This window comes from Pleurodeles waltl, chromosome 3_1 (genome assembly GCF_031143425.1).
Source record: "Pleurodeles waltl isolate 20211129_DDA chromosome 3_1, aPleWal1.hap1.20221129, whole genome shotgun sequence".
NCBI lineage: Eukaryota > Metazoa > Chordata > Amphibia > Caudata > Salamandridae > Pleurodeles > Pleurodeles waltl.
The window spans coordinates 1,724,871,897-1,724,943,985 of NC_090440.1; positions in this window are offsets into that span (position 1 = coordinate 1,724,871,897).

Consider the following 72,089-nt stretch of genomic DNA (forward strand, 5'->3'; position numbering starts at 1 on the left):
AAAATGCAACCATGGCGGAAACCGCCAACACAAACAGCCACCTTAACACTCCGACCGCCATGGAGGTAGCAACAAGCACTGTGGTGGTAACCTCCAACAGCCAGGTGAAAGACAATGTACCGCCCACAGTATTACAACAGGAAATCCACCAGCTTTTCCGGGGTGGTGCCAACACCATCAAAAGCACGGCAGAAACAGTACACTGAAGGGAAACAACTCACCTCTCGACACTCAAGGAAGAACCACGATGCCATGGACCCCATGCTGCACATTTTTCCAATGCTGGTGTACCTCCTCATACACCAGGAACGCGAACGCCAGGGAAGACGACCACAGTGAGTACTGCACTTAGCACACAAGGGAGGGGGGGAGGAAAAAGATAGTGACACACACACGCAACACGCAACAGCCCCACCCTCACCCTCACCCCCAACACCATACACACAAACAGAGGCAACAACATTACATATACACCATGTACCCCTCAGGAATAACACAAGGACAAAAGGAATGGATTAAAATGAGTGTAATAGTACAATTTAAGATGAATACATTCTTAAATCAATAAACAGTATGTACAATATATACAAAAGGAGGGACAATGCCCACTCTAAAATGTCCGTGACCCACGGGGCTATAACACATAGGCCAAGGCTACACTTGACTCCTGCCTCAATACGGAGAGAACACTGCTGGGGCATCAGGTCGAAAAACACCCAGGCACCTCAGGGGGACAGGGAATGGCGGGGAACCTCAGCCGGAAGATGGTACAATGCCACTGTTCCTGGAGGGGGCTACACTTCCTGGAGTGCAAAGCCACAGTCTCTCTAGTGGATGAGTTGTCCACTGCTTGGTCCTGTGGACTGCAAAGCCACAGTCTCTCTAGTGGGTGGGTTGCCCACAGCTCGGTCCTGGGGAGTGCACAGCAACAGTCTTTGGAGTGGATGGCTTCTTCACTGGTTCTGGAGGGGGCGTTGTGCCCAGTCTGCTTCATCCTGGCAAGGAGGGGATGAGTGGATGCCTTCTTCCACTGGTTCAGGAGGAGGCTTTGTGCCCAGTCTGCTTCATCCTGCCAAGGAGGGTGTGAGTAGGTGCCTTCTTCCACTGGTTCAGGAGGGGGCTTTGGGCCCAGTCTGCTTCATCCTGCCAAGGAGGGGGTGAGTGGATGCCTTCTTCCACTGGTTCTGGAGGGGGCTTCGTGCCCAGTCTGCTTCATCCTGGATGGTGGAAGGTCACAGTCTCTCACCTGGGTGTCATACCTACAGGTGTTGCAGAGTTCAGGACGCACTGCAGCCCATGTAGTCACAACTACACACTGCTCGCCGGTGGTGACGGCTGCTCAGTGGATGTCAGTTGCGGTGCAGGTGGGGGTGCTGTCAGTGGTGGGGGGAGGCTCCAGCCCTTCCCCTGCAGCCTCGGACAGCTGACGTGCCATGGCTGGTGTTGTGTGCCCCTTCCTGCCCTTGGCAGATGGTGGTGCCTCTTTGTTTCTGCCAGCTGGTGTCCCCTTCCTGCCCTTGCTGGCTGGTGGTGCCTCCTTCCCCTTGCTGGCTGGTGTCCCCTTCTTGCCCTTGCTAGGTGGTGGCCCCTTCTTGCCAGGTGGTGCAGGCACATTGGCTGCGCTGTGCTGACGGGTGCCTCCTTGGAGCCTCTCCCACCTGCAGTAGCTGCAGAAACTACAGTGGCCGTGGAATGGGTGGCTGAGGTGCTGGGCTGGGTTCTGGTCACCCTGGCCTGAAGTGAAGGACGGGGGGGAGGGTTAGGGAATAGGTCAAGGGTGGCGAGGAAAAGCTTCTTAGGGACACTGGGGTGGGAAGAGGGTGAAGGTATGGGAGTGGAGGAAGAGGGAGTGGGAGGAGGAGGTGTCTGTCTGCTGTGTTTGGGTGCAGGTGCATGTACTGGATGCTGTTGTGAGGTGGATGGCTGTTGGGTGTCTCAGTGCTTGCGTTTGTGTACTTTGGCAGGAGGGGTCACAGACACAGTGGGAGAGGACACATGGGACATGTGCATTGATGTGTGGGTGGTGATTGCCAGTGAGGGGCGTGTAGTGATAGGTGTGCTGGAGGTAGTGGATGAGGATGTAGTGCATGCAGGTGTGAGTGGAGATGCTACTGGGAGATAGGTGGATGAGGAGGAGGAGGGGGACACAGTGGAGGCAGTGGATGTTGGTGTGTCTGCATCTGGATGGTGCTTGTGTGAGTGCCTGTGGGATGAAGTGTGGTGCTTGTGTTTGCCTGAGCCACTTCTGTGTGCTGATTTGGGTGAATGCAGGTCTGAAGGTGTGATTGGGATAGGCTGGGGTTGAGGGGATTGGGACTGGGTAGAGGAAGTCAGAGGGGGGAAGTTGGAGACAGGGACAATGGCTGCCATCAGTGAGTTGTCCAGAGCCTGGAATGCTCTCTGTTGGGCCGCCAAGCCAGAGTGAATGCCCTCCGGGTATGCATTTGTTTGTTGCAAATGCCCTGCTACACACTGGATGGCATTCAGTATGGTTGACTGCCCAACAGAGAGGGATATAAGGAGGTCAATAGCCTCCTCACTGAGGGCAGCAGGGCTGACTGCGGCAGGGCCTGAGGTGCCTGAGGCGAAGGAGATGCCCACCTTCCTGGGTGAGCGGGCACGGGAAACACGCAGAGTGGCTGCTGGGAGGGCAGTGCTGGTACGGGTGGTGGCGACTGTACCTGTAGTTGGGGTGGGCACAGAGGTGTCCGCCACCGCCAGGGAGCTTCCATCAGAGGAGGAGTCGCTATCTGTACTGTCCCCTCCTGTCTCCGTCGTGGTGCTCCATCGGTGGATTCGGCCTCCAGACGCATGTGGGAATCAGCTCCCTCCGTTGCCGGTGCCTCTGATCCTCCTCCAGATGATGCTGATGCACACAAGGACAGAGTGACAAAACAAAAAGGGGGGGAAGAGACAGAGGATACACTTGGTCAATGCCAGCAACAACACCACCATTGGCGTACACAACGCACAGGGAACAGCCCTATGTACTAGGCCGTGCACTACCAGTTACACTGCTCGTCACCAGCCCATGGGGTACAATGCCTAACGCCATTAGCTGCACACCTGAAACCCAGAAGACCCTGCCCAGTAATAGATGCCCACTAACATTCTTGGGGTTGGAGTGCATCTGAGCTTGCCCATCATGGAACCTACCCTGCCATGTTCCCCAATGCCTAGGGCACCCACAGCCCACATTCCCCACCAAGGTAATACCTTAACGCGTGCAAAGTGATGAATCTGAATCTGTACTCACCCCCTTGTGGCTGCTATGATGCCTTCAGGCGCCCATCCAACTCCGGATAGGCCACCACCAAGATGCAGAACATCAGGGGGGTCAGGGTATGATGGGCACCCCTTCCTCGTTGGGAGGCCAGCCCCAGCTGAGCATCTGCTGTCTTCCTTGCCCAGCGGTGCAGGTCCTCCCACCGTTTGCGGCAGTGGGTGCTCTGCCTTTCAACGACCCCCAGGGTCCGCACCTCCTTGGCGATGGCAAGCCAAATACTACTGGGGTAGGACCCTATCCACCAGTCTCTCCAAATCCTCTGAAGTGAAGGCACGGGCCCTTTCCCCAGACACTCAAGCCATTGTCGCTTTCAGACTCAGGTCACAGCAGCACTTGCAGTGTAGATCCTCTCCTGTTGAAGGTCAGGTAGCAAGTGAGTGAACAGATAGAAAATTGCAGTCACGTCCGCGGTGGTGCATACCGTCACTGCCGGTGTACATCACTAATGGCTCCTGGAACCCGTAGGCCCCAATGATAACCAATGCGGTGTTGCACGACGTTCGTCAACTGCAGCCTGCAACGACGCACAATGCCAGCGGAATTTCCTCATTTCCACTTGTCCCTCCTCACAGGTCAGACGGCCGCCATTTCAGGGGGGCACAGGCCATGGCACCTAACTGCATCACAGCAGGTGGATGATTTGGCCACAGTGAAGGCTGACTTCTATGCAATGGGACATATCCCCATCATTGGTGCTATTGATGGTACACAGATTGTCTTTCTCCCACCCCGGAGAAATGAACAGGTGTTCAGAAATCGAAAGAGCTTTCACTCTCTGGATGTGCAGATGGTGTGTTTGGCGGACCAGTACATCTCCCATGTCAATGCAAAGTATCCTGGCTCTGTGCATGATGCCTTTATCTTGAGGAACAGCAGCATCCCATATGTAATCTCTCAACTCCAGGGGCACAGGGTGTGGCTAATAGGTGAGCCCATGGTCCTCACCCAGTTGATGTAGGTATATGGGTGTGGGGTTGTCCCTAAAGGTGAGTGTCTGGCTAACAGGCATACCTCAATATTTTCAGGTGACTCTGGTTACCCCAACCTCTCATGGCTACTGACCCCAGTGAGGAATCCCAGGACTAGGGCAGAGGAACGTTATAATGAGGCACATGGGCGTACAAGGAGGATCATTGAGCGAACCTTTGGCCTCCTGAAGGCCAGATTCCGATGCCTCCATCTGACAGGTGGATCCCTCTACTACTCACCCAAGAAGTTGTGGCAGATCATCGTTGTATGTTGCATGTTGCACAACTTGGCCTTGAGACGCCAGGTGCCTTTTCTGCAAGAGGATGAAGCTAGAGATGGTTGTGTATCAGCGGTGGAGCCTGTGGACAGTGATGAAGTGGAGGCAGAGGAAGAGGATGTGGACAACAGAACTACTATAATTCAACAGTACTTCCAGTGACACACAGGTAAGACACTGTAACGTCACCTTCCATTGCAGTTTTGTGTAGGACTTTGTACAGGGCAGCCTGATTTCCCGATTTCTATGGCCACTTACTGTACCCTTTGGCATCTCTATTTTCAGATATCTGTGCCCCACTCTGGCTCCTGGTGTGTTTACTGCTGCCCACTACAGGTCATACCTATGTAAATATAACTGTACATTTGAATTGCAATGTTTACAGCTTGTTAAACTAATACATATTTCAATCAATTGACAGACTCCATACTTGTATTAGTTCCAAGGGTGTTTATTTCTGTGATAATAAGTGCAGGGGGTATTGTCATGGGCTGGGTTGATGGTGGAGAAATGTCCAGGAAAGAGTCCAGTCCATTGGTATCACAGATGCATTGTCCAAGGGTGCATAGGAAGTGGAGCAATGGCAGGTTAAGGTGGACAAGTTGACAGAGTGGGACACAAGGGTGACACTTATTTCCTGTCGGGGGTCTTGGCAATGTTCTCTGGCTTCTGCCTGGATCACAGGGACCTTTTGTGTGGTGGTTCTCCTTCTGCAGGGGGAGGAGTGCTGGTGGCCTGTTGTTCCTGTGGCGGGCCTCCTGTCCACTAGCGTCGGCAGAGGTGGAAGGCTGTTCTTCGGTGTGGCTAGTGTCAAGGGCCCGTTGGTGTGCCACTCTCTCCCTCATGGTGTTGGCCATGTCTGCTAGCACCCCTGCAATGGTGACCAGGGTGGTGTAGATGTGTCCCAGGTCCTCCCTGATCGCCAGGTACTGTCCCTCCTGCAGTCGCTTGGTCTCCTGCAACTTGGCCAGTCTTTGGCCCATGGTCTCCTGGGAATGGTGGTATGCTCCCAGGATGTTGATGAGTGCCTCGTGGAGAATTGGTTCCCAGGGCCTGTCCGCCCCCTGTCACTCAGCAGTCCTCCCAGCTTCCCTGTTGTCCTGTGCCTCTGTCCCCTGAACCGTGTGCCCACTACCACTTACCCCAGGCACCTGATCGTCCGGTGTTTGTGGGGTTGCCTGGGGTCCCTGTAGTGGTGGACACGCTGCTGATTGACGTGTCCTGGGGACAGAGGGATGGGCCCGCTGGGTGGGTTCTGTGGTGGTGTTTTCTGCATGTGACATCTTGTGCATGGGTATGTTTCCCTCTATGGTTGTTATTAGCAAGGCAGCTTTGTCTTGTGTGATTTGTGATTTGGTTGGCTAAGTGATTGTCACTAGTGTGTATGCTGTGGTAATGGGTGTCCATGCAGGTCTGTGATGAAGTCCATGCATTGGTGTAGCATGCAGGGGTTGGTATTGGGATGGGTGGGTTGTGATAGTGGGGTGTGTGTGAGATGGTGGAGTGATGGCCTCCTGCTACTCCTGCCAGGCCCTCAGGATGCATGATCGCCAAGACTTGCTCCTCCCATGTAGTTAGTTGTGGAGGAGGAGGTGGGGGGTTCACCGCCAGTCCTCTGTATAGCTATCTGGTGTCTTGCAACCACGGAACACACCTTCCCCCGTAGGTCGTTCCACCTCTTCCTGATGTCATCCCTTGTTCTGGGGTGCTGTCCCACCACGTTGACCCTGTCCACGACTCTCCACCATAGCTCCATCTTCCTAGCAATGGACGTCTGATGCACCTGTGATCCGAATAGCTGTGGCTCTACCCGGATGATTTCCTCCACCATGACCCTTAGCTCCTCTTCTGAGAACCTGGGGTATCTTTGTGGTGCCATGGGTGTAGTGTGAGTGGTGTGTGTGAGGGTGTGTGGGGTGATGTGTTGGGGTGTGTGCTGTGAGGTACGTGGATGGTGTATGGGTGATGGTGTTTTGTGGCTCTGATTCAGTGGGTGCACCTGGCTTGTTTCTCTCTCAGTTGTCAAATTCTTTGGGTCGTAAAGGGTTGTGGGTAGTGCATGTTTTATATTGGTGTGGGTGTTGTGTGTGTATGTATGTCAGGTGTGCATAGTTTGAATTGTCCAATGTGGTGTTGTTTTGTTAGTGTGTGTGTATTTTGAGCACGGCAGTCTGTACCACCAATGGTTTACCATTGTTGAATGTCCGCCGTGGTAATTCATCTGTCATGATGCTGTGGGCGCATTTTTGTTGGCGTAACGATGTGGGTTTTGGTACAGCCATTTTATCATTGACCTTTGGGCTGGCGGACTTGTGTGTGTGTCTGTATAGTGGTGGATTTTTATGTGTGGGTCATAATACGAGTAGCGGTATACCGCCGTGGTCGCAGTATGTTGGCGGCAGTCAGCATGGCGGTAAGCGGCACTTAACGCCAATGTCATAATGAGGGCCTATATGTCCTACCTTAACCATACACTGCACTCTTCCCTTGGGGCTACCTAGGGCCTACTTGAGGGATGCCTCACGTGTAAGAAAAGGGACAGTTTAGGCATGGCAAGTGAGTACACTTGCCAAGTAGAATTTACAGTTTAAAAACTGTACACACAGACTCTGCAGTGGCAGGTCTGAGACATGTTTACAGAGCTACTAATGTGGGTGGCACAACCAGTACTGCAGGCATTTGATTTACAGGCCCTGGGCACCTCTGGTGCACTGTACTAGAGACTTACTAGTAAATCAAATATGCCAATCATGGATGGACCAATTACATACACATTTTGTATTGGGGCACTTGCTCTTTAGCACTTGTTAGCAGTGGTAAAGTGCCCAGAGTAACATAAACAGCAAAAACAGAGTCCAGCACATATCAACAACCTGGGAAACAGAGGCAAAAAGTTAAGGGAGACCATGCCAAGATTTAAAAGTCTAACAGAATTACACTGTGTGCACCTTGCATATTAAAACTAGAATATGGAATCCAAAATATCTACAGGTTGGTGTGAATAGTTTTTATTCCCTTGCTACATATATGTACCTACACAAATATATATTTATTTATTTATATATATATCTTCCAGGTATGTAGATGTTGAGTTAGGAACAGTAAATCTACGCTTCCGTATGTGCACTCACCTTTCAGTAGTCTGCCCTCGATACTCTTGTATTGCGATATTCTGGGGGTCATAATTTAGTAGTTCATCCAAAATTTGAGAAAGGATGCACTTATACACATATACCGCACAGCTTTAATGTTTGGTGATAGCTGAGGACCATGCCCCCTTAAAATATATTTCTGGCTACAGGCCTGAGTCCACCGTATAACAATGTAGTCACAAACCATTGATTAGCTATTGACCATCAAGCTGGAGTGGTAACTGATTCCCAAAGTGGAAGGGGTCCCCTTTGGAATGTACGCAACTCCAGTTCAGTGTGCTGTGAACCAAACGTCAGCTGCAAAATTAGATACTGGTTACAAAAAAATGCGGTCACAAATTCCAACCACTTTTGGGGCCAGATGTAGCAACATTTTTGCACGTCGCAAACTGCAAATTTCGCTGTTTGCGACATGCAAAAATCAAATTGCGATGCCCAATCCCCGTTTTGCGAGTCGGTAACCTGGTTACCGACTCGCAAAACGGGACTGCGACCGCAAACGGGGTCGCAAAGCAATCGCAATTGTCACACTGGTGGTAACCCATTCGCAAAAGGAAAGGGGTCCCCATGGGACCCCTTCCCCTTTGTGAATGGCATGGAAAACATTTTTTCCTATGGACCACTGCCTGCTCTGAAAAAATGAAATGAAAACGTTTCATTTTTTCGTTTTGTAATGCATCTCGTTTTCCTTTGAGGAAAACGGGCTGCATTAAAAGAAAAAAAACTGCTTTATTTAAAAGCAGTCACAGACATGGTGGTCTGCTGTCTCGAGCAGGCCACCATCCCTCTGAGTGCTGCGAGTCTCAAGGGGGTCGCAAATTGCGACCCACCTCATTAATATTAATGAGGTAGGCCTTTGCGACCCCTTTGAGAGTTGCAGATGGTGTCAGGGACACCATCCTGCATACTGAATTGCGACTCGCAATTCAGGATTTACGTACATCTGGCCCTTGGAGCAGTATCTTTGTACATCTGGCCCACAGTCAGTCTATGACTACCTTACATTTCAGATAGGAGACCCTAGCCAGAATGTAAATCAGGATATCTACCACTTTTCACAGCCTTGTTTTAGATACTAGCTTAAATATGTGAGCTGTACATGTGCTCTTAATATTGGAGTCATATCAGGAGATCATCTGGCATGGAGTCTAATAATGCACCTACAGAGGTATATTCCTCAAAGGAGTACATTTTCATTATTGATTGACATTCTATCCACAGAGCTAACTTTTATAAGAAGGTTATTTGTTGAGCACATACACACAACAGCTTCTTGGTGTTTGGAAACATTGACTAGCATTTCTGCTCGAATAGTCGGAAAACAGAAATGTTTTCAATCACCTTCTGACATGCATGAGAGATGGTTCGAGTGGATAGATGAACATAAGGAACTCCATATTTTTCATTTAGCCAGCTGTTGCCAAAATGCCAATCTACAGACTAATAGGAGTTTAGACTTGCAATAATTCACTTTCCCTTACACTCATGGGATAGAGACAATGCAGTTGAACATCCATGGTTATATCGAGCAGTCTTCCGATGTTAACACGGTTGTCATGTTAGTGCCACTATCTTCATCTGCATTTTTTAATTGAGGGTACCATGGGCTAACATTATTTGGTGCACAGTGTCCAAAACTGTGATTTATGGACATAAAACGTGCATCCACCCTGCTATTTGGATATCTTTGGACTTCAGCATTTCTGCAGGGTCATCCCCAAACATTTTGCCTCCATCTTCCTGTTTTCTGAGCCTGTTTTTGCTTGTTTTTAGGACTCTGTGCACCTTGCCTCTGCTAACCAGTGCTAAAGTGTTTGTGATCTCCCCTTAAAACATGGTAGGAATAACGTATACCCAATTGGCATATTTATTTTACTTGTATATTCCTATCAAAGTGTAGAAGGCTGGCTCTCTATGTAGTTTACAAAAATGATGTGCACTGTACAGAGAGTCCGAGCATCCCCACCTTGGCTTACAGAGGTTTAAACTAGACTACCTAATTCTCAAATTTTTGTGGTAGTTTGGTCAAGCACTTAGGCCAATCTTGGAGAAGTGCTAAGCATTTGTTTTACTCACAATATCAATAAATGTGGACACACACTCAAAAGAACAACTCAAGACCAATTTACAAAAATACTTCAGATTTCTATAAAAAAATCTAAAACCAAGACCATCAAAATTGGGTAAGTACTTTTTAACTTAAGATTTTTCAACGTTTTGCAAAAATAGTATTTTTGTGTGTAATTACGCACCATAGGAATGAACAGGAGAAAACTTTAAAAATGCATCTAAAATCAGGCAATGTAATTACCAATGCTTCCTTCTGTTTTTAGGTTGAGGTTATCGAGATGTCCTGTGGGCCAGCCGGAGAAGTTCAGGCGGTTCTCAGTTCAAGCAGGAGCAGCTGCTGAAAGTCTAGGAGCTGGTGATGGAGAGGTGAGTGGGACCACTTGGAAATGGAGTCCTGTGGGTCCTGTGCAAAGGTGCTCTTCGAACCAGGGGGCAGGTCGTTTGGAGGGTGGATTGCAGGTTTGCAAGGCCACTCTGGGGTGTAGTTCTTGGGTGTCCTGAAGTCTCTTGACTGGTGCTTGCTTCTGGTCCTCGGAGTGTCAAGAGTGGACTTTTCTTCTGGGTGTCTGACATTGGAGGTCCATTAGCCCTGGCTATTGCACGGTTCAGCCACTGGAGGTTGCAGTGCCACTAAACTTGACACACTTGCAGAGTTTGGACTCAGGATCTGTCAGGTGAAATTTGGTCTGGCTGCGGTGTCCAGTTCCTTGGTCAGTGGCCGGTCAGTGAACTGGACTTCACTGGCTCTCGTTTCTTGGTTGCAGAGAGTGATGCCTTAACTCTGGAGGGAGGTTCTTGGCAATTTTTAGAAGGTTGGATGTCCTCTGGGTTTTCTTAGAGTACATCAAATGTCCAGTCAACCGCTCATCAGCGATTGTCGAGGCCTGTGTGTCGAAGGCAGGGTTTGGCACCTTTTTCTTGGAGCAACAGGACTTAATTTCTCAAGCCTTAGGTCTTCTTTGTTGCTGGCCTTCTTGTGCCCATTGAGTCTGATCTTCAGGTCTAGGGATGCACACTAATAATGCATTTAAGGGGAATTTAGGGGAGCACCTCATAGTGACCAATGGGCCATCTACCTTAGGGTAGCTACACCCACTCTCCCTGATTGGCTATTTTCCTACCATGCAAGATGAAGGAAAATTAAATGGAGAGGTCACCTTGCCTGCAACACCTTGGGAGTGGGAGTGGTGCTGGTTGGTGATAGCCACTCCTCCTAGTCTTAGTGCATTTGCCCATCATTGCTTATTCCAAAATTAGGGGTTTACAATGGGGGCAGCTATCTGCTGCTGGCAGCAGGAGCGGGAGTCGAGTTTCAAGGGCGGCAAACCCTTTGAAGCTCGCAGGCAGAAAAATGTAAATGAAGATTTATATAGCATGGCTTATCACCCATGAGGTCTCAAGGCGCTGTCCAGGGGCACAGGGAGATTAAGTGATTTGCCCAGAATCACAGGACATTGCGCCAGCACCAAGGCAAGGTGGTCACTCTGACCGCTGCGTTACAGGGCATGCTCTACAGGGGAGTGCACATTCCTGGGGAAGGAGGTGTAACACCTCTACCCAGGAATGGCTTTGTTTTCTGGTCCCAGGGAGGAAAGGGCCTCACCCCAGGGATCCAGAATCCTGTCTGGGGGTGGCAGGTGGGTTAGGACCGGCCAGCAACCATGCCAGGGTTAGTTAGCTTTTGCGGGGGTTGCCTCTAAAGTGGCCCCTGGGTACATTTTGCAATACTTCCAGTACTGGTACCAGTTTGGATGTATTGTTCTGAGTTGTTTGATACCAAACAAGCCAGAGTTCAGAGTAGCCATCATGTAGCTGTGAAACTCTTACTGATTAGTGTCCAGCACATGCATTTAAAATGGCTGCTCTGTACACTTACTATGTCCCAGGTTTGACAAGGGCACAGTAGGGGCATACAGCTCATGCACCTATGCCCACACAAGCATTATAGTGCACCCTGCCTTAGGGCTGGAAGGCCTGCCAGAGGGCTGGCATACTTATATTGCATGAGGTGTGTAGTGGACAAGTCACACAGGCTGTGTGCCATGTCATGTTTGCATTTTAGATTTGCACCAGGACATTGCAATGGCAATGATGGGTGCACTACGATGCATGGTCCCTGAGGGTGGGACCATCTGTGCTGCTGCCCTCAAGGCCCTACCCTCTGTACCTCATGCCCTGGGTACCGAAGTACCGTTTACTAGGGACTTATAGCAGCAACTAAAGGTGTTGCTTGCCAATTGTGCCAATGCATCAAAACAGTTTTGGGAAAGAGATCTGGTCCAGGGAACCTGTTTAGCAGGGGCCCTGGGCACTACAACTTTGTAATCACATCCGATACTAGTCAAAATGTGAGGGGCTAACCATGTCAAAAGAGGCCCTTTCTCACATAAAGTGACGCTATCTGTGTCCAGTGCCTGTGAATTAACTGCTACTAGTGGGCCTACAGCACTGACTGTGCCACCCACTTCAGTAGGTCTTTAAACATGTCTCAGGTCTGCCTTTGTAGCCTGTGTGTGCAGTTTTAAGCTGTCATTTTGACCTGGCAAGAAAAATCTTTTGCTTGGCCAAAATCTTCCTTTTTATTACAAATAAGTGGATGGTAGGCCCTGGACAGTCCAGAGAGCAGGGTATGTAAAAGGTGAGACGTACTTTCAGGTTTTACATGTCCTGGTACTTAAAAACATGTTAACTCATTTTTCACTACTGCAAGGTCTACATCTCCTATAGAATAACATTGTAGTTATCTTATTACATTTTAATAAGCTGTATCTTTCAAATGGGAACACTTTACCAGTTTATGTTTGGTGTCCTTGGAATTTAATGGGAAATTCTCTCTCATGATAAAGTCAGAATTTAAATAACAATTTTGAAAATGCCACTTTTAGAAAGTTGGAATTTTCCTGCCTTAGCCATTTAGTGCATGAGGTTTTCAATGAGCAGTTGGGGCTTTGTGTATTCTTCCTAAACAGCCAAACACAATAGAGAGCTTAGTTGTGCCTGGATGGGCAATCACTGGCTGGATGGGAGGACAGAGTTGGGGACAGCCGTACTTCCACTTGAATATGCTGTGTCCTGCCTCCACACAAAGGACTGCATACCCCTTGTAGTTAGTCTGGAGCCAGGGCATTGCAAGCAGGGAACCTGTGCAATTTAAAGGGAATCCTCTGGAAGCTTCTTCCGCTTCAAAGAAGGTCCCTGGTATAAATATTGGACATCGGACACTAACTCTTCAGTACACCTCTAGAATTGTGGAGACTCTGCCAGAAAGAAGGGCTGTTGTGCTGCTGGAAAGACTGCCACTCTGCTGGACTGCTGCCCTGCTGGACTACTGCCTTACTGGATTGCTGCCCTCCTGCCTAAGGGCCTGATTTAGAGTTTAGCAGATGGGGGTTACTCTGTCACAAATGTGACGGATATTCAGTCCGCCGTATTATGATCCCATTATATCCCCTGGAAATCATAATACTGAGGATGAGATATTCTTCACTTTTGTGACGGAGTAACCCATTTACCAAACTCTAAATCAGTCCCTAAGTCAGAGGAATTGGACATGCACTTGAACCCAGGAATCTCCCACTGTCACTCCAAGGGCTAGTCTGCTGGCCTCCTATACAGAGCCACAGAGACATAACAGGCTCCCAGCCACCTGGTCCAGCACTCAGATCCAGCTGGAGTAAGCCCCTGACCCCCAAGTGGTGCCCCTCCTGGATCCTTGATTTGGACTCTGTGGGGCTCTTTGTGACTGCAAATTGGACCGTTGGTGCCAAAACCTTGTTGCTCACATTGCCTTCCAATGTGAAGTTCCATTCATCTGACCCTTTTCTCTACAACTTTGACTGTCTCTAGGGAGAACCATCATGATTCTCTAGAATGACTGCCTGTGACAACAATAGGTTCTTCGCGCTACAACGATGACCATCCACGACACCCAGCCTGTGCTTCACGCTGCAATGCCAACCATCCATGATGCTTCCCTGCTCTTTGCGGCTGCTTCCACTGTGTATGGGACTCTTTGTGCTGGAGTGAGGAGGTAACATTTCAGATGGACAAACTGCTTCCTGTATCGGCCCACTGTTCCATCGCAGTCGGCCTGAACTTGTGACTTTCTCCCAGTCTTGCACAACAGATAGCTGCGAAAGGCGCTTTGGGCTTTATGGTGGTATTTTCACTTAAATATTTAAAATTTCATTGCTCTATTTCTACTGATCAGTAGTTTATTGTTTTGGTCTTGATTTATTTATTCAGTTTTGCTCCATTTTTTCTAAATTGTTGTGCTGTGTTTTCATTTTAGTACTGTTTGAAGTGGTCCATAAATACTTTGCACACTCCCTCTAAGTTAAGGCAGACTTCTCTGTGCCAAGCTGTCAGAGGGTTGAGCACCGATGAATTTGGGGTTTTCTTGTGCTAGTGCAGGTGTTTTTAATAAAGTTTATTAATCAGTGTTTATGTATTTTGAATAATGAGTTTATGTAGAAAATTAAATAACGTAGAAAAATAATGCACGCATTCGAAAATATGACCTCGAAGAATGGTCAGCAATGTTCACAAAATGTACTAATTAATGATTAATACATATGAAACATTGAAAAATTATTAGATTAATGCAATAATAAGTCATATTAAGGGTTATGAAGTATGCGTTAGCTTTATTAATTGTAGGCCTTAACTTAGCGAGTATGTTGGCCTATTTTGCCAGGCCTCATGCAGAAGCTGTATTTCTTAGCGGTTAATAAAATGCTGACCGAGTTAATTAAACTGTGAAATGTCCATTGTATTATTAAAAGTGCTCAACAGAAGCTTTTTGTGAGAACTGACTGCTAGGAGATGATGTTCCTGCTAAAGTAACATTTTATGTGCAATGTGTGTGAGACTGACTTTCCCAGGACAAGAACAATGAAGATACTAACTGGAATGGAAGCTGCAACAATATTGTTACCTGACAAGCCGGATGATGAGAACACCGTAAAGTGGACCAATCAACTGTATGTGAATGATGAAATATTAGAATTCATAGATTTAGTATAGAAGAAGTATTGGACAAAGTATGAACTGACCAATAGGGAATTAGGGGGTAGTGTAGGTGACTTTGATATAACAACGCTGCAGGGTGAAAAAGATCTCAGAACCTTAGGAGAGGGAGAATTATTCAGACTTGAGAGGAGATGAAGAACTTCAGGAGATTTTGAGAGATATACATTCCGAAATTGGGCTCACATCTGAATAGGAGCCTGATGCCTTGCTGATCGACTGATGACCTGAGGACGAAGACGGGTTCTGCTTTGCTGACCTGTACCGAGGATAGGTATACATTGAAATGAAATTATTATGCATTTTTGCTCCTTCTTTCTTGGTACCAACTGCACTTTTTTGATAGATTCATAGTTAGATGTTTTTCCAAATTTGTGTTACTAAAATTGTTTTGCATGAAGCCCAACATGCTGATGCTAATCTGATGTTAGTTGAGGATTCTGACTGATGACGGAGGAGACAAATGTTTGATTGATTTCTCTGCTTAACTACATGTATATTATTTCATTGACACAGCTGGCTCTGCTATTGATTTGCACTGTAACTCTAGAATGTGTTGTGGTTCAAGTTTTGATTAGATTGCGTTTCTTCCACCGCTTTAGACAACCAGTGCTGTTTTTGTATGTGTTTCATTTGATTTTGAGATTAATCTACATGACTTTAGCATCGTTAATATAGGGAAATAAACATATTAAACATTTACTAAAGGTGTGGTTATTTATGACTGAAAGTCATGGTGTGTGACATTTACTGACTCTATTGATTATTGATTTTATCGATTATTAATGATTGATGATTATTGTGTATTGATTATTGACTATATACTGGAGCTATGGTAAGAACTTCTTAATTGCAAGTCAAAAAATTCATCAACCTATCCACACCCACTTGTAAGTATACTTATTAAGGTCTGACGCTCTGTTATGGTAGCAGACTGTTGGTTAGTCTCTTTAAGAGCTTGCCATAGATTTCCGGTACAGAGTGATAACGATTTTGGTAACAGTTTGATGAGTTGATCTTTTGAGAGTCATTATTATTGAGATTTGGATTCTGTTTTTCAATGATGATAATTGGAGAGAAAATTATGTTCCCTTAAGTCTATATATGACTTTCCCCGATCCTGGATCCTGCTAATGGTTGTTTAAGGATGATCCCGATGTTCTGGTGATAGAGTGAGTGAAATAGGTTGCACTTGCACAGCTTATGCAAATTGCAGGTGAATTGTGAAGGTTGTGAGGGTTCTAGGGAGATTGCGTACTCCAAATTAAGTTGTAGTAGGAGTTTGCATACTCTGCAGTGTGAGAGTAGGGAAGTCGTCGAACTTCATATGTGTGTTGCATTTTGTGCTAAAAAATTGTCTGTGGTTGTTGATGTATGGACCCTGCGTGGTCCAAGACTCCGAAGTATATTGAAAAGTGTATGAGACACTTGGTTATATGTTGTAATTTGTCTGGTTTAGTGGATTGATCGGGCATGGTCAACAAGTCGGTGTGTGAGTTAAAGTGGGCGAGACGAAATTTCGACTGAGATTTGGCGAGTCCTATGTGTACCAGGTAAGTGTGGAAAGAGCCATCAGTGAAAATCCGTAAGGTATTCTGAAGCGGTTGTGTTTCCTTTCCTGTAGTAAACCAGCAGATTTGTTTTTGGTTTTTGGTTTTTAGGTAGTGCTCACAATATTTTGCATTAGTTTTGTGTGGATTGGAGTTTAGGAGGACGAGCCGCAAGACTTTGTCAGCTGCAGTACATGTGAGTGTGACATCATTGGCGCCGCACTGGGATAGGTCGGTTAGTGAGAAGGGTCACACATGGATTGGCACCCGTCCGTGAGAGGCAACTGGTCGAGAATGTAGGTGAAAGGAATCTTGGGATTAAAAGTCATTTCCTGATTTTATTTTATTTGAATAAACAAAAGTAGAAAAGATGACGGTTTTGAAAGTGTTGAGAAGTGCCCTAAGGGGAGATACGTATATTACAGCAAGTGTAGGTGAGCCTACACCACCTGAGAATACACCGGCTTACATTGTAATGGAAGAGAAAGGTGGCGCACCATGTCTTTGGTTAAATCAATGGTGCAAATTGACAGAGAAAGATGGGAACTTAGCTGTTCCTACAAATGGGATGTTCAATTTGAGAGTTTTGGAGCATTTACGGATGACGCTATATGAATCGAAGCCCCTTCCGCAACGAGCACAATTTCAGGCATTAGTGATTTTTGAATTAGTGGCCAGACAGCAATTGAAATTTGAGAGAAGGATGAGAAGGGCAGAAAAGACTCTACCAGAGGCTAAATGGGATTGGGATCAGAAGGTATGGAGAACAGAGACTTTGCCAGGGATTAACTTGTTTCCGGCAATTACGCAGGAAAATGAGAAGGAAGGAAAGAAAGCGACTAGGAAGTTTTAATAGAAGTCTGTCCAAAAGTAAGGGAGCTTGAAAGTCTTCAAGAGTAGAGGAGGAATCGGACGATGAGTTCCATACACAGGTATTGAGGGATCGACCACCACCATATACAGAACACAAGAGTGGTCCGACTACTAGTGCTGATCCAAAAGCCCAACACAGGTTAATGGGACAGTGAGTCCATTGCAGGTTAATGCTAACCTGACACAGAATGCGGTGCAAAGTGGTCATAATGTTCCATCAACTCTTGTAGTGCAGACACAGATGGAGCCGCCCCAGATAAAATAAATGTATCCTGATGTGCCCATTTTAGAAACAACTTTGAACTTAGTGGTGCCATAGAAGCAGGTGGTTCCGAGACCAATACTGGTCCAGACTGAACCGACTCCGATTTTGTTGCACCAAGTGCAGCTGGAGGTAATGCCGAGATTTACGCCAGTGACAGGGACACAGTCAGACTTGACTCAGAATATGAGAGTTACTGTCCCACAGAGTGTAGGTGCCAGAGCAGCCCCGGATGCTATATCACTACTGATTACTGTTGGTCCAGCGGTACCATTATTTGCACAAAAGAAGCCAACTGTAAGTGAACAAGGAGCAATGTCTCAGAGTTTAATGAGGGGAGGACCTAATGAACAGGATTAGGTAGTCTCTCCCGTGGGTCAGACTTTTGACGGATCAAGATCATTGTTAGACTTTAGTCCACTTGTTGCACTTCCAGATGCTATGACAGCACCAAATGTAAGCCAGAGCTTGAAATTATTGACTCCACAGACTCCAAATGTGGTTGCACAGCTGGTACCCCCAATCCAAGTAAGTAACATTTTGTTACAGGGGCTGACAGCTCAGCAGTTAACTGAATAGTTAGACAAGCTGAATACCCCACAGAATGCCCCCAAAGGAAGCTGATGGATGAAGTGTTGCAGTATGCGAAATACTGTACCGATGAGAGTAAGTTGAAGCAGAAAAAGTTGAAAGAGAAAGCGATGGTGATGCAGATTAAAGCAGCTCAATCAGGAGTGCAAAGGAATTTTCCACAGCAGTTGCCACCGCAACACCAGGGAGAAATGAAGTTTCAGCCACAGATGACAAGTAGAGGTCATGGAGGTAATATGAATCGTGGTCTAGATTTGAATACTGTAGTGGTTCAGAATGATGTGCAGGGAATGAAGAAGCGATTGTTGGGTCACATTGGTGGAGCCGTGGGACATTGGAAGTGGGAGTGTCTGATGATGGTGCAGGAAGGTGTTGTTCAGCAGAGTAATGACATCAATTCATTTTAGAATGTGAGAGGACAGAGACTAAATTGTCCCAATCCAAATTTTCAGAATAATGTGAATCAAGTGCAAACTTTCAGCCCATGCAGCAGGTGCAAATGCCCTGTGCACAAATGTCACAGTTGCAGCTGATGCAGCAGCAGCTTTCTATGGTACCTAGATAGCAAATGCAAATACCTCAAGCCCTGATGGAGCAGCAACAGATGATGCCTTCTCAACAGGTAACAGGACAGAGACAAAACAGAAGTAGTGACACAGTGCACCAATTCCTTTTGCACAGTGAGGATGGAATAAATGGTGAATGGAATGGTGACAGTTCAGATGAGGAGCCATGTGTGCTTGTGACTTCTTTAGACATCTTTAGAGGTAGATCAGAGAGGACCCTATGTGAGGGGAAAGGTTATGGGTCATAGAGTTTCATTCTTGTTGGACACAGGAGCTACATGCTCTACAGTAAGAAGTGCAGAAGTTCCAAATTTGCCCCTTTCAGGTAGAACAGTTCAGGTTGTGGAGGTAGCAAACCGGTATTTGACAAACCAGATTACAGACCAAGTTCAAGTCGAGATTGGAAATTTCCAGGGACTGCATAAATTTATGGTCTGCAATTTGAGTCCGGTATCCCTACTGGGAAGAGACTTGCTGTGTAAAACAAAGTGTTTGATTACTTGCTCAAATGATGGAATTGAGATTCAGACGAATAGTGATGACGAGGAAGCCCAAGCCCCAGAAATAGAGTGTGAAAATACAAATGGGGAGTACCCTTTGATTGAGTTTTTCCCGATGTTCACAGCGAAAGCGCTTGATCCTGATTTAGAGGGAACAGTACAAGAGAAAGTGTGGGATTTGACAGGAAAACAAGTAGGTCTGATTAAAGGAGGGGAGCGAATAAAAGTTACTATAAAACCGAATGCAGTTTTTCCCCAACTTCCGCAGTACCACATGCCACAAGATGTCCTGATGAAAGTGGCTCAGATAATTGCAGAGTTTGTGAAGCAAGGAGTTCTGAAAGAAGTGTTGTGCAGTCCATATAACTCATCGATAATGGGTTTGAGGAAGCCCTGTGGACAGGTTTAAATTGTTCAGTATTTGAGAAAAATAAATTAGATTGTGGTCAAATGTTGTCCTGTAGTGCCCAATCCAGCTGTGATAATGTTCCAAATTCCATGTGATGCAGAGTGCTTCACGGTCATTGACTTGTCACAAGCGTTCTTTTCTGTGCCTCTTCATGAGGATAGCCAATTTCTCTTTTGTTTCAAATTCCTGGATCGAGTCTATTGCTGGTGCAGAATTCCTCAAGGATATTCAGAGTCACCTTCCATATTCAATCAGATCTTGAAAAAGAATTTGGAGTTGTTGGAATTGCCTTTCCAATCGACCTTGATGCAGTACATTGAGGACTTACTGATTGTGTCCAAGACCAGGGATGAGTGCATGTATGATACAATTGCCCTGTTGAACCATTTGGGAAAGAATGGTCATAAAGGCCCTCATTACAACCCTGGCGGTCTGAGTTAAAGCGGCGGTAAGACCGCCAACAGACCGGCGGTAAAAAAATGGAATTATGACAGTGGTGGAAACTGCCAACATAGACAGCCACTTTAATACTCCGACCGCCACGGCGGTACAAACAAACAGCATGCCGGCTACCGCCAACAGACAGGCGGAAGACAATGTACCGCCCACACCATTATGAGAGGCCAATCCGCCACCTTTTCCGGGGCGGATTCAACGCAAACAAAAACACGGCGGAAACAGGACTTGGAAGGGAAAACGCTCACCTCTACACACCCCACGAGAAACCAGGACGCCATGGAGCCGGAACTCCAAATTCTACCTGCCATTCTCTTCCTGCTCCTCTACCAGGAGCACGACCGATGGCTGCGACCACCACAGTGAGTACTGCACCTACGACACAGGGGAAGGGGGGGAAAGAGAGTGACACACACACGCAACACAAAACACCCCCACCCTCACACACAACAACATACACACAAATACATATTGAAACATTACATTTACACCCCCCAACCCTCCCTGGAAGAACGCAAGGACAAAAGGAAATGATTTGAACGATTGTAATGAGTAAAAATCCATTAGTTAAAAAAATATATATACTCTATTAACAAATATGTCCACCAAGATTTCAAGTCCATGTACTGCACCTACATAGTCAGTGGACCACTGGGCCCAAAATGCATGGGCGAGGCCCACACAAGATACCCGATCCAAACGGAGAGAACACTGATGGGGCATCAGATCGAAATAAAACAGGCACCTCACGGAGAAGGGAAGGGGGGGCACCTCAGCCGGATGAGTGCACAACACCAGCTCTACGAGGGGGCTCCATGCCCATTGAGGTATCCTGGGGAGTGCAAAGTCACAGTCTCACAAGTCTCTCCAGTGGGTGGTTTGCCTACTGCTTTATCCTGGGGAGTGCAAAGCAACAGTCTCTCAAGTCTTTTCAGTGGGTGGGTTGCCCACTGGTTTATCCTGGGGAGTGCAAAGCCACAGTCTCTCAAGTCTCTCCAGTGGGTGGTTTGCCCACTGCTTTATCCTGGGGAGTGCAAAGCCACAGTCTCTCAAGTCTCTCTAGTGGGTGGTTTGCCCACTGCTTTATCCCGGGGAGTGCAAAGCCACAGTCTCACAAGTCTCTCCAGTGGGTGGTTTGCCCACTGCTTTATCCTGGGGAGTGCAAAGCCACAGTCTCTCAAGTCTTTTCAGTGGGTGGGTTGCCCACTGATTTATCCTGGGGAGTGCAAAGCCACAGTCTCTCAAGTGTCTCAAGTGGGTGGTTTGCCCACTGCTTTATCCTGGGGAGTGCAAAGCCACAGTCTCTCAAGTCTCTCCAGTGGGTGGTTTGCCCACTGCTTCATCCTGGGGAGTGCAAAGCTACAGTCTCTCAAGTCTTTTCAGTGGGTGGGTTGTCCACTGGTTTATCCTGGGGAGTGCAAAGCCACAGTCTCTCAAGTGTCTCAAGTGGGTAGTTTGCCCACTGCTTTATCCTGGGGAGTGCAAAGCCACAGTCTCTCAAATCTCTCCAGTGGGTGGGTTGCCCACTGCTTTATCCTGAGGAGTGCAAAGCCACAGTCTCACAAGTCTCTCCAGTGGGTGGTTTGTCCACTGCTTTATCCTGGGGAGTGCAAAGCCACAGTCTCTCAAATCTTTTCAGTGGATGGGTTGCCCACTGGTTTATCCTGGGGAGTGCAAATCCATAGTCTCACAAATCTCTCCAGTGGGTGGTTTGCCCACTGCATTATCCTGGGGAGTCCAAAGCCACAGTCTCTCAAGTGGATGTCATTCTCCACTGGTTCAGGAGGGGGCTTTGTGCCCAGAGTGCTTCATCCTGCCAAAGACAGTGGTAGTGGATGTCATTCTCCACTGTTTCTGGAGGGGGCTTTGTGCCCAGAGTGCTTCATCCTGCCAAGGACAGAGGTAGTGGATGTCATTCTTCACTGGTTCTGGAGGGGGCTTTGTGCCCAGAGTGCTTCATCCTGCCAAGGACAGAGGTAGTGCATGTCATTCTCCACTGGTTCTGGAGGGGGCTTTGTGCCCAGAGTACTTCATACTGCCAAGGAAAGAGGTAGTGGATGTCATTCTCCACTGGTTCTGGAGGGGGCTTTGTGCCCATAGTGCTTCATCCTGCCAAGGACAGAGGTAGTGGATGTCATTCTCCACTGACGGTGGTCCAACATGGAAGCTGTCCAGGCCCCTGGAACTGACCACCAGCCACGTACGACTGACCACTGGGGATGGCAGCCATGTCTGCGGTGGTGCCACTGGCACAGGATGTGGCGTGGCCGCTGGCGGTGCTGGCGGCGGCCTCAGTGGCGGCAATGCTTGTGGCGCTCATTGGACGGCGCTGGTGGGTGGCTCAGTGAGCGTACTGCTGGCGGCGGTGTCCTGGGCGGCGGTGCTGGTGGCTGGCTCTGTGAGCGTGCTGCTGGCGGCGGTGTCCTTGGCGGCGGTGCTGGTGGCTGGCTCTGTGAGCGTGCTTCTGGCGGCGGTGTCCAGGGTGGCGGTGCTGGTGGCTGGCTCAGTGAGCGTGCTGCTGGCGGCGGTGTCCAGGGTGGCGGTGCTGGTGGCTGGCTCAGTGAGCGTGCTGCTGGCGGCTGTGTCCTGGGCGGCGGTGCTGGTGGCTGGCTCTGTGAGCGTGCTGCTGGCGGCGGTGTCCTGAGCGGCGGTGCCCGTGGCAGCGGTGCATGTGGCGGTGGCGGTCTTGTCCACCGTACAGGTTGGCGGAAACTTCCCTTTCTTCCTCTGGCCCTTCCCCACCTTGGATGGTGGCGCAGCTGTCTTGCCACTCACAACTGTAGTCCTGGGAAAGCACTTGGTGGCAGGTGTTTTGGCCTTCTCTCTCCGGGCTGTGGCCAACTTCTTTACTTTTTGAGGTGGGGGAATGTCCTTGTGCTGGCTTCTTGGCACACTGGCTGCCCTGCTGCTTGGCGCACTCCAGAAGCCGGTTACTGCTGGCACCACTGATCCCGGTGATGTGGTGGCTGAGGTGCTGGGTTGGGACCTGGACAGGCAAGCCCTAAGGGACGGAAGGGGTGGGGGAGGTGTAGGGAAGAGGTCAAGGTTTGACAGGAAACGTTTTTTAGTCACACTGGGACGGGTAGATGGAGGGGGTTTGGGAGTGAAGGAAGAGGTAGTGGTTGTAGGAGATGTACGTTTGCTGACTTTGGGTGAAGGTGCATGGGCTGGAGGCTGTCGTGAGGTGGATGGCTGTTGGGTGGGTGTGTGACTGCGTTTGTGTAGTTTGGGAGGAGGGCTCAGAGACACACTGGGAGAGGACACAGGGGATGTGTGAATGGTAGTGGGGGTGGTGAGTGCATTTGAGCGGTGTGTGTTGATGGGCGTGCTGTTGATGGACGTAGTGGCTGAAGATGTAGTGCATGCAGGTGTGAGTGGAGACGTGACAGGGAGGGAGGAGGGAGACGTGGAGGAGGGGGACACAGTGGAGGCAGTGGATGTTGGCATGTCTGCATGGGTATGATGCTTGTGTGAGTGCCTGTAGGATGTGTGGTGCTTATGTTTGCCAGAGCTACCCTTGTGTTGAGGTGTGTGCATGCTGGTCTGATGGTGTGCGTGGGATAGGCTGAGGTACTGGGGATTGGGTCTGGGTGGAGGAAGTTGGAGGTGGAGGCTGGACACAGGGACAATGGCTGCCATCAGTGCTGAGGCCAGAGTCTGAAAAGCTTGCTGTTGGGCTGCCTGACCATAATGAATGCCCTCCAGGTATGCATTGGTCTGTTGCAACTGCCTCTCTACACCCTGGATGGCATTTAGAATGGTAGACTGCCCAACAGTGAGGGATCTGAGGAGGTCAATGGCCTCCTCACTGAGGGCAGCATGGCTGACAGGGGTAGGGGCTGAGGTGCCTGGAGCGAAGGAGATGGCCACCCTCCTGGGTGAGTGGCCACGGGATACACGCTGAGGGGCTGCTGGGAGGGCGGTGCTGGTAGGTGGGTTGCGGCTGTACCTGTAGATGCGGTGGGCACAGAGGGGCCCGCCACCGCAAGGGAGCGCCCATCAGAGGAGGAGTCAGTGTCGCTGGTCTCATCTCTTGTCCCCGCCGTGGAGCTCCCCTCACCCTCCGTCCCACTGGTGAATTTGGAGTCCGTAGTCTCGCCCTCCAGGGCCATGTGGGATGCAGCTCCCTCCTGCTCCGGTGGCACAGCTCCTCCTCCTGATGATGCTAATGCACACAAGAACAGGGAGACCACAAAAAGGGGGGAGGGAAAGAAAGTAGAAAGACATGTTCAGTGCATGCAATACCCCTACCGTTGGCAGACACTACAGACACAGCAGCCCTCTGCACTACGCCATGCACTAAGAGTTCCCTAATTAATCACAGGGCCCTGGGGTACAAGGCCTATTCCCGATTGCTGCACACATGGAAGTCACAGGAGCCTGACTAGGGGTAGATGGCTCTTACCACTGGTGGGGATGGGGTGCCACTGAGCCTGCTTCACAAAGGGTCCTTGCCTGCAAAACTCACCCTGGCCTGGGGTAACCCACTGCCCACCTCCCCCACCCAGACACCTCCCATGCGCGCTGAATCAGCTGAATGAGAGTGTACTCACCCTCTTGTGGCTGCTGTGATGCCCTCAAGCGCCCATCCAACTCCGGATATGCACCGCCAGGATCTGGTACATCAGGGGGGTCATGGTGCGACGGGCACCCCTCCCACGTTGGGAGGCCATCCCCAGCTGGGCCTCCGCCGTCTTCTTGCTCCAGCGGCAAATGTCCTCCCATCTTTTACGGCAGTGGGTGCTCCATCTGTGGTGGACCCCCAAGGTCCGGACTTCCTTGGCGATGGCACGCCAAATATCCTTCTTATGGTGGGCGCTGACCTAGAGGAATAGTACAGGGGAAAAGGAGAATATATAACCGTCCAGACCGTCACTGTCATTGGCCCACGTTCCCACCCTTGCCCTAAGGCACATACACTCACTGTTGTTTCATGAACTCCTCATTCCCCCCCCATTCTCTCATCCACACCACTCCAAACAGGCATTGCCCATACAGCATGCTCACAGTGTACTCACCTGTTTGTCCGTAGAGTAGCGTGTACTGGGGGAGGATCCCATCCACTAGTTTGTCCAACTCCCCCGAAGCGAAGGCGGGGGCCCTTTCCCCAGACACTGTAGCCATTGTCGCTTCCAGACTGAGGTCACAGCAGCACTTGCAGTGTAGGTCCGCTCCTGTCGAAGATCAGGTATAAAGTGAGTGAACAGAGAGAAAATGGTGGTCATGTCCGCGGTGGTGCGTACCGTCACCGCCGGCATACATCGTCATTGGCTCCTGGGACCCATAGGGTCCAATGTTAACCAATGCAGGATTGCGCCGCGGTCTTCGACCACCTACCACGACGGTGTACAACGCCAGCGCAGTTACCTCATATCCCATTGCCCCACCTTACCGGTCAGGCAGCCGACATTTCAGGGGGCCACATGGCATTAATTTTAAATGCGTCACACATATCTAGGCCTTGCATACACACTAAGACAGGCACATCGCGTATTGACAAATGTGTGGAATAAAGTTGTGTTTTCGTACCTCAGTGTTGGTTGACCCTCTGCTCGCTGTTCTCATCCATAGAGCACGTCCGCTGGGGCAGGTGAGGAGATGGCGGCATCCTCCGGTGTACAGACAGATAGTGGACCTGTCGACAATGGAAGAGCGACATGTAATTGTCACCTACAGACTTGACCGTGCCACAATCCATGAACTGTGTGCCCAGTTGGAGCCAGACCTGATGTCAGCTATCTGCCATCCCACAGGTATCCCCCCTCTAGTGCAGGTCCTCGCAGTACACCTTTTCCTGGCAAGTGGGTCTTTTCAAACGACAGTGGCCATTGCATCAGGGATGTCCCAGCCTATGTTCTCCAACGTGTTGTCCAGAGTGTTGTCTGCCCTGCTGAAACACATGCGCAGCTACATCGTTTTCCCTCAGGTGGAGGATTTGCCTACAGTGAAAGTTGACTTCTATGCTTTGGGACATATCCCCAACATCATAGGTGCCATTGATGGGACACATGTGGCTTTGCCCCCTCCCACAGGAGTGAACAGGTGTACAGAAACCGGAAGAGTTACCATTCAATGAATGTGAAGATGGTGTGTTTAGCCGACCAGTACATCTCCCATGTGAATGCCAAGTTTCCTGGCTCAGTGCATGACGCTTACATTCTGAGGAATAGCAGCATCCCTTATGTGATGGGGCAACTCCAGAGGCACCGTGTGTGGCTATTATGTGAGGACATGGACACTATACAGTGTGAATATTTGTCTGGGTCTGGGGTCGTCCCTAAGGGTTAGTGTGTGTCTAACAGTTGTCCCTCAACATTTTCAGGTGACTCTGGCTACCCCAACCTGTCATGGCTACTGACCCCAGTGAGGAATCCCAGGACAAGGGCGGAGGAATGCTACAATGAGGCACGTGGGCGAACTAGGAGGGTTATAGAGAGGACCTTCGGCCTCCTGAAGACCAGGTTCAGGTGCCTCCATATGACAGGTGGTTCCCTATTCTACTCACAAAAAAAGGTGTGCCAGATCATCGTGGCCTGCTGTATGCTGCACAACTTGGCTTTGCGATGACAGGTGCCTTTTCTGCAGGAGGATGGTCCTGAAGGAGGTGTTGTGGCAGCTGTGGAGCCTGTGGACAGTGAAGAAGAGGAGGCAGAAGAAGAGGATATCGACAATAGAAACACTGTGATTCATCAATACTTCCAGTGAGACACAGGTAAGAAGACATCACTGCCTCCTACATCTGATACACTTGTTCTACCTCTCATCTGTCTGTCACTTTCACCCAGTGTATGGACCCTGATTTGTCACTTTCCCTTTCGATTTCACAGATGTGGGTCCCACTGTGTGACCTCTGCTATGTTTCCTCATGGACTAGAGCTGTGTGACATAGGTATGTTGACAATACAATGGACATTGCTATTTCCCTCAGTTATTGCAAGTACACATTAGTGAAAGCACAGACTGACTTCAGATAGTTTTGTGATTTAAGGGTGTTTATTTAAGTGCTAAATAGTGGAGGGGGTTGTAAAATGGTCAGGGGTGATGGTGGAGGAATGTCCATGGCAGAGTCCAGTCTATTAGTCTCACAGGTGCATTGTCCAAAGGGGAATAGGAAGTGGAGCTGGGGCAGTTTAAGGATGGACAGGGTGACAAAGTGGGACAGAAGGATGACAATCAGGGTGGTCTCATTTCTTGGCGGGGGTCTTGGCATTGTTCTCTGTCTTTGTCCTGGATCTCAGGGACGGCTTGCGGGGTGGTTCTCCATCTGCAGGGGGTGGGGTGCTGGTGTTGTGGTCCTGTGGCGGTGCCTCCTGTCCTCTAGCGCCGGCGGAGGTGGTGGGCAGTTCATCGTCCAAGCTAGTGTCAGGGGCCCCTTGTTGTGCCACAGTGTCCCTCCTGGTGTTCACGAGTTCGTTCAGCACCCCTACAATGGTGCCCAGGGTGGTATTGATGGATTTGAGTTCCTCCCTGAACCCCAAATACTGTTCCTCCTGCAGCCGCTGGGTCTCCTGAAACTTGGCCAGTACCGTTGCCATTGTCTCTTGGAAATGGTGGTAGGCTCCCACGATGTTGGAGAGGGCCTCGTGGAGAGTGCGTTCCCTGGGCCTATCCTCCCCCTGTCGCACAGCAGCCCTCCCAGTTCCCCTGTGTTCCTGGGCATCTGTCCCCTGAACCGTGTGCCTACTACCACTGCCCCCAGGCCCCTTCTGTTCTTGGGGTGGTGGGTTCGCCTGGGTTCCCTGTAGTGGTGGACACACTGCTGCTTGACATGTCCTCGGGACAGAGGTATGGGCCCGCTGGGTGGGTGCTGTGCTGGTGTTTCCAGAGGGGGGAGGCTCTGTTGTGGCTTGTACCAGTGTGAGGGGAACCGACTGTCCCGAGGTCCCAGATGGGCCGGGCTGGTCATCTAGATCCAGTTGGACAGAGCTGCTGTCATCACTGTGGGCCTCTTCTGTGGGTGGAGTGGACATGTCTGGAACCTCCTGTCCGGTGACGTTGGGTAGGGGTCTTGCAGGGGTGTTAAGGCATGATTATTGCATCTGTGTGTGCCATGGTGTGCAATGGGTGGGTGACCCTGTACCCCAGTGCTTGCATTCCTGTGTAGGACCTTGTGTGCTAATTGTTTAGGGGTCTGTGTGGGTATGTGTAGTGGCCATGCATTGGTGATGGGTGTCCATGCTTTGTTGTTGCATGCAGGGCTGGGTGTTGAGATGGGTGGTTTGTGATAGTGGGACATATGTGAGGAGTTGAAGTGATGGGGGTGAGGGTGAGGGTGGGGGTATGTGATAGCATGCAGGTAGGGTGGGGGATGTAATAGTTAAGATTTGACTTACCAGAGTCCATTCCTCCTGCTACTCCTGCAAGGCCCTCAGGATGCAGTATAGCCAAGACCTGCTCCTCCCATGTTGTTAGTTGTGGGGGAGGAGGTGGGGGTCTGCCGCCAGTCCTCTGAACCACAATGGGGTGTCTTGAGACCTCGGAACGCACCTTCCCCCGTAGGTCGTTCCATCTCTTCCTGATGTCATCCCGTGTTCTTGGGTGCTGTCCCACTGCGTTGACGCTGTCCACGATTCTGCACCATAGCTCCATCTTCCTAGCTATGGTGGTGTGCTGCACCTGTGATCCGAATAGCTGTGGCTCTACCCGGATGATTTCCTCCACCATGACCCTGAGCTTCTCCTCAGAAAACCTGGGGTGTCTTTGCGGTGCCATGGGGTGGTGTGGGTGATGTGTGAGGTGGTGTGTGTTGTGATGTGTGGGGTGATGTTTAGGGGTGTGTGGTGTTTTGTGCGTGGATGTGTATGTGTGATGGTGTTGTGTGCCTCTGTATGCTGGTGTTGTCTTTGCTGTGCTGTCTCTCTGGCCTTCCTCTAAATTTTTGGTAGTGAGGGTTTGTGGGTGATGTGGGTGGGTGTTGTATATTGTATTGGGTGTGTGGGAATGGTGTGTGTGTGTATCAGGTGTGTGTATTTGGAATTGTCCAATGTGGTTGTGTTTTGTAAATGTGTGTGTATTTTGAGCGCAGCAGTGTGTACCGCCAATGGTTTACTGCGGTTGAAAGACCGCCGCGTGGATTCATGGGTTGTGATAGTGTGGGCGTATTCCTGTTGGCATGACGGTGGAGGTTTTGCTATCGCCAGTTTATCACCGACCTTTGGTGTGACAGACTTGTGCGGGTGTCTAGATTTTGGCGGATTCCGAACTGTGGGTCGTAATAGCTATGGCGGAATTCCGCAGCTGCTGCGGTGTGTTGGCGGTCTTTTGCACGGCGGTAAGCGGCATTTACCGCCAATGTTGTAATGAGGGCCAAAGTGTCTCTACTAAAGTTGCAGTGCTGTCAGAAAGTAGTGAAGTATTTGGGTACTAAAAAGAGAAAGGGTCGAGAAATATATCCAGAGAAAGGATTACAACGATATTGCTGCGAAGTGCCCCAACCAAACAGAGAGAGGTCAGGATGTTCCTGGGAATGGTGGGCTATTGTCGCCAATGGATTACAAATTTTTAAGTCATTTGAAGACCATTGCAAAAACTGACTCAGAAGTCAATCATCCCATAATTCTATACCAGGATGAGATGAAAGCATTCACTGAGTTGAGAGAGAGTTTGTGCAGCGCTCCAGCGTTGGGTATGCCTGACTACACGAATCCTTTCACATTGTTTGGTCATGGGCGTGATGCCTGTTCATTGTCTGTCTTGACACAGGTCCATGGAGATGCACGTGGCCCAGTAGCATATTTTTCAGCTACTTTGGACCTAGTTGGAGCAGACTTACCAGGTTGTTTGCGTGCAGTTGCCACAATTGGTCAAAGTCTTTCACAGTGTGAAGGCGTGGTGATGGGATATCCCCTGACTCTAATGGTCCCTCACTCTATTGAGATTTTATCAACAAGGACGAAAACCCAATACTTAACTGCTGTGAGGTTGACTAGATACGAAACAAGTATTTTGGGGTCGCCTAATGTAACATTGAAAAGGTGTACAGTGCTGAACCCATCAACCTTACTTCCGAGTGAAAATGCTGAGATTGAAAAAGAAGATGTTGAACATGGCTGTCTCGAAGTAACTGATTTGTGCACAAAACTGAGACCTGACATTAGAGATACCCGATTGGAAGAAAATGACCACATTATTTTTTTTGATGGTTCTTGTCTAAGAGACAGTACAGGGACACTGAGAGCAGGATATGCTGTGTGCACAATTACAGGTACCTTGGAAGCTTCCTGGCTTCGAGGTGTGTATTCTGCCCAGGTAGAGGAACTGGTAGCTCTTACTAGGGCGTGCCATATTTCTGCCCAACTGAGAGTTACTTTCTATACGGATAGCCAATATGGATTCAGAATAGTGCATGATTTTGGTCAATTGTGGCCACAGAGAGGTTTCCTGACCTCTTCTGGTTCACCAGTGAGAAATGGCAAGAGAATCAAAGAATTATTGCATGTTATTCAAATGCCTGAAAAGATTGCCGTGGTGAAATGCAGTGCACATCTGAAGTCGCAGGACTATGTATCATTGGGAAATGGACATGCGGAACAAGTCGCAAGGTTTTGCGCATTGAACTGTATATCGTTCAAAATCAAGTGGGAACTGTTACCTGAAAAAGACGAAACCTGCACAAGTTATGCATTGAAAGTAATTGACACTTTGGAAGAAATAAAATCTTTGCAGAATAATGTTGACAGGGAGGAAAAACTTTCATGGAGTAAATTGAAATGTGTACAAAGACAGGATGAATTGTGGGTTTCTGAAGAGGGTCAGTTGGCTTTGCCGAATATCCTGTTGTCTCAAATGTCAAGGTACTATCATGGTCAAGCACATATTGGGAGGGATGCCATGGTTCGTCTGTTCAAACATGATTGGTTCAACCCAAAGTTTAGACATGTTGCTGAAGCAGTTTGCCATCCTTGTGTCATCTGCCAACAGTTAAATGCGAGGAAAGGGACAGTGGTTAATTTGAGCCACATTGGAAGAGCAGGGGGTCTATTCAGCAGAATGCAAATGGATTTTATTGAGATGTCTGTGTGTGGAGGTTTGAGATCTGTGCAGGTAATTGTTTGCATCTTTAGTCACTGGATTGAAGCGTACCCTACATGAAGAAATGATAGTCTCACAGTAGTAAAACTACAGCTTAGGGAACTGATACTACGTTTCGGGTTTCCGATCTCTTTAGAATCAGATAGAGGAAGTCACTTCAATAACAAAGTAATGAAATTACTGTGTGCAGCATTGAACATTGAGCAGATGTTGCATTGTTGTAACCACCCTGAAGCCTCAGGACTAGTGGAGCAGATGAATGGTACCTTGAAGTCAAGAGTTGCAAAGATGTGTGCAGCTACGAATTTGAAATGGCCTGACACATTGCCTTTAGTGTTGATGTCAATGAGGAACACACCTGGCAGGAAGACAGGATTGTCGCCTCATGAGATCCTCATGGGCTGAGCAATGAGGTTACCAGCAGTGCCAGCAAATGCACTTGGATTACTGCAAGGGTCTGGCTGATGTAGTCAGCTCTTTTTCTCAGCATGTGGAGGCCACCACACTGCCACCAATCCATGACCCAGGGCACAACCTGAGAGTTGGAGACTGGGTTGTCATCCGAAAGCATGTGAGAAAAACATGTTTGGAGCCTCGTTGGAAGGGACTGTATCAAGTGGTCCTGATGACTACTACAGCCGTGGAGTGTGCTGGAATTCCGAACTGGATTCACGCCAGCCACACAAAGAAAGTGGCATGTCCACTGGATCATGAAGAAGCGTTGCTGAGAGTACCAACAATAGTGAGACAAGTCTCAGGGCCAGAAGAAGAACAAAGAGGAAATGAGACCGGATCTGAGCTCGTTGAGGACGGTTCAGTCACTCCTGTGAGAGATGAGGGATGAGACCTCCAGGAGAGTATCACAGAGCAACTGAAGCAGCAGTAGAGCCTAGTCAGGGGAGAGCTTTCCCAGGAGCAGATGATCCTGAGTGACAAACAGAGCAATTGCCAGACCCAGAAGGGGAAGGAGTTGAGGTGGATCAAAGTCAAACTGATCTGACTCCTCCTGAACCGGTTGCAGGTCCGTCAGAGAAAACACTACAGAACAAGGAAAAGGTTCAAGTTAAATCTTGAAGAGAATATTGACAAAGGGTCCTCTGAAAGGAGAAAAGTGGCCTGAATTGCAAGTGGAAAAAAGAAAAGAGGTGGTTGTCGAACCAACAATAGAGAAAGAAGTAGATACCATAAGGAAAGAAGATCTAGGTGAAGGAGAACTGAATAGTGATCGAAAATTGAAGAGAAAGAGAATAGCAAGTCGAAGATACGCAGGTCCTGAATGGGCGTATGCAACTACCAATGAATGGCAGCAAGAGTTTATGTCTTTTTGTTTTGATAGGGAAGTTCCAGGTCAATATTTTGAGGTGACGTGAAGAAGATTAATGAACTGAACTGTTGAAACAATCTGAGAGAAGAAATTTTGAGAAAAAGATTGTTGAAGTAATCAGAAGAGACATTGATAAATTGATTTGACTTTTGAAACCTGATTTTGACAAAGCTGCTAACCGATTTTGACAAGGAAGAAGTTTCCTGGAAGCGAAACTGAACTGCTGAAAGAAGAATTGTCTATTTTTGATTTTTGCTGCAAGATTTCTCAATTCCTTCTCCTTTCTGATTCTTTACAGATCATGAGTAACATTAGCCAACAAGGTGGAGGTGCTAGGCACTCTAAATATATGAGCATTTGTTTGGCAATTATGTGTGGGATATTGTATGTGGTGTTGATTGTGGGTATGTCTGTTCTGGATATGAGAGGAGCCAACCATACTTCTGCTTTTGAGACAATTACTGCACTAATGGTATTAGAGAAGTTTAAATTAAATGAGAAATATTTGCATGATTATACTAATGTGCAGGGAGAACTTTCTTCTAATGTTATCTACCGCTTATTGAGTGAGTATGTTGAGACAATGGATGTGAATAATTGTTTTGTTAGTGCGCAGATTCCTTTATCAGTCGAGGAAGGAGTCACCTATAATAGATTGCCTCTAACCTATGGGATAAGTTGTAGTCTGTTACTAACAAGGTTTTATAATCAGGAGTATATTCACTATTTCTATGCAAATCATGACCTTGTGTTTTCGTTTGTTCCTATAATTAGGTATTTAAGTAAAGTAGCTAAGGATAATGACATAGTATTAGTTAGAGGGTTCTTTGAGCCTACATTGACGTTTGGCACAGCTTATGCGCATTGCAACAATCTGACATGCTTGCTTACACCTTTAGAGAAGAGCTTTTTAGATCACACTGATGACAGGAGAAAAGCGTTAAAAGAGAAATTAGAAAAAGGCTTAGAGAAAAGGACTTACAAGTATGATTATGCTTATAGTGCTATTAAAACGCAAGGGAAATTAGCTTTAGATGTACAACACGTAGGGAAGCTTTGTATATATAGGCCTAAATCGCGCACAGACACTTTATTTGTGGGTACGAGTGAATGCAGGCATGTGTTTTTGCTTCAGAGTAAATGGACATTTATGTTGAATGGGCAGGACCCTGCAATTCCAGGGAAATACTACATTTGTGGACTTACTACTTATTACCGTCTTTCAAGAGGATGGAATGGGACATGTTATTTGGGGATAGTTTTCTCAAAGATTTATCAAACGGAGGATTTGAAAAAGTTTCGGCAAGTGACTGAATTACATCATAAGAGACAGAGGAGGGAGTCCTCTTCTGCTATAGTTGGAGATATATTTGGAGCGGTGATTCCTTCAGTGGGAGTCATCCTGAATTCGATTAACCCCTTGCCGGCCACGGACATAATGGTTACCTCCGTGGCTGCGCCTCTCAGGTGCCACGGACTTAACCATTACGTCCGATGACTGGCCCTCGGGGGAAGCGAGGGCCGCCCCCCCACCCTCCCCAGGTCAGGGCTGGAAGGGGAATCGCTTCCCCTACCACCCCGACCCCCCCAGTGACGTCTGATGACATCAGTATGCAATAGCGTGCTGACCTCATCAGAGGTCACCTCTCATCACGCTGGAAGCATGCTTCCAGCACGATGCAGAAGAGAAATGCAAAAGCATTTCTCTTCCACTCGGGAGGAGATGGCCAGCAGAGGCATGAAAGGAAAAGAAAGGCCTTTCCTTTCATGTCTCTGCAAACAATCGCGAACGGGCAGCAGAAATGCCCACTAGACAACAGGGAATTTTTTGGGGGGTGAAATGGACATGAGGGGAGCGGCCCCTTGGGCAAGGGCCGCTCCCCAGGAGAGCAAATACTTTTTAGGCCATTTCTGCCTCCCCAGGGGCAGATCGGCCTAATATAATTAGGCCGATCTGCTCTAGTGGGGGCAGAAAGCCCCTAGACACCAGGGATAAAAAAAAAATGTCATTTATGTGTGGGGAGCGACCCCTTAGGCAAGGGTCGCTCCCTGGGAGTCCAAATTGTTTTTAGACCATTTCGCCTAATATAATTAGGCTGATCTGCCCATGGAGGGGGGCAGAAACCACTAGACACCAGGGAATGTTTTTGTTTATTACACTTACGCATAAGAGGAGCGGCCCCTTGGGCAAGGGTCACTCCCTGGGGGGGCAAATTGTTTTTAGGACATTTCTGCGACCCCCGGGGGCAGATCAGCCTAATATAATTAGGCCGATCTGCCCCCGGGGGGGCAGAAACCACTAGGCACCAGGGAGTTTTTTTTTCTATTTTCCTTACGCATAAGGTGAGCGCCCCCTTGGGAAAGTGACACTCCCCCGGGGGGGGGAGGAGGAAATATATTTAGGCCATTTCTGCCCCCCCGGGGGGGCAGATCAGCCTAATATAATTAAACCGATGTGCCCGTAGGAGGGGCATAGAACCCCTAGACACCTGGGCTAATATATTTTTTTTTTTATATGTGGGGAGTGACCCCTTAGGCAAGGGTCGCTCCCCGGGGGGGGAAATTATTTTTAGGTCATTTCTGCTAATTATAGTAGGCCGAGCTGCCCCCAGAGGTGGCAGAAGCCACTAAACACCAGGGATTTCTTTTTAAATATACTAACGCATAAGCGGAGCAGCCCCTTGGGCAAGGGGGGCAGAAACCACTAGACACCAGAGATTGGTGTGTGTGTGTTTTGTTTAGGGGGGCTGCCCCTTGGGCAAGGGTCACTCATGGGGGCACATTACTGTTGGCCATATCTGCTCCCTTTGGGGGCAGATCGGCCTATTTCTGGAAGGTCCATCTGCCCCCAAAAAGGGCAGAATGCCCACCAGAGACCAGGGAAGATTTTTTTTCCAAAATAAGAGGATGGGGGTATGGCCATACCCCCACCCCTAAAAAATGGGGCCAAAGTTGTTCTGCCGAACCAGTGGGCAGATGGGGCAATTACCCCCAATCCACACCCGAGGAGCAGGAAGTCTACTAGACGGCATGGAATTTTAAAAAAAAATCATAATAGTGGGGTGGTGGCTACCAACCAGTTTGGGTCTGATTATGCCCCCACCCCAACTGAAGGGGTTAACAGTCTTTCAGCTCTCCCCCTGCACACTAAAACATCTTATCCTATGGCAAGCAAGAATACACTTGATTATTTTGGGTTTTGGTTTTACATTTGGGCCATTAGAGCTTGGTAACTCTCAAAATCCACCCACTTGGAATGGTGAGGGCTGCACTTTTTCGACTTTGGGACGCTGCCATGTAGAGAAACCCACAAGACCCAGACACATCTGAAAACGAAACATCTGGTTGACTCCAGAGTGGTGTGCTTCACATGCATCCCGCACCATTTTCTTACCCACAATGCTCTGCAAACCTCCAACTTTGCAGGAGATCACACATTTTTCCCACATTTTTGTGATGGAATTAAAATTCCTACCACCCAACATTGTCTCATCTATACCGATAAAAATTCTGCTGCACTTGTCAGCCTAAAAATCTTTTTTTTCAAACTGCCCTTTTGGACACGCTTTGGTTCCCCCTCAATTTCGACATGTTTTTGACCCTTTCCTGTCACAGGCACTTGGCCCACCTACAGAAGTGAGGTATCATTTTTACCAGGAGACTGAGGGGAACGTTGGGTGGTAGGAAATTTGTCCCGGTGCGGTGATCCCACACAGAAATGTGGGAAAAAGTGACTTCCTAGCTAAATTTGAGGTTTGCTGAGGATAATGGGTAAGAAAACATTGGGGGATCCACGCAAGTCACACCTCCCTGGACTCTGTCTGGGTTTGGTAGGTTTCCCTCCTTGGCTGCTGAGCCCAGGACCAAAAACGCAGGTACCACCCCCCAAAAAAACAGGTAGTTTTGTATTTGATCATTTTGATGTGTCCAGATAGTGTTTTGGGGCATTTCCATTCACGAGCACTAGGCCTAACCACACATTTTTATCGGGAGACTTGGGGGAATGCTGGGTGGAAGCAAATTTGTGGCTCCTCTCAGATTCCGGAACTTTCTGTCACCGAAATGAGAGGAAAAGGTGTATTTTGGGCCAAATGTTGAGGTTTGTAAAGGATTCTGGGTAGCAGAACCTGGTGAGAGCCCCACAAGTCACCCCATCTTGGATTCCCCTAGGTGTCTAGTTTTCGAAAGTGTGCAGGTTTGGTAGGTTTCCCTAGGTGTCGGCTGAGCTACAGGCCAAAATCTACAGCTAGGCAATTTGCAAAAAACATGTCAGATTTCAAAGTAAAAATGTGATGTGTCCATGTTGTGTTTCCTGTCGCGAGCATTAGGCCTACCCATGCAAATGAGGTACCATTTTTATCGGGAGACTTGGGGGAACACAGAATAGCAAAACAAGTGTTATTGTCCCTTGTCTTTCTCTACATTTTTTCCTTCCAAATGTAAGACAGTGTGTAAAAAAGAAGTCTATTTGAGAAATGCCTTATAATTCACATGCTAGTATGGGCACCCCGAAATTCAGAGATGTGCAAATAACCACTGCTTCTCATCCACTTATCATGTGTCCATTTTGGAAATACAAAGGTTTTCTTGATACCTATTTTTCACTTTTTATATTTCAGCAAAGTGATTGCTGTATACCCGGTATAGAATGAAAACCCATTGCAAAGTGCAGCTCATTTATTGGCTCTGGGTACCTAGGGTTCTTGATGAACCTACAAGCCCTTTATATACCCGCAACCAGAAGATTCCAGCGGACGTAATGGTATATTGCTTCTATAAAAAAGTCACGGAGTAAAATGTGGAGAAAAATGGCTGTTTTTTTCACCTCAATTTCAATATTTGTTTTTTCAGCTGTTATTTTCTGTAATAAAACCATGTAGGATCTACACAAATTACCCCTTGTTGAATTCAGAATTTTGTCTACTTTTCAGAAATGCTTAGCTTTCTGGGATTGGTTTCACACCTATTTCTGTCACTAACTGGAAGGAGGCTGAAAGCACAAAAATCTGACATTGCAGGAAAAAGTTACAGAGAGAGACATGGAGAAAAATGGCTGTTTTTTTTACCTCAATTTCAATATGTTTTTATTTCAGCTGTTATTTTTTCTAGGAAACACTGGTAGGATCTACAGAAATTACCCCTTGCTGAATTCAGAATTTTGTCTACATGTCAGAAATGTTTAGCTTTCCGGGATTCAGCATTGGTTTCATACCCATTTCTGTCACTAAGTGGAAGGAGGCTGAAAGCACCAAAAAATAGCAAAAATGGGGTGTGCCCCAGTAAAATGCCGAAATTGTGTTGAAAAATCGGGTTATATGATTCAAGTCTGCTTGTTCCTGAAAGCTGGGAAGGTGGTGAATTTAGCACTGCAAACCCTTTGTTGATGCCATTTTCCGGGTAAAAACCACAAGCCTTCACCTGCAGCCCTTTTTCTCATTTAAAAAAAAACCAAAATGTATGCTGTATTTTCGCTAATTTCTCAGTCTCCTTCAGGAGAACCAACAAAGTCTTGGTACCTCTAAAATCCCTAGGATGTTGGAAAAAAAGGACGCAAATCTGGTGTGGGTAGCTTATGTGGACAAAAAGTTATGAGGGCCTAAGTGCGATCTGCCCAAATAGCCAAAAAAAGTCTTGGCTCCTGAGGGGGAAAAGGCCTGGCAGCGGAGGGGTTAAAATTCGAAAGTTGTCTACTATCGTGGATAACATGCCGACAAATTTTTCAGGGGCTATACTCCTGATAGATACTGAAGTAGCTGCGGATAGAGCTATGACTCTTCAAAATCGTCTTGCTTTAGACATTCTTTTAGCGAAGGACGGCAGAGTCTGTTGAATTCTAGGCATTGTTGTTCGTATATACCTGATAACAGTAAAGGGATAAGAGACTTTCTTACTAATCTGACTAACGCAAGGGCTGATTTAAAGGAATTGAACGAACAAGGTGTTTGGGAAAAGGTTGGCAAAGGGTTTGCTTCAGTGGGAAATTGGCTCAGCAACATTTGGAATGGGCTTCTATCGAAAATATTACAGGGAATGTTAATTGTCATGGTTTCTCTATTGGGGATATGGGGATTACGTAAATTATGTAAAAGGATTAAATTGAAAAAGTCAAAGAATATTTAGAGGAGGGAAGAAGAGAAAGTGAAACATTTTACAGGGAAAATTCAAGGGAAAGACAAAATTATGAAGAAATTGAATTGTACGAGTTTTAACTGATACAGAATTTTGTGGGTAAAGGTTAGTGTGATGACCCATTTAGTCATCACAGGAGGGATTGCTATCGCAGGTGTCTTTAATAAAGTTTATTAATGGGTGTTTATGTATTTTGAGTAATGAGTTTATGTAGAAAATGAAACAAAGTAGAAATATAATGCACGCATTCAGAAATGTGACCTCGAAGAATGGTCACCAATGTTCACGAAATGCACTAAATGATTAATACATATGAAATGTTGAAAAAGTATTAGATTAATGCAGTAATATGTCATATTAAGGGTTATGAAGTATGCTTTAGCTTTATTAATTGTAGGCCTTAACTTAGCAAGTATCTTGGCCTATTTTGCCAGGCCTCATGCAGAAGCTGTATTTCTTAGCAGTTCATAAAATGCTGACCGAATGAATTAAACTGTGAAATGTCCATTGTATTATTAAAAGTGCTTAACAAAAGCTTTTCGTGAGAACCGACTGCTAGGAGATGATGTTTCTGCTAAAGTAACATTTTATGTGTAATGTGTATGAGACTGAGGCCCTGATTTATACTTTTTTTGCGCCGCATTAGCGTCATTTTTGGATGCAAAAGTGGCGTAAACTTACAAAATACAAATTATGTAAGTTTAAGCCGCTTTTGTGTCCAAACATTACGCTAATGCGGCACAAAAATAGTATAAATCAGGGACTGACTTTCCCAGGACAAGAACAATGAAAATAATGACTGGAGTGGAAGCTGCAACAATATTGTTACATGACAAGCCAGATGATGAGAACATCGTAAAGTGGACCAATCAACTGTATGTGAATGATGAAATATTAGAATTAATAGATTTGGTATAGAAAAAGTATTAGAGAAAGTATGAACATACGATTAACTGACCAATAGGGAATTAGGGGGTAGTTTAGGTGACTTTGATATAACAACACCGCAGAGGCTAAAAGATCTCAGAACTTTAGGAGAGGGAGAATTATTCAGACTTGGGAGGAGATGAAGAGCTTCAGGAGATTTTGAGAGATAATCATTCCGACATTGGGCTCATGTCTGTACGAGAGCCTGATGACTTGCTGATCGACTGATGACCTGAGGACGAAGACTGATTCTGCTTTGCTGAACCGTACCGAGGATAGTTATACATTGAAATTAAATTATTATGCATTTTTGGTCTTTCTTTCTAGGTACCAACTGTGCTATTTTGATTGATCCATAGATAGATGTTTTTTCAAATTTGTGTCACTAAAATTGTTTTGCATGAAGCCCAACATGCTGATGCTAATCTGATGTTAGTTGAGGATTCTGACTGATGACGGAGGAGACAAATGTTTGATGGATTTCTCTGCTTAACTACATGTATATTATTTCGTTGACGAAGCTAACTCTGCTATTGATTTGCACTGTAACTCCAGAATGTGTTGTGGTTCAAGCTTTGATTAGATTGCGTTTCTTACACCGCATTAGACAACCAGTGCTGTTTTGGTATGCGTTTCATTTGATTTTGAGATTAATCTACATGACTTTAACATTGTTAATATAGGGAAATAAACATACTAAACTTTTACTAAAGGTGTGGTTATTCATGATTGAAAGGTCATGGTGAGTGACATTTATTGACTCTATTGATTATTGATTTTATTGATTATTAATGATTGATGATTATAGTGTGTTGATTATTGACTATGTACTGGAGCTATGGTAAGAACTTCTTAATTGCGAGTCAAAAGGTTAATCAACCTATTTGCGTCCCCTTGTAAGTATACTAAATTAAGGTCTGACGCGCTAACACTTGTGCCTCACCCTGATAAGGGTTGTGGTTGCTGCTTGAGTAGGGCTGTACCCCACTCAACCAGTAATGCAATTTCCTACAAAACTCATCTAATTGACTATAGGTCATTAACAGCTACCACAAAGTAAGAACCTAATTTGGTGGCCCACTCTGAGTACTTTTTTTTATTAGAGTCGAGTTTTCCCTCAAGATTAGTGTCAAACCTGAACCTCTACTGAGGCCCTGCTGTCGTCTACCCATGTCCAAGAAGTGCCAGAAAAGTCTAAACATCTCCGTAGTAAACGTAAAGAGCAATTCACTCCCACCTGAAGCTATCCAGAAACTCCCCCCAAGAGTGACTATAGTAAAACTACAGTACATTTGAGCAGACCAGGTGCAAATATGCTTCCCTGCGGCACTGAGTGACCTTTTGCTAACCACATGGACTGCTCAGGCCACTTTGTTGTCCCTTTCTGACATTCCTTAGTCTCTGTATAGTATGAAGTGAGCACAGGCACTACTTGCCCTGGGAGTAAGAAACAGTGTAACCAAAACACATAAGGTGTCCCCCACTAATACAGAATAGGCAGTGAAAAAAATCCAGAACTAGTTGCCCCCCATGTATTACAGAGGAGGAGGTCAGTGAATACGCCCACAGGGTTCTACTGCTGGACTCTGGCTCCATGATTTAATTGCAATTGCTTTTTTTGGGGTCCGCAGGCAGTCCTAACCCCTTTCGTCTCTTTGAGGGGCCCAGCCACTGCACATGCACCCAAGGCTCGAGAGTCCTTGTCATTTGCCCCTTCGGATCGAGGATTCTTGTTTGCAAACTTCAGGGAGTCCCTAATATCAATAGAGAAACAGCCTAATCACCATTCAGCACAAATCTATTGATATTTCTCAAAGTAAAACAATGAAGATTATGTAATTTTGCGAGACGTTCAGTAATGAATCTCTCTCGAGATATTTTTTTCTGATATTGGTACCTGTGTTTTCTCGATACCATTACGTTATTTTCTAAAACGCCTTTTTGTAAAGACTTACGGTTGCAACCTTTTTTCTTCCTTTTACTGTACTTTATTTAAAAGTGTTCATTAAAGTAGCTTTTCTGACTAATACTCTCATGTGCTATGCAATTTTTCACCGGTCTCAGGCTTTACGCCACCTCCCAGTGCCAGGTCCTTACTAGGTATTTACTGTTCCACAATTCATTCCGGACATTCTCTAGGAAAGAACCTGTGGAAATTCCGAGCACGAGGACGCTGCCTGATGGCTTTGGAACCGTCCCCGGTTTAGAGGTAGAGGCGGCGGTTGGGAAACGTCCAGATGACCCGCAGTTCAAATGAATTATCCACAGCTCAGAATGAGCCATACCACGAAATACAAGCCCTCGCATCTTCAATTCCGATGCTTTGAGTGATCTGTGCTGTCTCTGGCCCTGAGATCCAGGCCTGCTCTGTTACACTGAATTACAGTTGCTGTCTACGGGCCTGACCAGTTGAAAATTAAACTGCAGCAAGGTTGAAGGAGCTACAGTTTATAAATTTGATTGTTTTTTCGATAGCAGTGGGCCTGTTCAGAGCGCGTGACCCTGTCGGGTACACCGATAACGGCGAGGCAGGCACTGTTCATACAACTGAGGTTTTGAAGAGACAAGAAATAGAAAACAAAACAAAATCTGAGTGGAAAGAAGGGTCAGTCCTTCTGAAAGCCTCTCTCAATGCAAAGTTGATGTAGAGTGGAATGACATAGATTTGCTGAATTGTATAGAGTGAGCAGAGGGTTACATCATCAACATATTTGTACTACAGTACACACCATAACCACCAGTAGAGAGATGAAGATTGGGACTGTCACCTAAAAGATGAAGGAGCTGATTTGGACGTCGGTGGAAAGGGTACTCTGTGGCAATGGCGACCGAATACACTTTCCACCAACTTGAAGTGCTACTCCTCTGATTTACAGATGGGCAGTCCTTCACTATGCAGACAGCGCAGACTACTCTATCTTCACTGCCTACAAACCCCTGGGAAAGCCCCATAGAGTAAGGGTTGCCAAAGGTTTGGGCATGTGTCCCCTCACCTGATTTAGAGTTGGTGGGCACATAGCCAGTTTTTATTTTTACAAACTACCATCTTAAATGGAGCGGTATGTAAAACTAAAACCTTTTTAGTGACAACAATATGAAAGAATACTCACACGGTGATGGGATCATTGCTTTTTCATTTAAAAAACAATGGAGTTTTTTAGAAAAGCAAGAGATGTCAGCTGCGCTGGCAGGCATCTCCAAATGTGTTGAGTTGAGTACTCATTCAATGATGACAGTAAAGTACTCCCCCATGGGGATGGTGCTAGTACCACCCTTAACATTTAAATCAGGCCCTAAAACTGTTGCCCTTAGAGTTTATGGTGAGTACGCAAAAATCCCCAGGTATGTCTGTCACACCTCCCCATTTTCTGAGCCCACAAACCCACACACAAAAATCGTGCGCACATAACTGCAAAGACATAGGGACTGATTACGATCTTGGCGGAGGAGAATACTCCGACACAAATGTGACGGCTATCCCATCCGCACTATTACAATCCCATTATATCCTATGTAGATCATGATACGGCAGATGGAATACCAGTCACGTTTGTGACGGAGTATTTCATCCGCCAAGATCGTAATCAGGCCCTAAGTCTCTCTGTCACACACACACAGCATAAAGACCCCCACACACTTTTAACATACACGTCATATTCATAGCCAATTTAATACTATTACATAATTAGAATAGATATTTGTTTCAGTGAGAAACAGCAACCTTAGCTGTAGTGCATGATGGCTGTGATGAAATCATTGGGTGGGATCAAATGGGGTTACTGCTTCTTTATTTACAATTGCTGTTGCAAGTAAACATCTAGATGTGCCAGAATAAATGAGCGGCTCTAGAAAAAACTGAGCTGAAGAGGCTCAGTGCCTTGAAGGGCTATGTGCTTAGAGATACCACATCGGAGGTCTATCTATGTCATGAGTCACTTGGGTATCATATCATATAACATGTAAGTTGACAATCACGTTTATATGAATTTAGAAAAAGCAAGGTCAAAACTGGATGCACCAAAATTGTTTTTCCCTAATCAAAAGTTTGAAAATCTTGCTTGCAAAATTAGAGGAAGAGGAGGAGTTAGGGAGAGACAGATGGAGAGGGAGCTGGAGGGGCAGAGTGATTTGGCTTGCCAGTTTCTGTTCATGGATGGTGTTGCTTTTTCAGAAGCATGACCTCATGTGAAGGTAGGCGGCCTCTAGCATGAAGGTGTTGAGCAAGACAGATGGCCCTACAATTACTACTCAGAACATTGGAAACTCTAAAAGCAAACAATTTCACCTTTGCACCTCAGAGGCGTGACTGTTTACCGTGAAATCAAGGTGAGGTAAAGGTGACCTTATGAGGGAAAGAAAACTAATCTTAAAATGAGGCAGTAGAACTTGTATATCATAAACTTGAAACCTGTCAGGAATGCTTTAGCCTTTCAATATTGTGATAAAATTAGTTCTCTTGGGTCCCAGTAAACATGTTAATGAGTTACTAAGCCTCAATTAACAGCAACACATATATCTATATGAGTTTAATAACGCCACTGGAAGCCCAAGCACATATTGAATAGTAAATAAGGAAATTAGATTGAAAATAGTTTTTTAAGGTAATATTAATTTTTTTAATGCAAAATGTGTCAGGAAGCCTAAAACAGAAAGCCAACTGTCATTTTCTCTAAAGGTCTTTTTGTTGATGAAGATTAGCATTCATACTAAGCTCCCCTATACCAACAATGGATAAATAGATAACTTGACCTGAATAGTGATAACTAACAATTAAGGCATGCTTCAGGTGAGAGGTGGGGTTGAAACTGAATAGATTAGTATTATTCCACCTTGAATTTTCAACTAGTTCTCTGCCTTGCTGTTGAGAATTATTAAACTAAATGTGTGTAAGAAATACTATGCAGAGTAATTATTCCTGTAAAGTCCTGAAATTACCTGGGTAGTATTTTATATTTATAGCTACCGAAATTGACTAAGATCTGTACTGTAATGCATATATGTTGTTCAGAATATCACTGGCAGACTTCTCTGTAGCATCTTGAAGGTACGTGCACTAGATCACCTGTGGTTCTGGGCAGACTCTAAATAGGAAGTACACAATGGATGGAAGATGTTTTGATGTGGTTAACAGAACGTATGATGTAATGCACAGTACATTAGTGTACGTTGATGAATAAAGTAACGCTTGAACGCAGCTCCCATGTGGCCTCGGTCCTGTGCATGCTCCACAGTTGGGGAAGACGCTACAACTGGCAATTAATATGGGTTACATAACCCCAGAAGACAAGACTGTTCTCCCTGAGAGTCTGCATCAATATGGAAAACTGTTGTGTGTTCCATATGTGGCCAAAATCAATATAGAGTGGTCGGAGACTGACACATGTAGAGTTAAAGCCTTACTCCAGCCCATGCACAGCCACAGAAGAGATTGAAGGCTTTGCACAGGAACACACTAAAACGCCTGCCAAAACTTCTGAGGAGGTAGTTGACAAGAAGCTGACCAAATCCCAAATACAGAACAATCATTCAGATGAAGCAAGAAAAAAACCATGACATCAGCAAAGTACAGAAAACAGAGATCTTATTGACCAGCAAGGGTGATTGAAGTACAAGGCAGCACCGGCTACAGCAGAAAGCTGTGCTTGCAAAAGTTGTTGGGGCACCCTGTGTGCCGAAAGCTGTTTGAACAGCACATGTTCTCAATCACAGCAGAAGAAAGTGCAAAATACAATGCAGCCATGTTCCTGAAGCCGCCACCATCTTCTGACACTTCTAGGAAGCAAAAAATCAGTGCCAGGTGGGCTGTGTGGATTGAAACATTCAACAACTTCATAGATGCAGTAGAGGAAGAGGATAACAAGAAGATCATAAAAATACTTTAAAAACCTTGCAGTAGAAGGAGTGAAAGAAGTGCTAAAAAAAAATCCAACAGACTGATGTGAAATCAAACCAAAAGGTAAAAGAAGCCTTAAAAGCCAAGTTCAATACAATGCCGAATGTCGACTATGACTATCTTCAACCAAGCATTGCAACAAGTTGATGAAACAATGGATGGGTTTGTTGTAAGACTTGATGCATTCATTAAACACTGCAAGCTCTGCGATTTCACTGACGAAGGACCCATGCGCCTCATAATCAATGGCAGCCTTTCAGAGTCATTTAGAAGGTGCATGCTAAGAGAAACACACAGTCTAGAGAAAATGCTGATGGCTGTGACAGTAGAAGAACAAGCAGATCGACAAGCTGCAGGCATGGAATCAGGAAAAGCACATCATGAATTGGCATTGATGGTGAAAAGCAAGCACAAGCATGTTCACATCTTCAAAGAAAACAAAACTATGCTTCCAATGTGGATTTTCATTTCCCCATGAAGGTAAATGTACCGCCATGGGAAAAATTTGCAAAGGTTATGAAAGAGAAGACCTTTTCATCATGCGCTGGGCCAAAGAAAACTCAAATGTGTCACAACAGAAAGAGAATATGGGTGTGAGAATGTTCCAAAAACATTCATACCACACCCATAAAACCAAAAAGCTGCATCAGCTGCAACAAATAGAAACCAGGCAAAATCAATCCTCATCGAGCTCATTGTACAAAGGTTCATCAACGTCACTTTCACGAAACAAGAGTGAATGAGCACTGATGATATCCACCAAAAGACAGCATGCAGATGTGGAGTTAGCTACCTGTAAAGAGGATTATACTCTAAAGAAAGTTCACCAAAGAAAGTGGCAAACGTCATGTGGGCACTGTCCCATAATCACCCAATAAGCTGAAATGCGAAAGGCCATTGGTGCAAGCCACCTTTCATATTCTGCAAGGAACATCGTCTAGTGCTTGTTTACTCAGCTTTGCCAACCATGTTGACATGGGACTGATACCCTATGTGCCTCTGTAGCCTCTGTGTCCAATCGGAAAATTATGAGCCAATTCGATTTGTTGGTCCATTGGCCTGAGAAAACTCAAGAAAATGAAAGTATAGCTTCATATCAGTGAAGACATTGGCCCTGTTGCTCAACGACACTGCAGAAAATCTTTCCATCCACAAGAATCTGCAGAGAAAGAGTTAGAAGCTCTCTTAAAACATGACATCATTGAATGCTTCATAGGTTCCACACCATGGGTTTAACCCATAGTAGTAGTACCAAGAAAGGACAGTAGTGGAGCAGTTGATATGCGCCAGACAAACAAAGCCATTGAGAGGGAGAGATATCCTAGCCCACATATAGCTGATGTGATCATGCAATTGAATAAAGCAAAAGAGTTTCCCACCTTGGCCTGAATAAAAGGTACCATCAACTCAAGTTGGAGGAGAACTGCCGGTATATTATTACCTTTTCAATTCATGTTGGTTTGGGGTGTATGGCTGCTGAAATATATAAGGGTGTTATTTGCTGAGTAATTTATCCTTTTACCCATGCTTTCAATTACAGTGATGGGTGAACATAAAAAGAACATGATAAAGCCCTGATCCTAGAGTACCAGGTACTCACTGATGCAAGCCTCACTCTGAATGCTGCAAAGTGTGAGGTTTCACAAGACCAAACTCACATTTTTTGGGCACTTATTTTCAAATGGGGGAATGACTCCAGACAAGGTGTGAGAACTATCATCATCCAAAGATTTCACCATGCTGATATCTTGTTTAGGCATAACCAATTATTGCTCAAGATATATGAGCAACTTTGCTACAATGATTGCCCCATTGAGATACTTGACAAAGCAGCATGTCCCATTCCAGTGGAATCCAAATTGTAACCAGAATTTAAAAGACATGAAACATGCAATTGAGAATGCAACGGAAGTGACCTACTTTGACCCAGGTTACATACTGAAATAATGGTTGATGTGAGCTGCGTAGGGCTAGGGCCAATCCTTACTCAACACAGTGGTCATCCAAGTGCTCCGAGGTACATTGTGGCCTATGCCAGTCGAAGTATGTCTGATACAGAACATGCTTACCCTCAGCCAGAGAAGGAGAGTCTTGCCGTGGTGTCAGACTGTAAACACTTTCATGAGTTTCTCTACGAAAAACAATTCACCATCATCATGGACCACCAGCATTGCTTACAATTTTTGGGAACCCGAAGGCTAAGATACCCCTCACATAGAGAGGTGAGGGTTATGACTTCAGGAATATGACTAAAATATCATACACAAACAGGGTAAGGATTGAAACCCAGCAGATTATTTTTCAAGAGTGCTGCTGCATCGTCACAGGCGAAACAGCTGAGGCTTATTTCAACTTTATTGTGCACTCCAGCACACTATCTGTGGAACAGATCATTGCTGAGACCTTGCAGACAAAGACATGGAAGTAATCAAAGTAATGATTACCACACAATCATGGAGGAGAAAGACCTGACCCCTGGCCAACGATGTTGAATTCCAAAAGTTCAAGAACGTACAGGATGAGCTAGCGGTCATTCAAGAAGGCATGATGTTAAGAGGCTCGAGAATTGTCATACCTAAAAGCCTCAGACAGCAGGCCATCAAACTGGCCCATGAAGGTCACAGTGGTGTTGTGGCCACTAAAAGAGCATTAAGAGATGGATTGTGGTTCTCTTGGCTAGATGAGAGTGTTGTAAAAGAGCTGAAGGCATGCCACATTTGCAACTGTCTATCACCCAAAGTGACACAACATCCAGTAACAATGTTTGATCTTTGTGCCCATGCTTGGGAGAGAGTTGCAGTTGACTTTTTTGGGCCTCTAGGAAATGGACACCGTCACATGGTAGTCATAGACTAATATTCACGTTTCCCTATAGTTGAAGACCTCTCCTCGACAACACATGACAAAATTATAGAATAGCTTGATGACATTTATGCATTCCCTGAAATTCTCAAATCTGATAAAGGCCCACCATTTAACAGTAAAGAGTTTAATGAATTCCTCATCTGCCTCAATTTCAAACATCAAAAGAGTATGCCTCTCTAGCGCCAAGCCAATGGCATAGTTGAACGATTTATGGGCATCCTTCAGAGAGTCATTCAGCACGCGTCTATGGAGGGAATGTAATCGAACCAAGACATGTCTCAGGTCCCCTGGGCCTATCGATGAACTCCTCACTCTACATCTGGTGAGAGTCCAGCCACCTTGCTATTTGGGAGAGCTATCAGAATAAAACTACCTTAATGGACTCCAGATTGATCAGTGATTACTGACAACATTCGAGATACCGACACAGCTCAGAAATAAAAAATGAAAACATGCGCAGATCAGCATCGCCACACCCAAAAGACAGTTTTTGACAAAGGAGACTGGGTATTGGTTAAGCAGAAACATAGATGGACACTCCTTCATCTGCTGCTCTTTACAGGTTGTAGCATGCAAAGGACATACGGTGACAGCACATCACCCTGGACAATCCATTACTTGGGACACTTCACATTTAAAACACCTACCAAGACACTTGTTGAGACCTGAAAATTTACTGGAAACAACCTTGCCAGCCGGTCCAGCTCAAGAGCCTATGGCGCTGTTGTCCAATCAGGGTGAACTTCAATCATCTTGAACCACCCGAGGTGGCAGACAAGTGAGAGTGCCTCACTGATTAATCGAGAAAATGTGATCTTGGTGATGTTTTCCACTTTTCATTTACCAAAGGATAAGATGTGACGTCTTAAAGGTCTGGGCATTAGAGCCTTTGTGGTTCTAGTGGACTCTGAACAGGAAGTACACTATGGATGATGTAATGTACATGGCTTAAGTGTATGCCAATTAATAAAGTAACTTTTGGATGCAGCTTCCATGTGGCGTCATTCATGTGTATGTGCCAGTGCTGAGGAAGACTCTACATGCTCAATGCATGTAGACAAATGACTCTTCCCAGATTGGGTGCAGTTCTATAGTGTAGCTGAAACAGTTCTCAAATGTTATTTTACGTTCAGAAGGACAAACTTAACCAAAAGCTGTATACCTTCTAAATGAAGGGAAATTCCATTCTTGCTACAGGGAGTGGCATCGGTCCAAGTGCCTCTGAGGGAATAAGCATTGATTCTGTTGCGGTCTAACTTTTTCTGATTTTCAGAGAGGATACTTGTTGCTTAGGTTCCTGTTGTTGTTAACTAACACACTGACTATTAAATAATGCCAAACATTTACATCTTTATTGGTAGAAAGTACTATTCTCAAGTGCCTGTGGGCATTCCAAGAGCGAATGGGACTCAAAAATATATCGAGAAAGATTGATTGAAGTGAACTGCAATGAAATCAGCCCAACTGAACGGTTTTAGTCCAATTACCAGTCACAGCAGCTTAACTGTGCATTGGTTGTAGGGACCTGTAAGATTGGGGTATTCTGAAGAATATCACTTGTTTGTGAATTGTTCTGTTGCAATGAGAATAGTTGTAAATGCATGGATTATAATAAGTAAATATGAGTAATATGCTCTAATTTCCCTGTCTTTGTTATGTTGATTACCACAGTTCTTTGCCTTCTCACAATTACTGGCTTGCACGTTGGATTGTAAAGGCTAGGTTTAGATCTGGGCCATCTCTGAAATTAAACAATACCTACAAGCTTAGTGCCCCTAGTTTCCACCCCAGCTGTTCAAGGCCTGGAACCTTTGCAATATTTAAAACCATCAAACGTTTGAGCTTAGCTCAGATTCAGTAGGGCAAGGTATGCTTTGAAGCCACCTCCACGTGCAGATTTCTCCTTCTCATACTATAAAATGTGTTCCAGTCCTCAGAATCTATTCCTGTCCTCAATTTGGAGCCCATCCACAGCATTAGCCAGTCTCATGATCAGATTTTCTACTTCATAGCATGATTTAAGTTTTCCTCTCTTTCACAGGAGTGAGCGGCATTACAGTGATGCAAAGTGACCATCTAATGGACTGTCATCTGCCTTTACTTTGGAGTGAAGATCTTTAAGTCCGAAAACTGTGTCCTCAGAAGAAACTAGGAAAAAATGAACAACCTCATAAACAGACTCCAACTCTAACAGTCAAGGATTTACAAAGCTGACATGAAGTCTACATTACCTAAACCTCGTCTCCAAAGCAACCTGCCCATTCAAGTAACTAAACACATCAGACAGCAGTTCCGTAATCCAGAATGTGCCACCGCCAGCATCAACCAGTCACAGGAGCTCTGTGACAAACTAATTTATCACTGAATCCTGAAAACCAATGTCCAGCAAGTTTCATGCAAAATGACAGATCATGCAGATTACTTTTAGTTTTGACGGAAGCTTTCACAGCAATCAATACAATGACATAACGTGAAGCACATTTGGATACACAAAGTTGATTTGATTTGCAAATCATGAAGGTTTTATTAAAATATTAGCAAAGTTACAAATTTAAAGCATTAAATTAGTTGGAAGTCAAAAGCCTATACATTAATGTATTAAATATTATAACAAAAAAAAATCAAAACCATAAATGCAAAGACACACTTTTAAAAATTGTCTCAAAATAAATCAAAGCAGACTCATTTCCCATGAAGTGAACTTTTTGTTCAATTAGTGAAAAGTCTTAAAGTTGGGGAGAGGTCAAGCAGAAGGTATGAGCATGGAATGCTTCTAAAAGGCAGGATATGTAAATCAAACAAAACTTCCTCCAGTAAGTAGGGAAGGCGTCGGCCCATGAGTCAGTTTAACTCCTTCAAGCATGGAAAAAAAATATCTGATCTAAATTAAAGGCATCTCTGTCTAAAAGAAGCTGGAAGAGGAAATGGACTTAAATGTTGCAAACACATTCTTAAAAATAGCGGATTTCTAGCATTATCAGTAACTTGTAAACTTTCAGAACAGCCAACCAATCATGTGAAAACAGGAAATATACAGTTCCAATCTGATTAATATAGACAACACTTTTCACAACAGGCTCCAACTGTGACATTCACAATTAACAGGATGTATGTACAAGAATACATCCATGACTGGAGGCACTCCACTAACTGCCCATGGTCATAGAAGCTTTTCTAAGTGCTCTTTGAACCACCACAGGCTATCCAGGCCATGGATCTAATGGCCTCCAACTAACACTATGGCAATAATGCGAAAGGAAGGCACCCGGGATTAAGCTGAACGCACTACCGAACGTTCATCAATTTCTGAAACCACTTGTTGATTGGTACTTCTTTCTATATACTGAAGGCTAAGCTCTGGAACTTCCTCCCATCAAGAATAAGGATCATGCACATCAATCAATGCTAACGAGAATGTTGTTCCTAAGCAGAGGAGTCAATCATGCACTGGTCAGATGGGAGGCTGAGGATACGTACCCACGTGCTTGTATGTATATACCTTCCTCTGAAGTACTCTTGTCCTTTTGCTGGTCCCCCGCATTACCAAGAGGAACTACTGTGATCCTTGTGTCTCAGACTGTTTAGCCCCTTCAATTTCTCAGTAAATAGTATAATCTGACAAACAGAAAGCCCCCTGTAACGTTGTCTGACTGCTCTCTACAAGCGCCAGCCAATGCCATAGTCTGAATATCACTAGGTGTAATTAGTCTATCTGCTTTGTTGAGAAGCACAGATGAGCATCGCTAGTATGTATAACGTTGTATTAAAATGCTATTTGATGTAAATCGTTTGTAAAACACTTAATGACGCCCCGAGCCTCCATCAAAGAGGTGATCATAGATAAACCTTGTGAAAAAAGAGTTGACTCGTGTCGAGGCCATACTTTAGCACGGCTCCCTAAAAAAGACATAAATAAAAGCATACTAGCCGGTTCTGGATGCTCTCTGCTTTTAATGAGAGCGTCCGTCTCCAATAAGGAGAAGCAGGATGTCGTTTTCTGACTAAAACAGAACATTGAACGTGGCTTTTCCTTCATGCGGTAGTAGCTGAGATAGGAAAGTCCCCAAAGAAATGACTCAACTCCGCTGCACTGCGCGCCGACACAAAGAATGGCAGAATAAGCCAGACATAAAGTGAATGGCCATCGTCTGCAAGCCATGGATCTCCTATGGGTCTTCAGAGACCACCAATTAAAGGCGAGGAGATGGCAGGCTGCTTCGAGGATGGCGATTCCGTTCATTAGTTACAGGCTGGTAAGTAAACTTCAGCCTCAGTGCCAATTAGCTGTGCTTACATGGTGTTTGGGAGTTAATTAGAAGCAGATTAAAGGCCTGACTTTCGTATGGATTTCGCGGCCCATGCTGGGTGACGCGCCGAATGTTTCTGGCAGCCTGCTCCCGGGGAACAGTTTTCTTCATCAGCACTTGACTTGTGCGGAAGAGTGTGCTCCTCCAGCCGTGGGGCCTCTCGCTCTCTAGTTTTGAGTTTTATCAGTCGGTGGAATGTCTGAAGTCACCTTTACTTTTTGTAGCTGTTCACAGGGTTTTGATATGAGTTCATTTCCTTTACTACAGCAGGTAAATGTAGTGGTACTGGAATGATTTTAGAGTGTGGGGGCTGGTCAGTGGTGATACCGCAATAAAGCCTTAGGGACTCTGAACAATCTAAATGATGGTGCTCAAAGAGAAAAAACAGTGTCATCTTAACAATTCAGTGAAAAAACAAAGATTAAAGTGATCATATAGAAAGGTGAAAAGTCAGTGAAAGCATGATTTATGAAACTCAAAAAACACTGAAATTCATCAGGTGTAGTTTACTGAGCTACCGATAATTTATGCTCCCAGTGCACTGTGCTGGCATCAATTATGTAATCTGAGTTGTTATCTCTGATGTCATCAATGATGCCACTGAAAATGCCATGAATGATGCAATCTGTGACAATATGCAGAGCATTGTAGGGGCACAAGTTGTAGTTAGCTCAATCAGCTATACCTGTGAATTTCAACGTTTTTTTAGTTCATAGTATTATGTTTTAACTAAATATTTTCATCGAACTATAATGTCACTCTAACCTTTGTTTTTTCAATTAATTTCTGGTGTGTTTTTTATTGTAAAGTAAGATATTTTTTAATGTACCTAACTATAACATACCTTTCACATACCTTTGTTTTTACCAGTGAACTTTCTGTTTTTTTTTTAACATCAAGTAAGATCTTATTACAGTAGCCACCCTCTCGAATGACCCCCTTTCCCACCTGTGCACATCCTACAGCCGACCTCCCCACACCTGTGCACAGCCTACAGCCATGCTCAGTATAGGGTTGGGTGAAAAATCTGGCCTGCGGTGAAGTCCTGCATCCAACCCCTGTAGTGCTAACCCTCCCATGGATAACCACCCTCTTTTCTGTTTTGTAGTTCAGTTCCGCGGTTCATCAGGAGTTCGGCAGGATTACTGGGGAAAGTGTTTTTTTGTTTTGGGCCTGGGGTGGATGGGTGTCCCTATAAACCTCCCCCACAAGGGCCAGGGAGTCACAGTGCCTCTACCCAGTCCCCTTATATGGTATTTTTAAAAATTTTCAGGACAGGGCGCTAAGTCCCAGAGTCCTTTAATGGTCGCCACAACACTTCTGTCCATGTTGCAGCTAGATAATCAGAGCACACACTAAATCTGGTGTACTCCCTGTGAGAAAAAGACTCTTGTCAGGGTTATCCCCCACATTTTGTCTGGTATTTGATATAGTCTTTAAGTTAGTAGTCCCCAAGGACCCTGCTCTTTCCCTAAAACTGTGGTGATGCATTGGCACAATTGGCAACACATTTAGCTGCCACTATACGTCACTAGTAAATGGTACTTAGGTATACAAGGCATGGAATACTAAGGGTAGGCCCCTAAGGGCAACAGCACAGATTTGCCACCCGTTAGGGTCATGCATCCAGATGCCATTGCAGGCTGAGTGCTCTGATGCAACCCTAAAATGCAAACTAGACATGGCACACAGCCTGCACTGTCCAATACACACTGCAAGCACTATAGGTAAGCCACCCCTCTGGCAGGCCTTCCAGCCCTAAGGCAGGGTGCTCTATATTGTATGTGTGGTCATAGATGCATGAGCAATATGCCTCTACTGTGTCCTTGCCAAACCTGGGCCATAGTAAGTGAACAGATGAGCCATTTTTATACATGTGCTGGATACTGGCCAGTACGAGTTTCACAGCTACATGGTGGCTAATATGAACCAGGGAATGTTTGGTATCAAACAACTCAGAATGATACATCCAAAATTATACTATTATTGGATTTATTACTAAATGGACCCAGGGCTCACCTTAGAAGTGTCCCCAGCAAAAGCTAGGTACCCTGGCATGGTTGCTGACTGGTCTTAACCAGCCTGCCACCACCATGTAAGATTCTGGAACCCTGGCGTGAGAGATTCTGCTCTCTGGAACCCAGAACACAGCCCTTCCTGGGGGGAGGTGCAAACACCCCCTCCCTCAGGAATGTACAGTACCTTGCTAGCGAGCTTTAAAGGGCTTACCACCCTTGAAACTCAACCCCCAAGCCTGCTGCTAGCAGCAGATGTCTGCCCCACATTGCAAACCCCCACATTTGGTGGAAGCAATAGTGAGAATCCACACAAAGGATGGGGGAGTGGTCAGCCCCAGCTTGCACCACCCCTAAGGTGTTACATGTGTCCATTTAATTTTCTGCCATCTTTCATGGAAGAGAAATAGCTAATCAGGTGTAGGGAAGTGACCTCTGCCCACATGAAGTAATCACTCATTGGGTGTAGCCACCCCAAGGTAGATGATCCATTGGTCACTACTGGGTACTCCCCTAAACACTCACTAAATACAGTATTTAGTTGGCATCCCTAGACCAAGAAATATGATTTTGAGGACAAAAGAAGACCAGTAACGAATAAGACCCAAGGCTCAAGAACTGAAGTCCTGCTGCACCAAGAAAAGGCACCAAACCCTGCCTGCTGCACACAGGACTCGACAATCGCCCGGGTTGCTTGGACCCTTGACAGACTCTCCAAACCCCCAGAGGACCTCTAACCTTAACAAATTGTTGAAGATCTCCCTCCAAGAATGAAGGCACCATTCTCCTGCAACAGAGACCAAAGACACAGTGAAGGCCACTTCATTGACCGGCTGCTGACCAAGGAACCGGATACCACAGCCAGGCCAAACTCCACTCAACCTACTGGGCAGACAAACCCTAAAAGTGTGCAAAGTTTGGTGGCACTGTGCCCTTCAGTGACTAAACCATACAATCGCCCTGGTACAGGTCACCTTAAGTCGGACATCAACAAGGCCAATCCACTCTGGACTGAAAAAGGACCAGGAGGAGGCCCGAGTTGAGGGAATTCAGAAACCACCAGGACCTCTCACGAGAGTGCCCTTGCAGACCTGCAAGCAACCCTCAAAGAGACTTACGTCCTGCTTCCAAGGGCACCATTGTGCACAGTTCCTGGCTCACTGATCCGGTCTGCACCCGGCCACCCTGTGCCCTGCACTAAAGATCCAGCTGTGACCTAACAATACCCCCCCTTGCAACCTCGACACTCCAAGGGGACCCCCGGACATAACTTAGAGTCCACCTGTGCAGTGCTCTTCCAAGTGGTCCCCCTGCAGTGGGCTGGTACCAGCTCCAACGACTTTCTGCAGCTGCTACTGCCAAAACCAGGAGCCGTCTGAACTTCTCCAGCTAGTTCATAGTGCCATAACTGCAAGATTATTTATATTAAAACTGAAAAAAATTATAACTTAAAAAGTACTTACCTGATTTTGATGATCTTGGTCTTAAAAATTGTATAAGAGTTTGAAGTATATTTGTAAAGTGGTCTCAAGTTATTCTTTTGAGTTTGTGTTGTGCTTTATTGGTACTGTGAGTTCAACAAATGCTTTACACTTTTCCAAGCTTAGCCTAACTGCTAGATCAAGCTGCCAAAAAAATTAGAGCATCAGGTGGCATAGTTTTAACCTCTGTACACCAATGTGTGGCTGCCCGGACGCCCTGTACAGTGTACCTAGCTTTGTACACTACGTAGAGGGCCATCCTCCTACAATTCCATTCCACCATTTTGGCTGTATGGTCTAAATTTCCCTATGGAACTTGCACAAGGACACTGCACTTTGGGACCCCATCTCATTGTCTGCCCTCCTTTTAATTGTTCACCTAAAAAACTTTCCAAGAAATAGCTGAAGTGGATGAACTTTTTAAAAAGGTTCATGAAGATGTGAAGTTATTAACAAAACAATAAATGCTATAACTACGCAGTGGTAATCGCACTTGTGTAATTAGCGTATATATATGTATACATATATACACACACACGCACACTTAAAAGTGAGAGAGTGTTAGACTGTCAGCCTAAGGCTGGTCTTTCTCAAACATTTTGCCTTACTTCTCCAAATATTCTCATCTTATTTTTGTTGGCCCTAGGACTCTGTGCACCTAACCACTCCTAACTAGTACTAAAGTGAGTGTGCTCACTCCTTACAACATGGTAACATTGGGTCCTCCCCAATTGGCATATTTTATTTACTTCTAAGTCTCTAGTAACATGCCCAGAGCCTGTAAAGTAAATGCTACCAGTGGGTCTGCCAGTATTGATTGTGCCACCCTCTTAAGGAGCCCTTTAAACATGTCTGAGGCCTGCTATTTGAAGCATATGTGTGCAGTTTTAAACTGCCATTTTGAGCTGGCAAAATAAACCTTTTCTAGGCTCAAACCACCTTTTGAATACATATAGGTCACCCCAGAGTAGGCCCTAAACAGCCTACATGGCAGAATGCAAGGTATCTAAAAGGAAGGACATGTAATTTTAAGTTTTACATGTTCTGGCAGTGAAAAGATCTTACATTTGTATTTAGTTACTGCAAGACCTGCTTCTCCCAAGGATAACAATCGAGTTGTGTTGCTAAAGTTGCCCTAAGTGGGAAGGGTATGCCCAGACGTGGGTCCTGTGCTCACTGTGCCACTGGATTCAAGCTAGCCTGGCTGATAAAGGGTGATACCCTGAAACCGGTCCCAGGATGCTTGTTTCCGGTCCAGGGAGGACCTGGCTTGGCAGGTCGGGCTGGACTGTTCCCATACAGAACAGGGTCAAGACTGATTTGCATATGGCTGGGTCCAAACTGGGGTGGCATGGTGAGCAAAAGAACGATGGATTAAACCCAGATCTGTGACTGGGGGTGAGTGTCTGCATTGTTCAGCACTCCGTCCATCATCCTTTTGTGTTGCTAAAGTTGCCCTAAGTGGGAAGGGTATGCCCAGACGTGGGTCCCGTGCTCACTGTGCCACTGGATTCAAGCTAGCCTGGCTGATGAAGGGTGATACTCTGAAACCAGTCTCAGGATGCTTGTTTCCAGTCCCGTGAGGAACTGGCTTGGCAGTTCGGGCTGGACTGTCCCCATGCAGAACAGGGTCAAGACTGATTTGCATATGGCTGGGTCCAAACTGGGGTGGCATGGTGAGCAAAAGAACAATGGATTAAACCCAGATCTGTGACTGGGGGTGAGTGTTTGCATTGTTCAGCACTCCATTCATCATCCTTTTGTGTTGCTAAAGTTGCCCTAAGTGGGAAGGGTATGTCCATCCTTTTGTGTTGCTAAAGTTGCCCTAAGTGGGAAGGGTATGCCCAGACGTGGGTCCCGTGCTCACTGTGCCACTGGATTCAAGCTAGCCTGGCTGATGAAGGGTGATACCCTGAAACCGGTCCCAGGATGCTTGTTTCCGGTCCAGGGAGGACCTGGCTTGGCAGTTCGGGCTGGACTGTTCCCATGCAGAACAGGGTCAAGACTGATTTGCATATGGCTGGGTCCAAACTGGGATGGCATGGTGAGCAAAATAATGATGGATTAAACCCAGATCTGTGACTGGGGGTGTGTGTTTGCATTGTTCAGCACTCCGTCCATCATCCTTTTGCGTTAACAATGGAGTTAACCTATTGCCTTTACTAAGTTGTAACTTTCAAAGGGTAACAGATAAACACTTCATGTTTGGTGTCTTTGAAATTGTAATGACAAAATCCTCTTTTATGGTGAAGTCAGATTTTTGGTTACAATTTAAAAATTTTTGCTTTTAGAAAATTGTAATTTTCCTGCCTGAGCCATTTAGTGCCGGCAGCCTGTCGCTGGGTCAAATGACTGGGTGTAGCTTGCAGTTGGTGTTTGTGCAGACAGCCACACACAATAGAGAGCTTAGGTGTGCCTGGATGGGCCACCACTAGTGGGAGGGTGGAGTTAGGCACAGCAACTCTTACACCTGAATAGGCTATGCCCTGCCTTCACACAAAGGATTGCATACCTCCTGTAGTTAGTCTGAAGCTAGGTCAGTGGAGGCAGGAAACCTGTGCACTTCAAAAGGATACCTCTAGACGTTTTGCCCACATCGAAGGAGACACCAGGTATAAATATTGGACCTCAGACACCAATCCTTCTGTACACTTTTGGACCTGTGAAAGACTCTTCCATGAGGAAGGACTGATGTGCACCTGAAAGGACTGCCACTCTACTGGACTGTTGCCCTGAAGGACTACTGCCTTCTTTGCTGATCTGCTGCCTGCTGCCCTCTTGCCTGGGTAAGAAAGGCTGGACCTGCAGCATAGGACTATCAGAGTGACTCCAAGGGCTAGTCTCTTGTAACAAGCACCTGGAATGCAGATGTGAGCCCTAACCTGCCAGATGGTGCCACCTCAAAACTGGAGCCTTGGAGGTGGGCCTGAAGGTGCTCTGCCAGTCCATCTGTGGATCCAGGAGAACCGATGCATCACCTCTGCTGCACGGAACAACACCAAGTAGACCTGGTGCATCACCTCTGCCACCAGGATTCTTCCAGAGCAAGGACTCCAGATCAACCTCACAGCCCACAGCCTCATTGGAACTGCTGCTGTGCAACTCAGCCCTGTAGGAAAGTGGAGTATTATGTGATATGGTGGTTAGTCCTCATCTTGTAATACTCTCTCAATACCCCAGAGATGGTCCTTGGATTCACACTAGTCTATCCTTAGCTCACTTCTGGTAGTGTGTAACATGTGTTAAGCATTTCACAGTACAAACATCGACAATAAGTAATTGACACAACACCAACTCATAAAAATAGAGCTTATTTTTCTATAAATTTAGACACCAAAAATGAACAGTATGTTTACAGCAGAACCAGTGATAGAAATTTTAGAAGCAGTGGAAAAACAGTGAAGAAATGGCATGTAAACATTGCACTGAAGTAAATTGCTAAATATCATGTTTTGCAAAAATGCACTTAGAAGGCAAGTTGCTTGGAGTCCTCGAGGGATTAAGCTAGTGCAGTCAGAGTAGTTTTACCTGGCTCATGGCATCTGGGTGCAGAATCGTCGTGGCTGCCCAGGGTGCTGAATGGGTCTTGTGTTGAAGTCACTGGCAGGGATGCCACTGGTGACAAATGACCACTTGGAGGTCGAGCTGTAGGGAACCCTTCCAGAGTTAAGGTTGTGCGGGCCCTGGGACCAGGCCACAACAGTCAGCTCACTTCTACCAGGTCTGTGGAGTCCAGGTGAAGAGATGTCCTGTCTGTTTGTGTGGCTGAATGGGGCTCACGCTGGTGCTGATTGTACCACTTGCACAATGATGCTGATAAGGGGATGCAAAATCTCAGCTGGGGCTGGATTCCAGATGTTGGATGCAGGTTGCACGCTGTGCCTTGCATCTGCAGCGTCAGGAGAAGGGGTTAGTTACAGGGCTGGCAACCAACAAGCCTTGGCATCTGTAAACGTGCAGGAATCCGTTGGGAAGTTACCAGGGTCCGGGGGAGTGAGGCAGCATCCTGACACATGGAGGCAGGTGGGACTATGGCTACCAGAAGACACTGGACCACATGGTTTCTGATGATCCCATGGCAGGCCTGATGGCCGGTGATACTTCTGATCCTGTGGTTGTTTTTACCTGCAGTTTGCAGGGGACTAGTGCCATTTGTCCAAGGGAGACCGAAGGTGCTTCTGGCTTCCACAGGTGTCCTTCTGGTCAGGAATAATGAGTTTCAGCCAAGGACGAACTTCGATCACACAGTTCCCAAACGGTTGCCTCTGGGACAGAATTTCGCTCTTTTGCTTTGGAGCAGTGGGTGGAGTACAGTTGTTGGTGATGCACAGCTTCTCTTGGTACTTCTTTGAAGTTGGTGGATCAGATCTGAGGTTCTGGTGTCCGGTGTGTCCCTTAGATCTTAGATTTAGAGGAGCTAGAGGTGTGGAGACTAGTGGCCAGCTTCTACAGCTAATCCGCCCCTGAGGGGACCACATTCGGTGGGGCAGGTCTTCTTTACCTATCGGGAACTCTCAATTCTGCCACTCCTAAGACTCCTAAGACTGCAGGAGCTAAAAATTAGTGCACAGACCGGGCTGCTTACCCTAGAGGTGTGGTCAGCCTGCTGGGGTTGTGCACAGTCCTGCATATCTAATTTCCCGCCTGTCCACGAGCAAATGTACCTGGGGGCAGGAAGAAGACTATTTCCTTGCTGGATGATAGCACAGATGGCTATCAGGGGCAGCCAGGCTTGTCCCCCTAGCCTGGCTGGGGGACGAGAGGTGTGACCTAATTCCTGCCTCATACTTTTGTTCTGACCTCTGAGAGCATCCAGGCTACCTGGCAAGAGGCCAGAAACCCGACTTGGTGGCCGCAAGCACGTGAAAAAGCAGAGGATATTCTGTTTTATCCCCAGTCTTTAAATTCACAGTGCTCTATCGTTGTGAATGATTCTTCACAGGAATTCAGATCAGAGGGAAGAACGCTGCCTTCTTCCATTCTTTGGTATAAAACTGAAGTCTAAAATGTTCATCTATTTTCTCAAATATGTGATGTTAGGCATTGTACAATGGGGTTCAGTGAAGTAATTCTTGATAATCAGCAACTGGTTGTCCTGCCATGTCTTCAAAATATAAATAAAAACGTGTTGAACTATTTAATAGATCTACTGAATTGTGTGGATTGTTCTCTTAGCCTACACTCCTATGCAATCACACTGTGGTGCTTTGTTATAAGACAGTGCTCAGGCGTTGACAATTAGGCTTTATGAGAATGCCAACATCTACACAATTAACTGCTTAATGCACTTGGATGCATGGCTTGTTCTCCTGTCCTTAGAAAACCATAGGGTTTTTGGGATCTCATGTCACACACTAAGCCCATATCCTCACATGGACACCTATGGTCTAGTATGTGACAGAATTGTTTAGGACAAATCATATTTTTGTGTTTTTGTTATGAAACTCTTTCCAAGTTACTCTATATTGACCCTAATTTCAATTATTGTAATTTTGTTTACATAAGTTATGTAACGCTGGCCCCTAAGGGTAACAGATTGCTTTGCATAAGACAATCCACTTGGTTGTGCAGAACTGGACTCTTACCCTTAATTCATTTGGTAGAAAAGGTCAAAGAGGGATAGTAGAAAGGTCAGAGGGACAGTTGCAGCTCGCTGCGCTCACAAGGGGCGGGGCGGGTGCAGCGCGCAGGGGTGGGGGTAAAATTTAATACAAAAAATAAATAATAAAAATAAAAAAACTTACCTGATCCGCAAAGCGCTGCTCCTCTTTCTTCTGTCGCTGCAGGCACAGGCTCCCAGCCTGCCCTGCGGCCAATCCTGATGCTGCTCAGAGTAGGATCAGCATTGTCTGGGAGTGCCCAGCCAGAGCACTCCCAGGCAGACTGGGAGCTTGTGCCTGCTCTCTCCAGCCCCACAACACAGTGCAGGGCTAGAGAGGGAACACTGTGCATGTGTGTTTCACTGGCCTCATGCTCTCTGAAGGAGGTGCACAGTGCACTCCCCTCACTGCTCGTCACCCCCAACGCCCTCCTTTCACAACGAAAGGATAATAAACAGAGTTTATTATCCTTTCGTTGTGAACATTTTTGCAGCTTCTGAATCTGGCGGGGGAGGGAGGGGTGACGCTCCTCTGCCCTAACGGAGGTGCTGTCCCTGTGGAGGGAGAGAATGAATTTAAATGGGGGAAAAAGGATGTGGGTTTGGCATAAAGAAAACAACTAGCAATTGAGACGTAAAACACTTCATGTAACTCTGAACTCTTTGGAGGGAGGACAAAAAATGATGGCGATTCTTTGAAGGTGCTACTCAAGAGGAACGTTTTTATACCATTTGGTTTGGCATTAAGAAGCGCTGGATCAGCAACTCAGAATGGAAAGAGTTTGAAATTGAGGGAGTGACTCCTGAGAAAGATACTTTGGAAGCATGCTAAAGTTTTACATTTTAGTGATTCGAAGAGCAGGGAACATCAACTGCATAGATTTCCGAAACCTGCATTGGAATACACAGGCACCCTATCTGGATGGCTTTGAATTTGCGATAAAGCTCAGAGATATAAGCAATTGAATAGCATCTTCACCTCTGCTGTTTATAAGATGACACATTATTGGATTAATTCGTTTAATCTTTACAGATGAAGAAAATTACCCTCATCCTATTGCAAGAGGATGATCAGTGGGATTTAACACGACAGTGTCTCAATTCTGGATCTACCTCAGATAAACTCATATTTTCTTTCACTTCCTGTTTGCACACATTTGGTAAGAATAATGCGCTTTGGAATGTTCAAAATGCTTCATTTCCTTACATCGTTTAAAATGCCGTCACATTCACTGCATTTCCGTTTTAGAAATTGTGAATTTCTGCTCCTATAATTGCTCTGATTATGTAGTGGCCCATGTTGCTGTGGACTAGGTGCAGCTGTAAAATGTAATCGAGGAGTTGAGCCAGTTAATTAATTCAGCCATTTATAGGTCTGGCACGACATTCTCAGAGAGTTTGAAATCAGGACAAGAAATGTTAATGTGCAGACCAGGATGTTGGGGCAGCTTCCTTCTCCTATTGGTTTGCTGGAGTGTCATTAACATTTTGCATCAATCCATTGGCCACCTTAGAAATGATTGGGCAGCGTCTGACCTCTTTTCAGCCATTACTTTGTTGGTAACGTTATTCATCTTCAGAAAGATGAGCACGATGTGTCCTCCCAGTTGGTGTTGCATGCAATGAAGGCGGTGAGGACATGGCAGCGTGCCCCCAAGATATGAAGGGAAATTTGCAGCGTCATTTCGTGATGTTCATTGCAGGAACAGCTTCTTTGGTGTTCTCCTGCTCGAAACCCACCCAACCTTTACTTGCGTCATTGGTTATTGACTGTATCCCCATTTCACCAACCCAGAGTTACTAATACAGTACAGCTAGTGGTACTAAAGGGAATAGAGTTTGCACTACAACCAGCGGTTGTGATTGGCGCAGGTGCACGCAAACGGCTTCCCATCAACCATCCTTCCATAATTGTGCTACCCTCACAAAACGTGGACTGGTATAAAAAAGAACAGGAACTATGATTCGTGGCCAGAGCCCACGTATCACACCCAATGAGTAGATGTTGTGAATTACAGCCTTAGCCAATCAGCGCAGATGGAGGTGGGAAGGGCAGTAACAGAGGGGAGATGCAACGACAAGCTGATGGACAGGAACTTGGGTACCAATGTTATACAGTTCCTACAAATTAGGTAGGACTGGGTATTAGGTCAATACGAACTTCACAATATAGGGACTCAGTCCATATATACCACCAGTACCCATTGACACAATTTCTAGCCAGCTCACAATGTCCTATATGAACCTTACCAGGGGACCAGATGGTATCAGCAACCTCGAACATGACCACTCTTATTCCCAAGGAAATCGTGGAAACAGACCTTTTGTTGTTAATCTGCATGCCCAAAGCTATACACAAGAAAAATATGAACATGGCTTTTCAAACATTTATTGAAGCAACTGTATTCTTGTATAGAAAACATGAGCTTCAATTATTAGGCAGATGAAGCAAAGCATTGTAACCAGCATTATGAGAATGGTGAAAAAAGATAAACAATTTAACCATGGAAAGTTACTACGTTGTTACACTCCTATCTACTACTACCTACACTATTGACAGCACAGTGGGAGTACCCTCTGTCATATCCATTGGGATAGCCTAAGCCCCCATACCTAGGTATGATGTGCCAGGAAGCTGGTCTGATGTAGTGAAGGCTATCATCCTTTGCAGGATAGAGGTTAGAGTCAGCAGGGCTACATCTCAGTCACAGTCCATTGCGTTTCAGAATATTCCTAGCAGAAGTACTCCTCTGCCAAAAATAGCACAGAGACTGTTTATGTAATAAAAACACTGTTCATATTGCACTGTGCCAAAGGTGCAAAGCTGATGCGATGGTTTGTCTGACGCCTTAGTGCTGTCTCCAATGGGCAACATAACATAAAGGCAACATATTCTATGTTCCTAGCCTTAGACAGAGTGAACGAACAACATTGTAGTGTCTTGCATGATTTAAAGCGGAACCTTCCTGACTTCCTGTCTGTAACATTCTGGTAGATACAAGAGACTTAGGGGCATACTTACAAGTCCCCTGTGCCTCCTTGTGCCACAGTAGCATAATTTTCATTAATGCTAAAGTGGCATTGAGGGGGTCATTTGCTTGCACCATATTTACAAAGTGGCACAATGCATTCATTGTGCCACTTTGTACCCCTTGCGCCACATTATGCCTGCACAAGGCATAATGTATGCAGGGAGAAGCATTCCCAAGCAGGGAGTCCTGAAAAAATGGTGCAATGAAATTTACAACATTTGCACCATTTGTCTGTCATTTTTAATGCCTGCCCAGGGCAGGTGTTAAAATGATGCACCCATAGTACCCATTGGGCCTCCCTGTGCTTTGCTGCACTGGTGACAAAAGTTTTGATGCTAGTGCAGCAAAGTGGTACAATAGCATCAAAACGTTTGATGCTATTGCGCTAATGACCACCATGGTGTGCCTTATTATAAATATGGTGCAAACATGGAGTGGTTAGTTGGCAGTAGGGGGATGCAAGAAAAGAGCCACTTTCTGGTAAACCTGCCCCTTAGTATTGGTGTGCCATCAACTGCAGAACTTTTCCAGGACATCATACAACGCATCATACAACCTACTGTATAGTGAATGCATTTGATTGTAGTGATGACATATTAATTTTTTGAGCTACACAGAAGGAGCATGATAGGACCCTCTCACAAGTATGTCAATTAGTCAGTTTTGCAGGATTGACCTTAAATGCAGACAAATGTGACTTCAACAAGACAAAACTGAAATTCTTTGGTTATATCTTTTCTGATGGGGGAACCCGCACAAGATTTTTCAATTGTACGTTCTTTTCTTGGAAGGCCAGTTGCTGTTCAAGATACATAAAGGTCTTTGCCAGTGTAAGTGCTTCATTACGAGAGTTAATGAAGACAAATGTTTATTTTAAATGGTTCAGAGAATGTGAAAAAAAAATCAAGAGAATTAAAGACACCATCAAGAATGCTACAGAAATGGCATACTTCAATCCAAAGCTCAATTCAGAGATTGTGGTCAATGCGAGCCTGGTCAGGTCAGGTGCTGTACTTGCACAGCATCATGGATGCACAAATGCTAGATTAATATTGTGGCCTATGCTAGTAGAAGTTTGTCTCAAACAGTACGTGCTTACTCACAGCCTGAGAAGGAATGTTTGGCTGTAGTATAGGCTTGTGAACATTTTCATGTATTCCTGTATGGTGAGCCTTTTACGCTGGTGACTGATCATCAAGCTTTCCTGACCATCTTCTGCAACCCAAAAGCCAAAATGCCTCTTTGAATTGAATGATGGGAACTACAATTGTAAGAGTATGATTATACAATTGTGAAGCAACGAGGAAAGGATCGAAATATTGCTGACTATTTGTTGATAGCGCCTCAAGTCATGATAGTGACCTGATGAAGTTAAAAGACATAATTACACATCAGTCATGGAATAAATTCATTCAACCTCTTGGTGATGATGGTGAATAGCAAAATACAACAATGTTAAATATGAATTGTCCATGACTCAGAAAGGACTTATACTGCGAGGATCCTGATTCAGAAAAACAATGACAAAAGGTGGTTGAAGTGGCTCACGAATGACATCATGGTATTGTTGCAACAAAGAGAGCTGTCCGAGACTGAACCATAGATGAAAGAGTCGAAAAGGAATTCAAAGCCTGTCACAAATGCAATTGCCAAAGTTACATAACGAATTCTAGACATGTCAGAGCTCCCTAAATATGCCTGGGAGAGAATAGTCATCGACTTCCTTGGTCCACTTGATAATGGGCATCATTTAATGGTGATTATAGATGGATATTCACATTTTCCTTTGGTCAAAGACGTTTAATCCCCGCCACACGAGCGAGTAATCGAAAAATGTGATGGCATCTTTGCAACATTGGGCATACCAGCCATTGTAAAGTCTGAGATTGGTCCACCCTTCAACAGTAAATAATTGAAAGAATTTCTGTAGCATCTGAACATAAAGCATCAGAAGATCACACCCTTAAGTTCACAGGCCAATGGACTTATTGAGCGTTTTATGAGTAGGCTAAAGAAAGCAGTAGAGCATGCATGTTTTGAGAAGCTCAGTTTAAAGACAGTAATTAATTCTACTTATGAGCTTATTGTTCGAAACCCCACTCGACCACAGGTGAAAGTCCAGCAACTTTGATGTTCAGGAGAGTGATGGCAACGAAGTTACCTCAATGGCCACAGAAAGAGATAGAAGTAAAAACATGATTCACGCAAGGGACTTGGTTCGCAAACAGAATAGAAAGCTTATGCAGACAAGAGGCGATGTGCATAAGACCTCTCATTCAGAAAAGAAGATTTGGTGGTCACTCAACAGTTATGCAAAAGAAAATCTGATGCTCATTACGATGCTGAACCTTTCCAAGCAGTGTCTACCAAACGATACATGGTGACTGTCCAGCGCCATGGGAAGTCTATTACCTGAAACTATTCTCACTTCAGGCCTGTATTTCATCAGTCTTCAACTCGAGATTGTAAAAGCTCAATGACTATTGATGACTCCTTACCATCTTTAGTGATTTCTGACATTGAAAATGACAGTTTACAGCTCCCAGCAACCAAATTAGGTCAATTAATCAAAGCGCCAAGAAGATTAGTAGAAGACATATAGTTGTACAATGTTTCTATACATATATATATTTGTTGATGCCCAATAGTTTTATTAAATAAAACTTGTAATTTTTCATTTCACAGGGGTGGTGTAGTGTTCTGCATGATTTAAAGCGGAACCTTTCTGGCTACCCAAGGACACCGTATCAGTGTGGGATAATCACTTGAATAGAAAGTAAGGTATGCTTAGCTTAGAGTTGGAGTTCACAGGTACAAGCAGAGGAATAAAGATGTGTGATTACAGCTCCATGTGTGACCTGGTCATTCAGCGGGTACCAGGCTAGTGAGGACGCTACAAACATGACAGCAATGCTTTTTAGGAATAAGCTGCATACTCAATACATTATTGTGTTATTGTAAAAACATGTAAAAAGTCACAATGAAAAAACGAGGTCAAGCTAAAACTGTCAGGTTAAAACATGAAATATAAAATGGAGAATCAGAGCAGGCCCTAATATACTTTACTGCACCAAGAATAGTCCACTGAGGAGTAGGCACAGGAGAGGGGATGGAGGTAAGAGGGACGGGAGGTACTGGTGCCCAAAAGGCTTCTACAAGGAAGCAACCTTTTGCTCCGAGTTGGATTGAGCTCGAACCTGCCAGTTCAGACACTCTTAATATAAAAGAGTTAATGTGCCTCATTCAATAGACGTGACGTTAACACATATGGAAGCAAGCAGTGTGCATGTGTTACAAACAGAAAATCTGCATGTCTTTTGCATGTGTTACGGACAGAAAATCCGATTTATTGGTTTTTACCTCTTCATTTCTGTTGTCTGGTGGGCACATTTTGGATATTTCGGGTCTGTTGCACAGGTAATTCTCCAAGGATGTATTGATACCTCCATGGGTGAAAGACTACAACAGAAATTTGTGTTTAAGCTGCAGGTAGCAGAATCAATGTATTGTAGGGAAAGCTTGAGCTTTAATCCTTACCAGGGCAATAACTTCCTCTGCAACCCTCAAGATCATAATCTCAGGGGTAAGATCAACTTCATATCCCACTACTCCTTTTAACACAAGTTGAATACCGTCTTTCAATGTCACCAATTTCCCGCAAGTAGCAAACATATGGATGATGTCGGCTCCAAACATCCCGCATCTTGGGCAGTTTGTCCCTTGTGATCCACCCCATTTAACGAGATGGGCTGATGTATAGTATAAATCAAACACCGTCTTGTAATGTTGTGCTTGTAGCGAGGAAGAAAGTAGCATGGTGTATCCCAGTTCCAATGATTTATAGAAATGAATACCCCCATCTACAACCTTACCCTCCCACTTCTTGCTATGTTTCTCCAGATCGTTGGGTTGTTCTAACATCAATGATGAATAAATTAATGTAATTGTTAAATTAGATTTTTTCAATATGTTCTCCAACAATAGATTACTTTTGAATCCCTGCTCCCCCCCTGTTTTTTTACTCAAAAAATCTCTTATCTGTACATATTTTAAAAAATGCCTTCGCTCAAGTCCAAACTGTTCTTGAAGTTTCTCAAACGTCTTACCCCCAAAATCATCTCCTAGCCTTCTGATGCCTAAAGAATCCCAATTTGCAGCATAATTATCTTTAAATATTTCAGGCAGAGACGGGTTATTGTTTATTATAGTGTAATAATTAAAACTTCCCAGTCCGTTCTTCTTCCGCCATGGTCGCCAACATCTATTGGCTGCCTCCAATACCTTGTATCGTACTTTCTTATAATACCCAGGTTTGTGAAAAGTTAATAGACATCCATTCGCTGTTGATCCTACCAACAGTTCATAGATGTTTGGACAGTAATCTGCCCCAGTCTTATCCATCTTCCCTCCCAATAATGGGTACGTATACTGAAGAGCTGCTGCAAGTTGATATAATTTCATATCTGGGAGGGACCACCCCCCTTTTCCTGAGGTAAAGACATAAACTTGCCCGCCCTTCTACACTTACCATATGCCCAGATAAATCTCATTACCAATCGATCTATCTCCTCAAACCGGGAATTTATAAAACTCAATGGAATAGCACGGAAAATATACAGCAATTTAGGAAGAAGAATCATTTTAACCATATTACACCTTCCCATTATAGTCATATGCAGGTTATTCCATCTATTCATATTATATTTAGCTTTACAAAATCAATATTTCCAGTGGCCTTGGAATTGGTGCTGCCACAAATGTTGGTGAGGCCCATGGCACAACATTTTGTAGTGGCCTCCAGCCCTGGAATTGTATCAAACTTGTACAAATGAAAAGTTGAGTGGATCTGTAAGGACTCAAATCTGACATTTAAAGGTTGAAAACAGATGTATAGTAGGGCCATTAACATGAAACAATTGCAAGCACAAAGAGTGTGCTGAGAAAAATGTCAATTTGTTGCTCCTTGAATGTGTCCTAGCAGCAGTGGCCACTAGTGCATTAAAAGTAAACAGTGGTTTAGTGGCATTGCCTACATGCAACCAAAAACAAGCTCTGCTCCCGCACTGTCCTGTCTCTTCCAATCCCACACCATCTTCTTTTGTATCTATGTAAAACCCATAGGATAGTGTTGACATACATACTTGTGTAGAAGGATCGATTTGCCCTCCTGCCGTCCCCTGTAGACTCACAAAAATAATAGTGCCTGTCTTCTGCAAAGCACCTCCATTAGGGAGCCTGTAATCACAAGGTCACAATTATACATTGTTAACTTCATTTTACTGGAAGACAATTTTATTCTTAAGTGTAGGACCCTTCCAACAGTGGGGGCCTGGTTCTAAAGATTTGTATTTAAAATACCTGTGGATTGAAGCACAGTGAAATTCCAAATTCGCAACTGAAATTTCAAGTCTTGGAAAGAAGAGCTAAAGAGGAGTATTGAAGATATTTCTACTCATCACGCCTTTGTGTGATAGGGGCACCATTTTGGCATAAATCCAGGCTTATGTGTGCTTGTAAATCTAGGTTTCTGTCAAGATACATCGGTGGGTGCACAGGAATGACCATGCTGATACAAAAAAACTTTGTATTTACTAATCCATGGAATGTCATGCTAATCTCCTTTGCGTGGTTTAGCAAATGCCAAAATGGATTTTGCATCAGAATGAGCCACAAAAGAGACATAACCCTGAGGCAAAACTTTAGTAAACCTGGGACAAGGTTTTTTTTAACTCCATTGACAGACATGGATGAGCAGTCAAGTCCTAACTCCTGTAAGGTGGTGTAGGGTGAGTTTAGGTAAAGTCGAACACAATTATCACATTTGCAATAAAGATGTACATTTCCAGCTGAATACGTGAGTGGACAACACTTTAATAGTAACTCAAAAATATATAAATATGTTTACCTTATAAATGCAAACTTTAATTGCACAAAGTACATAAACACAATACAAAACCAAAAGGTATAGCTAATCTGTATCAAGTTTAGATCATGTGAATGACATGTAGTACCAGAATATTTTCATTTACGACGGAGGACTCTCAGCACCAATGGTGGCATGCTTCATCATAGGTTCCTATCCTCCTTTAGCATACATGACCTGCCTGAACGGGATCCAAAAGGTAAGGAGCTTACTTTGAGGTAATCTCTCTTTTTCTTTTTTAACGATGACTCGAAAGATGAGATCCTTCATTAAAAAAAAACAATAGACATAAAAGAAGTAATTTAACATAATATTGTAATAAAATAGGGATCACAGCTATGCACGCGATGTCCTCTTTACAATCACTAAATGACATTGAAAATTGCAGAATTGAGAACAAAAGGCACATTACCACAAAGGCAGTTATGGAAAATGGAAGAGTACAATCCTCCAAATAAAACGTGAGTTATTTCTTTATGAGTCAGTAAGTTTTACTCCCTGTGACACTACCGTTCGTGAACACCTAAAGCATTAAAAAAGCAAAACAAAAACAACTGCAAACAATGTATAATGTACCCACTAACCTGGAAAATAAGGGGGAAGTCTTTCAACATTTGGAATGTGAATTTACTGGACCCAGGGAGGTAGCTCATCTCTTGTTCTAGGGTCCATGGCTTCTGTCATCCCACGTAGGAACAGCTCACAGCCTGGCATTCTTAGAGGCTCCTAGCCAACAGCTTCTTACTCAAAGGTTCATCCTTGGCAATCATGAGGAAAGGCCTCTCTCTGACCCACACAAATGGGTGCACGCCTACAGGCACAGAGTCCTTTACTCATGGGCAGCTCCTCCACAGTAGCAGAGGGGTGTCACCTCCCCTGGATGAGCCAGCAGATGAAAAATAAAACGATAACTTGATATCGATTTATTTTTCATTTTTCATCTGTTGGTTCATCCAGCAGGTGCAAGCAGGGGCAGGGCTGGGCCACGGGGAGGTGTGAGAGTGCACTAAGTGCAAATGTGTGTCAGACCGGCCAAACACACGTGCACACTTAGGCTCTATACACAGCTGGGCTGGAGAAACAGCACAGAACCAAGACTTGTCTCTGAGCAGCAGTCACTGCCACTCAGACCAATCCTGATGCTGCTTACATGCTAATTTAAGCAGTGCCAGGATTGCTGGGGAGTCTGTGCTGGTGTCCCGGCAAATGCTGGGACACTACAAGAAGAGAGAGGCAGCAGGAGACGGCAAGCGGTGCAAGGTAAGTGGTTTCTGTTATTTTTTAAACTGTTTCCCCCGTCGTTCGTCGTTCCTCCCCCCACCCCCACCCACTCTTTGACATATTTGTCGGCTGCCATGACCTTTACTCAGATCACACAAGTCTCTCACAATCAGTCGTTTAGTTTATGGCTCCGGATGATGCTAATATTATAGATGAGTTGGTGACAACCGAGACTACATTGAAGAGAATGAAAGAGGGGGCTCGTTCAGGTTGTAGTGTGTAACAATAAGTGAGCAGAACCAGTACAAAGTCGTTCAGATTGCAGGAGTGTTTCTAGAGGGATAGTGCATTTG